This window comes from Vicia villosa, unplaced genomic scaffold, assembly GCF_029867415.1.
Source record: "Vicia villosa cultivar HV-30 ecotype Madison, WI unplaced genomic scaffold, Vvil1.0 ctg.002018F_1_1, whole genome shotgun sequence".
NCBI lineage: Eukaryota > Viridiplantae > Streptophyta > Magnoliopsida > Fabales > Fabaceae > Vicia > Vicia villosa.
In genome coordinates this window covers 10,831-71,778 of record NW_026705813.1, presented here as the reverse complement: position 1 = coordinate 71,778, position 60,948 = coordinate 10,831, and the positions used below count along the sequence as shown (strand labels likewise).

Below are 60,948 nucleotides of genomic sequence, written 5' to 3'. Positions count from 1 at the left end.
TTTTGTAAAGGTTCTGATTCCTAGATTTAATCCATTCTATTCAGTGATTATTTATTTAGAAAAATGATTATGATTGGTTATTAATAATCGAATTGTTAACCGCCTTGTGATTAGGCAATATGGAATGTTGATGGTTTAAGGTTCAAGGTGAACCAATGTTAATCCCTAACAGGCAGTGATGGATGTGAATTATGTTTTTTTGAAAGGACCATTGTTAGCCTTAACCGACGGTGTTAAAGACCACTCAGTAAAATAACTATGATATTTAGGATTTTGATCCAGTGTTGTGATTTGTACTTGATAATGGCAGTAAGAGGTTTGGATGGAGATTGTTTGCATTTCTTCGATAATGCGTCATGTATATCAGAGATTAGCTTAGGACTTTGGTCCAGTATTGAGGATCACTTAGTAAAATAACTCTGATATTTCTGAATACGGTCCAGTGTCTAGGACTTTGGTCTAAAGTTTAAAACTCCGACCCATTATTGTAGGATGGTACCACATGTTAGGGAGAGATATGCATTGCACAATGACATTGTAAATTGTAATATGCTTGATATGTATTATCCTTGTTGTTTATACACTGCTTAAATAGTGAAATGTATTCTCACCCCTTTCTTGTTTCTATGTTTATACTTTTGTACCTTATACAGGTAATTCCCATATTAAGACTGAGGAGTGATAGCTATGTGTTTTACGGAGGATGATGTAGTTGGCCTCTTCAGTAGTTTAATTTTTTGTTTATGTTAACCGTACCCTTTTTCGGCTTAATTTGCAGTATTCGTTCTAGTTTTTGCTCTGATATTGTAACATTGTGATGTGATACTTTTTGCTATGTCTTTTTAGTTGTTTTTGGACTAATTAATTATGCCATGTTTTGAATTAAATCTTCGATTGGAACATGAAAGTTGGAGTTTTGTCAATGTGACACCCTTGTTTTTATCTTCATTTTTCTTGCAACATTTTATAAATTATAATTGGGGTTTTAGGTGTTACAGAATACAGATTAATGTCTATGAATATGTGTTCCAACACTATAATGATGCCACCAAATGAAGTTTGTATCTCATTATGTTGATTTTGGATCATTTGGTTTACGTAATCCTAATCTCTACTCAAATCACCTTTACTATTTCTCCACTAATTCTTCAGCGTAGCATGGAAAGACTCAACTTGATTAGTTGTTGTATTTCTAAAGTTTCTAACCTGATACGTACAAGCACAAAAAATCTTCTCATTCACTTGTTCTAGAATTGTACTTTCAACATATTTCAAGAAATCTTTATATTTCTCACACACCTACCTGAAAAGTCTAACAAAATCGGAATATAATTCATCTGTAAAAGAATTTATTATAAAATTCCATGCATCCGTTATTGTTTCCAGTATCACGCTAGCTTTTACCATTTTCCATCTTCATCCTTGATTTGTTTGGTCCCTACCTTAGGTTTAAAATGACTTCTCGCATTATTTGTGATGTGATACTAATAAAGTAATGCTTATGAAGTAGGAAATACTTTTGCAACCAAAACCATCAATACGATATCGCGATTAGTAACAATGACCTTCGCCGTGTTTTTATTTGTCCTTCAACATTGTCCAACGCACTTCTAAAGCCCAAGAAACGTTGTCCTCTTTTCGATTTTCAAAAGTGCAAACCCAACAGAATAAGTGTTTTTGATAGAGGTAACACCAATAATTTCTAATAGTGGAAGTATGTACTTGTTGGTCTTATACATTGAATCAATGATGAGTCAGATGAGAAATGTGTTGAGCAACTTTATGGAATTTGGATGAGTCCAAAATATATCTCGAACGGTTTCTCCATCCTCGCACATTTCAGGCATAAGGTAACATGCAATGGGATGACCGGCTAACATGTGGAACATATCATGATTATGTGTACCACAAATCATATTAAATCCCACATTTATTATTTTCTAAAACATATCCACACAACTTAAAAGGACAGTCTCATTTCCCCGAATTAGTGTCATCTCGTTTCAACTTCTAGAGAGAAGTTGTGTACTTGTCACTTCTTTTGCATCTCATTGTCATAAATGCAAGTCTTCTATCTAAATCATTGTCTGACCTTCTAATTGCAACGCCAATCCCTAATTTGGATGTCTCTGTGCGGATCTATTGGATCGTATGATCACGAACATTAAACTCTTGTCCATTTGAAAATTAGTTGCCAACATCTACCTTCACTGTTTATATCATAATATGGATAGTTTCTCTTGACTATCTATTCCTAATGAAATTTGAAATTGATTTGAGTGGAGTTATACTCCATGAAGGATTGAAAAAATTACCTACATTATTCCCACCTAAATTAGACAGATTGTCAGCATGTAACAGAATTTATTCAGTAAGAGCCGAGTTTTGATGTAAAGGGAGATACTACATCAACTTAAATACAACAATTAGGAACAATTTTAAAATACTAAAATGAGAAACGATGAAATTACACAAAGAATAAACTTCATTCAAGTATAAAAGCTCCAACAACAAAATATAGACTAATAGCCAAGAGGAACACTTAAAGCTGCTGTAGTTTCTAAAACCTGTTCCTCTTGTTTAATGATACTCGCCAATACAGCTTCGGAGGATCTCAATTGATGCTTGATATCTTCTGCATGTTGATTGACAAAATACAACTTCAAACGCATCTCTTCGACTTCCTTGGTAACTTGTTTCTTAGAATCCAATAGTTTTTGCATCGCATCTTGAGAGAATTGTAAATCAGGAAATAAAGCGCGTTTTTCAACACCATCCAACCAATCGTTGTTAAAAGGAAAATTGCGCATAACTTGTAATAAGTTAACAAATTCAGAATGACTTGAACCTAAGACATCCAACACACTATGTGTTAGGAGGAATTTCAACAAATCTGCAAGGCAAGTGTAGGCATAACCCTTGAATCTATTAGTCAGTAAAGCATCCTTTAAAAGAATAGAAGGATGCTTCACAAAGAAATCTGTCAATAGAGACAAGGTTTCATAATTCAAATGATTCTCAGAGACTAGTTGCTCAAGCTCCCTCCTGACAAATAAAGAAGAACCTGAATCTTCTACTATTTGAGAAGTGTCCCCTGAAAGTATAGCCAATAATATTTAAGCTTCTTCGAGAACAAGAAAGTTAATTACAAATAAAATGAAGAAAAATTATTCACCTAGATTTTTAATCTGATTTGTTTGCAGTGGGCCTCCATGATCAACAACATCCATAGCAAGTGGCTCTTTTGTGGAAATTGAAAAAGATTGAATGGCTGTTTGGCCATTACCATATTCCTACTCATGTATAACAAAATAATTGAATAAATATCAATTTCTCTAAATTATTAATATTTGTAGCATCAACCTCATTATATTTTCTAAAATTATATATTTTAAATCTTGGCACACAACGTTATCGCTGATTAATCATAGAGAATCAATTAATTTCACCGTCCACTAGTACTGATCTTGTTTAAATATAGAAAAAAGTTCTATATGGACTTGACTCAACACATGAATTATTTACACCTAGTGAATTTCAAACTTAAGACCTTGAGAAAAACACTAGACCAACTATTAAGGGTTGTAAAAGTTTAAAGCTTGGTGCCTACCATATACAACAAACTCACCTGGGATGAATTATTATGCTCAGAAGGATGTCTTAATTTAGAAGTATACTTCAATCCCCGCCAAATTATAGGATATGCTTTTTGTTTGTTTAGAATGAATTAAAAGTTTGAAATTATCAAAACTGAATATTATATATTTCATTATGGATCATTGATATATATATATATATATATATATATATATATATATATATATATATATATATATATATATATATATATATATATATATATATATAATATTTACGAAACTTCTTCTCAAATGTGTGAATATCTATCATTTCAATTTAAAAACAATTATTTCATTAAATCCAAATTTAGAAAAACAATAGACTCACATGAGAAAGTTTTTCACGCTTAGAAGTTGATGCTGCTAATGTCTTAACATTAGTTGATGCAGCTCCTCCTTCAACACTTATTTTGATATCCTTCTTAGATTTAAAAGAATAGTTAAGTTTTCAGCATAATTCAATTCCTGCATAATAACATAAGCAGATTTAAAGGAGATATACCTTTTGTTTAGGTGACTCATTCTTTGTTTCAGAGATGGGGGATAAAGTTGCTGCTGCTATTTTTTCTGACGATGAACCCTTGGATAGCATGGAAAATTAAATTAGTTGCAGGTACTTTTAAGGAAGCAATTGAGGTAAAATATGTTGCTTTTCATATTTTTATTTAAAATATCTTAAAGTTATAATGTAACATTATAATATAATTTGATTCACGTAGCCGACTACGGATAAGACTTTGTTGTTGTTATATTTCTATTTTGTTTTGTATAAACAAATAAGTGATATTGTATTACATTGTTTCCCTTAGAAGGTTTAATTGTTGCTTGAGATTCTCCACGTGATTGTTGTTGGGTCGTTGATTGTTCATTTATCAACTCCTATAATAAGAACAGAATGCATTAATGATCATGACATCACCATCTTCCTACATAGATTCAAATCAACAAATGATATAATCTAATGATTTTAAGGTGCAGTCTGCAACCGTAACTGCGATTCAATATGCACGACCGCATCAGACGCAATTACGATGGGAAGCAAAAATATGCGTTTGGCCTTCATTCTAAACCAAATCTCAAAAACTTAATTTACTTCCTATACAATGAAAAATCTTAACATCTAGTGTTTTTAATGCAGTATTTCAAACATTAAAATTCACACTACACGACCGCAACGCGCATCACATTAATTGCAAGCGGATTCACAAGTTTAATTTGAAACCATGATTATCATATTGCAACAATTCATACATCTTTTTCATACGTTGAACCTTCCAACTAAATGCATACCCTAAAAATGTAAATTATATTTGCAGCATATTCATAAAAAGCACTTGAAATAATATGAATTATTTTATTTACCTGTGAAGGTGTGACAGTAGCATCAGTTTCTTCAAGTGAAGTTTGTTGATCCATTGTTCGTTCATTAATTGGTGCCTGTAATAAGAACAAAAGCATCAGTCATTTTAAATATTGGCACTCGGCCTTACGACCGACTAATTCAAGCAGATTAATCCCACTATTCACTTGTCGTGGCTCCATTGAAATACAGGGAAAAGTTCTATATGAACTTATCTCAATACAAGAATTGTTTGCACCTAGTAGGATTCAAACTTGAGACCTTGAGAATAATACTCTGTCAGGACTCAAGTCGTCACCACTAGGTCTACCACTGAGGGTTGAACATTTTTAAAGCTTCATGCCTACCATATACAACAAACTCACCTGTGATAAACTATTATGCTCAGAAGTAACTGTTGGACCTGATGATGTTATTTCTATGGAATTGGTTGATGTAGCTCCTTGTTCAACACTTATCTTGACACCCTGCTTAAAATCAAAAGGATGTCCTAAGTTTGAAGTATAATTCAATCCATGCATTTATTGAAAGACTAAGAAAGAGTGAATACAAGCAAAATGAGAGGAAACACTTTTTGTTTAGAATGAACTAAAAGTTTGAAATTATCAAAAGTGAATATCATTAGAAAGAAGCAAAATAGAAATATAAGCAACTTAAGGGATATGCCTTTTGTATAGGTGACTCATTCTTTGTTCCTGAATTGGTGGACAAATTGGCTGCTGCTATTTTTTCTGACCTTGAACCCTTGGGTACCATGGAATTGTAAATTAGTTACAGGTATTTTTAAGTAAGGGAAGAAAAATATATTTCTTTTCTTAAAAATATCTCAAAGTTAATGAATTAGATAAAACCATGATCTTCAAAATAATATTATAGTATAATTTGATCTATGTTTTGTTGTTATATAAACAAATAAGAGGTATTGTATTACATTGTTTTCCTGAGAAGGTTTAATTGTAGCATGAGATTCTCCTTGGGTTGTTGATTGTTCATTTAACAACTCCTGTAATAAGAAAATAATGCATTAATGATATTATCATATCAAAAATCATAAAATTTACATCATTCTTACTATATTTAAAAGTATATATTTTAGTTTTGAAAAGCATTATTTCATTGCAAATAACAAATAAAATTAGAAAACAAAAGAATTTCAGTATTAAGCTTGATTCTAAAAAATCCAATTGCTTAGAATTTGATTATTATGTTGAAAAATCATAAAAATTAATATAAGCAAAAAGGGAAATACCTTTTGTTTAGGTGACACATTCTTTGTTCCTACAGCTTTTTCAGACATTGAACCCTCCAACTAATTGCATACAATGAAAATGTATATTAAAGTTGCAACATGGTCATAAGAAGCGCTTGAAAAAATATGTATTACTTTATTTACGTGTGAAGGTGTGACAGTAGCATCAGTTTCTTCAAGTGGACTTTGTTGATCAACTGATTGTTCATTCCTCGGTGCCTATAATAAGAACAGAAGTATCAGTCATTTGGAACTGTTGATTAGTTTCATTTGAATAAGTATATATTTTAACATGACATAGAAATTACTTCTGAATTTGTTGGTAGTTTTGCTACTAATGGTGTCACTTGACCAGCAACATTTTCAACAAGTTCTTTGTCTGTCTTTTGTGTTTGTTTTACTTTCAACTGCACAAAAATAACATGTTTTAAATATATAATCATGGTGATTGAATTTAGGTGTGGAAAACTTGAATCAATATATTGGTATTGACCTGTGGAGAAGTCCACTTATTTTTTGATGCTGCTTCAACTTCAATCTCAGTAACTAACTCTTGAATTCGATTGTACAAATAAGAATTCCTTTCAAAATCTACAGCAAAAATTTAAACGTATTAGTTGAAATAACAAAAGGTTAATTAATAACAAAAGATTGATATACACCTCTTTGTAGCAGTTTGCATGTGCAAATATTACAAAACATAGTTTGGCAAAATATTGGGTATATGTACCTGGAATATCATGAGAAAAACTCCAGAAGTGGGGTATTCTTGTTGTTGAAGTCAAAGAGAGTTTATCACAATTCTTTATTAAACGATATTCAGCTCTCTGAAATTGAATTTCCTGTGTCTGGAAGAGGCTTGGTAGACCCACAGTTGCTACAAAATACAAATTTGGAATCCTGACAATCTCAATTCCATCACCTTGACTACTTTTAAATATTTCCTTTAACTCTTTTGCTTTTGTTATGATTAGAACCCTTAACTCAGGAAGTTGGTTACAAATAGAGACTGGAAACACATATTTCAATTTATTGCATTTTTTTACAGAAAGTGCTTTTAGCTTTGGGAAGCATGTTGTTGAAGACGACATGTTTTGATTCTCCAAATCATCTTGGAAGATATGTTGCAACTCCTCACAGTCACCTATCATTAACTCATCCAATTGTGGTAGGTATCTTAATATAGAAGCAGGGAAAATTATTTGCAATTTTTCACATCCAATAATTCTCATCTTTGTTAGATTCGGGAGGAAAAAAGAATTTTTGGGACCCACAAAAGGACACACCATCACATTCAAATTTTCCAACTCAATATTTTGCAATCCTATGTTCACTTGTTGTTCATTTACTTCATTGACACAAAATATACTTTCTATTTTGGAGTTAGTTAACACAAGGTCTTCCAAAGCAAGCAAATCCTGCAATGAACAAATGGAAAATAAACATGCAGATTTGGAATACATGGCATTCATGTATTCTACTTTTCTTCATATTTCCTATGCTTTTTTAAGATTAGTACTTAAAAATGAACAATTATTCTTATATACAATTTAATTTATATATAAATATTAGCGACCAAAATTTCGTCATTAATATTTTTTATTTTCTTTTTCTATTTTTAATCCTTTTTATTATTACTATTTTTTTTCTATCTTTTTAAAAAATTTCATTTTTTTTAATTTTAATTTTTACTAAAAGTTTCATCTTTTTTATTGTTTTAACAAATAATATATTTATATAAAGATGTACGTATATTTGTTTAAATATAAAATATAACAATAGATGATAAGTGGTATAGTGACAAGGTTTTATTAAAATATGCAGAGGTCACGAGTTTGATTCTTAGGTATCATAACTTTTAATTTTATCTTACAAAAAAGAACACTAAATTCGGTCGCTAAATTACGGTGACTAAATTTGTCGCAAAAGCTTAGAGACTAGCCTTTTTTCAATCGAAAATTAATGATCGCTAAATCGGTCGCTAAACGTTTTAGTGACCAATTTTAAACTTTTTTGGTCTCTAAAGCGAATTTTCTAGTAGTGCCACTCAAATAATTTTTCTAAGCTATGGATAACACCAGTCAATCATCATTTATTTCTGTCCCTATTTTTAATGGTGAAAACTATTATTTGTGGCGTGTTAAAACAAAGACACTTTTTTCATCTCAAGATTTGTGGGACATAGTAGAAGAAGGCTTCACCGTTCCCGTAGATTCTCCAGCTCTTAGTGCAGCTAAAGAAGAATAGTTAAAGAAAAATAAACTGAAAAAATTCAAAGGCGTTGTTCACCTTGCAACAAACGGTGATTGATGCAATTTTTCCAATAATTATTGGAGCTAAGACTGCCAAAGAAGCGTGAAACACATTGTAGGAGGAGTTTCAGGGAAGCGATAAGGTACGTGTAGTTAAACTTCAATCTCTAAGAAGAGATTTTGAACTATTAAAGACGAAAGAGTTTGAGACCGTTAAAGATTATTATTCTAAAGTTAAAGAAATAATTAATCAAATGAGAGATTTTGGGGAGAATATTCTTGACAAGAAAATTGTTGAAAAAAATTCTAATTACCATGCCCCCAAAGTTTGACCAAATCATGACAATGATCGAGGAAACCGAAGATTTGTCCACTTTATTAGCGACAGAACTAGTGGGCTCTCTTGAAGGATATGAACAAAGACTGTATAGGCATAAAGAAGATACACTTGAGAATGCCTTCAAGTTAAAGCTCAAATATCAGCCCCAAAATATTCAAAATGGAGGAAAGAAAAATTATGGAGAAACTTCCCTAATTTCTTGAAGAGAAGTTTCTTGAAATTTCTTTAAGAATAGGTCATATAAAGATCCTCCATGCAATATATGCAAAATACTAGGCCACGCCAATTTTTTTTTTGTATCGTAATATGCCACAAAGCAACCATTGCAAGAAGTTTGACCATGAAGAGGAAAATTGTCGAAACAAAAATAGGCATCAAGCTAATTTTGCAGAGGAGAATGATCAAGAACAATGTATTTTCTATACCACTCAAGACTCAATCAAAGAAAAAGGAGTAAGCTGGTACTTAGATAGTGGATTAAGCAATCACATGGCCAAGGATGAGACTATTTTCAAAAGCATTGACGAGTCTCTCAAAGTTATTGTTCTACTGGGAAATGGAAGTAGTGTTGAATCAAAAGGCAAAGTCACTGTCATGATGGAGACAGATAAAGGTACGCGACTCATCCATGATGTCTTACTAATTCCCCGCCTAAAAGAAAAGCTTCTAAGCATTGGCCAAATGATAGATAGAGGCTAGACACTTTGAAGGAAGTGTATGCAAAATCTTAAACGACAAAATTAAAAGGGTTGAGATAGCCCAAGTGAAGATGGATAAGAGCAATAGAAGCTTCCGACTAAATTTGAAATATACAACTAACATTATTGTGAAGGTACTAGTTGATGATTCATGGCTCTGGTATCGAAGATTTGGCCACTTCAACACACATGCCTTAAAAATGTTACTTGAAAAGAACATGATGAGAGATCTTCCTAGCATAATTATAGAGATGACTAGATTAATGCTCAAGGAAATGGGGTTCCCTAACACATTCTGAGTTGAAGTAGTCTACACTGCTGTTTACATACTCCATAGATGTCCAACTAAGGCAGTACAAGATAAGACTCCAGTTGATGCTTGAAACGCAAATAGCCATCAACAAAGCATCTAAGAGTCTTTGGATCTATGTCCGACAATCACATTCCAGACGTGAAGATGCACATACTTGAAGACAAGACTATACAAAGTATCTTCCTGGGGTATAACACAATCCAAGAAGGACTACCATGTCTATAACTTGAAAACTAAGAAAATCATCATAAGTCGAGATGTCAAAGTTGATGAGTATGCTTCATGGAATTAGGATGAAGAAAAAGTGGAGAAGAACATCCTTATACTAGCTCAACTACCTCAAGAAGAAGTAGAGGAATAAGATCCAGGTGAATCTCCTTCACCTTCACCACAACAACAAGAACAAGAACTACCATCACCAGAGTGTACAGAGACAAGTAAGATCTTTGGTGGAGTACAATGAGAAATTTGCACCAATAGCTCGTCTTGATGCCATAAGAGCTCTATTAGCTCTTGTAGCACAAAAAGGATGAAGTATTCATCAACTAGATGTCAAACCTTTCTTCCTCAACGACATACTTGAATAAGATATCTATATGGAACAACCACAAGGATTCATGTCTAAAGGCAAAGAAAGCAAAGTGTTGAAACTAAGAAAAGTACTCTATTATATGAAGAAAACACCACGAGCTTGGTATAATAGAATCGATCAATATTTTGTGGATCGATGAATCAGGAGGAGCAAGAGCAATATACATTAGATCTCAAGGACAGTACACTATCTTACTATATATATATGATCATGTCTACACGGGAAACAATATTAAGATGATGATGGAGTTCAAAGAAGACATGATAAAGACCTTTGAGATGACCAACCTTGGTTTGGTGAGTTATTTCCCAGGTACAGAAGTAATTCAAAGAAATACAGGATATTCATCTCACAAAAGAAATACACTGAAGGCTTACTTATGAAATTTAATATGTACGGTTGAAAACTGTCGCTACTCCACTCATAACAAATGAGAGACTATAGAAAAATGATGGAGCACCAGAAGCTGATGCATCTAGATACAGAAGTCTAATTGGAAGCCTCCTATATTTGACAGCTACACGACCAGACATAATGTATGCAAAGCCAAAGTCAAATACACTTTGGAGCAGGAAAAAGAATTTTGAGGTATATACAAGGAACCTAAGAATTTGTTATATGGTACACTACCGAAATCGACTCAAGATTACTTGCCTAAACCAAAAGAGATTGGGCAGGTTTGGTAGATGACATGAAGAGCACCTATGGTTATGCCTTTTCACTCGGATCAGGAATTTTCTCTTGGACGTCGAAGAAGCAAGCTACGGTTGCACAATCAATAGCAGAAGCAGAGTATGTGGCAGCTGGTGAAGCAAGAAGTCAAGCTATATGACTTCGCAGGATACTTGAAGACATGGGAGAAAAATAAGATAAGCCTATTTAAATCAATTGCGACAACAAGGCGAAGAATCCAATACACCAAAGCAGAACAAAACATATATCAATCAAGTATCACTTTTTTAGGGAAGCTGAAGCAACTAAATAGAACAAACTCGACTATTGTAAGACAGGAGATCAAACTGCAGGCATATACACGAAGGCATTGCCGAGACCAAGATATGAAGAGCTACGAGCTACGCTTGGAGTCATACAAACTTGCATTAAGGAAGAGTGTTTAAATTGCTACAAATTTCTAGAATATTCTTAAATATGTAATGCGTATGAAAATAGTACAAGAGTCTAGAATTATAATGTGTATGAGAATGGTAGAAGAACTTGGAACTATAAGTGTATGGAAATAATAGAAGAACCTAGAACTATCATGCTACTAATATATCATGAAACATCTAGAAAGAACTAAAATAATATAGAAACATTCACCACCATTGAGAGTTTGGTGAATTGAGCCTATAAATAGCCAATTGATACTTTTCAAATTATCATCTAAAAAATCAATGTCATAGCCTTGTTTCTAAAACAATATATTCTAAAACTATCTTATATAAAGTATCAACTATTCAAATACTTATAAGTTCCAATACAATACATTCTTCATCAGAGTAATATTAGTATCATTACTTAGGTTCACAAACAAAAAATTCAACTCATTTTAAGTGTTTTATTTAATTTTTGCATATTTTTAATAGAATAATTAGTTTAGTTTATTTCAATAATAATTTTTTTATTTTATTAAAATATTTTTAATAATAATAGTTATTTTAGTTTAAATGCAACAAATAAAAACATAATAATGAAAAAATATTAATTAATATTACATTGGTAATTTAAAAATAATAATTTGAGACTTAAATATAATACATGGAGTATATGAAGAGAGGAATACCTTCATGATTGTACCAAAAGACTTTATATTAGCATCCCACGAGCAATATTTGAGTACAAGTTGATTCAAAACTGGCAATGTTATATGATATTGTTTGGGGCAAATGGCAACTAAGCTTTGCAGCTCCCAAAGATAGACACGTTCCAATGACGAAAGATGAAGATGATATTCAGTGTGGTTTTGATGATCATTAGTGTAGTGTCCAAATATGTACTCTAATTGCATGCAATCCTTAATGGTAAGCTCTTTTAATTTTGGGAACACATTGCCAAGGGTATTTCCACCTGTACTATCGTGATCTCCCGTGTCTATTATGATGTGCTTCAATTCATGACATTTTTCAAGTATCAAAGTTTCCAATAACATTTTTGGAGTAATAGATAGGACAAATACTGATTTTATCTTCTTCAAATTACTCAACTCAATCTTTTTAATATTGCACATGATCTTTGATTGTCTTGAAAGACATTGAGCACGCTCCCATATGTTTATGCTAAGACAATTTGAGTTTGATTCCTGCAAAATATAATCCAAATAAATAGGAAATTTAAATAATCTCATAGTGCACATATACAAAATTCCAGAAAATACAAACATATCTTTTCTTTCTTTTTTATTTTTATTTTTAAATTAAATTTTTTTCTCTTATATAATATCATTTTGTGTGTGAAAATATTATTAAATTGTCTTGTATATACATGAAAAAAAGTGTAATAACTAACATATCCGAAGTAGGTGAAAGAGTTACCATTACTTTAGTGTGCGGTTGATTCTCATCAATCAATGGAAGTTTAGAACTTGTGGTACTCCTCAATTTTTTACCACAACAATACATATCAGTCCATGACAAGATGCTCCATTTGATAGTGTTTGAGTGTGTAGTTGGCTTGGAAGCAGATATTGAAATAGGAGATGACCTGTTAATGGAGAAAGACATTGTACGATTACATTCTGGAAAAATGTCAATAAAATTGGGTACACAGCCAAGCTTCATATCTTCTAGGGACCCAAGTTTGACATATTGACCAAATATGTATTTCAACTTATCACATCTTTCCACCCCTACAGATTTTAGTGCAGGAAGATCATGAGCAGAGATAAGCGGAAATATTATTTCAAATTTTGGACAGCCCGCAATTATGAGATCTTTCAATTTCATAAACATTGGATTGCTACTGTTGCTTTCAAATGTTTCCCCTTTTCTTTCATCTTTTATTAAGTATTCAAGATTCTGACAATCAATTACTATCAATATCTCCAACAACACTAGATTATGAGAAGTTGACACTTCAAATAAGGAGCTCAACATGGGACAATTCATCAATGACACACTCTTTAAATTGCATTGGTTTGCAATCCTTGATAAGCTTCGCAACTGTTTGCAATTAAATATAGATAGACTCTCTAAACTCTTAAAAGAGTCAGCAGAAAAAGAACCCTTGCACAATTCTTCCAAACTGTCCATATCATTCAGAACTAGTCGAACCAACTTGGAGAAAACATTTGATATTTGAGAATGAGGATCCTTAGTGTAAATAAGGAACTTTAGTTGTGAAGTGGAATGTAAGTCAAGCTCAACAAGATTATTCATACCGTGATCCATATGAACAATATCAGGTATGATATTTCTCCATTCCCCCTTAATACTTGTTAGTCTAAGAACCTCTGCTTCTTGCATACAATGTTTGAGTGTTGTTTCAGATAGGAAAACCTTATTATCCGAATATATCATAGACACATACTTTGACAGTGAAGAATAAGTTGTATCTTCATCACTTACATGAAACCACTGCAATTTAGGGAAAGTTATTTCTCCATGAATATCGTAATTATATTTTACGACCAACTCTTGAAGTGATGAGCATCTTTTAATCACTTCAAATGGATTATTCCCACCAAATGTACACCATTCCAATTTCAAAAATCTAAATTTCTTTAGTTCTGCAATTTCATTAGGCAATTCATTAATTTCACATAGATACAAATCAAGTTCTTCAAGACTTTGCAGCTTTCCAAAGATAGAGATGTCACCCAAAAGACACTGTGCAAACATAAGAGATCGGATATTCTTCAATTGTTGCATTGATTGAGGTAATGATATAATAGCTGCGCAACCAAGACCACTACGTAAATTAAAAACTCGAAGGCTGGTATTATTTTCAAAAAATGAATTTGGGACTTCAATTTCTCCATGAAAAGGCATATGCATGATGACAATTAGAATCTTAATCTTGGAACCATCAAACTTACAAGAAAAGATCTCCTTTACATCGCTTACGCATAACAAATATTTAAGATTTTTCTCCTCTTCAATCATTTCCTTTTGATTTTTGTCATACACTTTTCTTGTTTGAATCTCTTTGTTCGCTATCCATTGGGCTGCATCACGAACGAAGTCGTGCATTTTCACTCTCCTTTGACCGGCCTCCAACAATAAACAAGAATCTAGGAGTTTGTTTTTGGATATAACTAATTGTCTTCGGGTTTCTTCGTAGCTGCCATAAACTTCCCCAAAAAGGCCTCCTCCGATGGCATGTCTAGCTAAACTTTCAATTAGAATTTCTTCATCTTCTCGAAATACAGAACACAAAAGGAATAGATTCTTGGCCTCTTCATCCAACTTATCATAGCTAAACTTCAAGCATTTATAAATTTCAAGAACGTCATCATCATCCTTGTGCCTTGAGATGTCTTTTTTTAAGAATTTTAAGGCCATGTCCCATTCCTCTCGATGTTGCTGAAGTTTTTTGCCCTTCAAACTACTAGCGATAACAACAATTGCAATAGGTAGGTTTTTGCATTCATTTGCAATTTTACGGCCCCTGTCAAGAAAAAATTGCGTTGAGGTGGTTTCACATAGATCGGCATACTTTTTGAACATGATCCATGCATCTTCTTTAGATATGAGATTTAGTTGGATTATCTTATTGCACCCTAATTTGTGGCACACCAACTGACTGCGTGTGGTTATAATAACCCTACAACCTTTGTGATTGTCACTAGACGGAATTCCAATTTCTTCAAAATTGAGTTTGTCCCACACATCATCCAATATTAGAAGAATCTTCTCACCATTGGTTAATCTGTTCCATAGTTTTTCAGGTCGATCTGTATCATTGCAGTTATCAAATTTCAATCCCAAAGGCTTGGCAATATCATCTTGAATCTTTTTAATATTGGGAGATGATGACACTGTCGTAACAATGACCAGAGTAAATTGTTTTAATTCCTTAAGTTCCTTACCCACTTTCTTGATCAATGTAGTTTTACCTGTACCCCCCATTCCATGCAACCCAATTATATAATTGTTGTCATCTTTGAGTTCAGCCAAAAGCTCTGTGTATTGAGTTTCTCTGCTTTTAAGATGCACATAGTGTTGGGTCGTGTATCGTTCAATATCAGGAAGATGAGCAGGGAGTCCAATTGTAAGTTCCTTTCTTGTTGCCATCAATATTTTAATTCGCTCCTTCTTATTTACAAGAAATTTTCCTCTAGTATATCTCCATAAGCAATGAGGACAGGATTCAAAAAAACATTTTTGTCTTTTTTTGGTATCTTCTTGAATGAGCTGATCAACTTCTTCTTTCCAAGCACGAGCATCAGGTAGAATAACTTCCCCTCCTCTTGTTGCCTCTTCAATGTGTCGCTCAAAAGTTGCCCTTTCTACTTCTAATCTAACTTTTTCTTCTTCGAAATCCTTAGCAATGCATGTGAAGCAACAAATATACCTTGATTCTGCAATCACCTTATTTACCAATTGCTCCACATATGGTTTCGCCAAGTCAAGCAAGAAACTCCCCATCTAAATAAATTTCAATAGATCAAAGTTAGGCATATATGTATGTTTTTACAGTGTGTTGGAAAATAGAATGGTTGATAATGAATTTTATTTTGTCAACATACTATACCCGGCCTTGTTCATAAGAAAAACAATTCTCACGTTTATTAAGAACGATAACTAAAAGCATTAAGAATGATAACTAAAACCATTTCATTTTCTTGATTTCATGTAAAAGAGACAATACAATTACTAATATACTATTAATTACATTGTCATCCACTAACAATATTAAGTAATTAATTTAGGGATAGTTTTGGAATAAAACATTAAATGCACATAAATTTGTTGACTTTTGTTTATATTTAAGCACAAAAATTTTAGAAGACTTTTGCTTATAAATAAGGTCGGAGAGAATATCATTTATGTATTTGTTAGGTCTAAGACAATGAATATAGTTTTTAAGAGAACTAGACTTTGACTCGCACGATGCACGAGAGTTAGAAATAATGTTGTGTTTTTTAAATTAAATTTTTAAATATTATATATTTGAAATAAATATTAATGATAGGCCAAATAAAATAAAATAAAATGATAATTTTGAGTAAAAAAATAATTTGGAATATGCATTAAAGTTAATTGTTTTATAGATTGTTTTATACGTGGAAAAATGTAAATAATTTTTTATAAGTGATTTATCACACCATATATAAAAAATTCATTTTTTTAATTGTTTACTCATATAATCTACTAATATTGATGTTTCTAAAAAATGTACTACTACTATGTCAATAGCCTTCTTCTAAATAATATTATAAAATCTAATATAAAATCTAGGTGCAGGTGCATAATCTTCCGGCAGCTGTGATGTTAGAAAAGGTGGGGAAGACATTGGAAAATTTTATTATCTCTTTTGTGGAATATGAAAAGAACAACAATACTAATTTTTGGCGACAACATATGCGTATTCGAGTTAAAATTGATGTTCGTCAACCCTTGAAACAAACCACTCGAGTGAAGAATAAAGGAGGTGATTGGTGCACGGTGAAATTTAAATATGAGAAACTAAGTTTGTTCTGTTTTGTCTGCGGAAAGTCGGGGCATTCAGAACAACGTTGTGAGGTGCAATTTGCTATGATAAAGGACGATGGCACGCGAGAATGGTCTAACGATATTCATGCTGACACTCGTAGGTTTTGGGGAGGTGGAAAGTCATCTAAATGGCTGAAGAATGATATACATGGAGGGCCGGCATTGGAAGAGGAAGCTGAAAGCCCCAGGCGCGTGCTTCTCACGCACGTTACAATGCAAAGGGGAGTGGTAGTCAACCATGGGCCCCACCTGAAGGAAACGTTAATACGTACAAAATAATGTGCAGAATATTAGTAATCAAGGAGAGTTAGTAGTCACTAAAAAGAAATCATTGGTGTTTAAAGCTTCGATTCTCCTGGCCCCTTACGATCGAAATCAGTCAAAGAAAATTTAAAAATGATGTTATCCACTTGTCTTGACCTATACCACCCATTCCAAATTAGACAAAATAACCTAAATCATGACCTGCCCCACCCATTCCTAATAAAACAAAAAAGCCTAAATCATGACCTCATTAAAACTGTAGCCTTCCCAGTCAACCAACCTAACCAACAAAACCCCATTGGCCCCATCCAAACATATGCACCCGCGGCCTTAAATATGTCTAACCTCATGCAAAATGAAGTGTTAATTCAAGCTTCAGGTTCTAACCAGAATTATACCGCGCGAGAACTAATTCTTCAACTTATCCTCACACCTATAGCCAACCCTTCTATTAATTCTCTAAACCCAAAACCATTTAAGTTCAAGACAAAAAATGCCCATCGAAAAAACAATCTCAACAAACTTAAAAAATCTCAGTGTTCCAAAACCAGTACCAAACCTTTGTCTCAGTACACCCATCCTACATATACCCTTCAACTTTCCTTCAACAAACCGGCTTCCCCTGATTATAAGCTCGGTTCTGAAAACATTGAGAAGAAGCTTCATCGTGACGATGCTACAGACAATGCTCATAATAGCGAAACGGAAAAGGAAGCCCTACAACATTTTTTAAAGTCACGTCCTGGCAGCCACGACTGTCGGGACTCATGAAAATTTTAAGTTGGAATTGTCGGGGACTGAGCAACTTGCATTGCACTTCCGAACCTAAAGAAATTAAACTTGCTCAGAAGCACTAACCATGCATTATATTTCTCTCTGAAACTTTGACGAATAAGCGTAAGATGGAAAACATTCGGGTTTCGCTTAAGTTTGAAGCTTGTTTAACTGTCAAAATCGAAGGTAGAAGTGGCAGTCTTGCGGTGCTTTGGAGAAATTCAGCAGTGTGTAGTGTGTTAAATTTCACCCGTAATTATGTAAAATTGTTGGTTAAAGAATATAATCAGTAAGATTGACAGTTATCGTGCTATTACGGCTTTCCTGGCCGTAGTAGACGTAAGCTTGTGTGGGATATGTTGAGGGATGTGAGGAACATTTCGAATATGCCCTGATGTATCATCGGAGACTTCAATGATCTCTTGTCTCAAGAAGATAAACACGGTATTCATCTGCACCCCAACTGGCTTTGTTCGGGTTTTCGACAGTGATTAGTGACTGTGATTTGGTGGATATCCCTGTGATAGGTTGTCAATTTACATGGGTCAAGAGTAGAGGTTCTGAGCATATGATTGAAGAAAGACTAGACCAAGCTTTCACAGCTCCGCAGTGGTTGAACTTATTTCCTACTGTATCTTTTACAAACCTTATTGCTTGTCATTTGGATCATAGTCCCATTCTGCTTTCCTGTAAAACATTGCAGACCTTACGTCGGGATGTTAAGTTTCGGTTCAAAAATAGTTGGCTGCAGGAGAATGATATTGGTTAAGTAATTCAGTCGGGTTGGAGGTATGGAGATGACAGCATAGTTGTGGACCATCTTTCCTCATGTGCAGAGAGTCTTGAGGTTTGGAGTAGGCGGAAGCGTAACAGCAGGAAGGGAGATCTTGGGAAAAACTTAGAAGTTATGGAAATGTTTCGAGAGGGGCGTGATAAGTATTCGTCGAATAGATTCTTTAAGGCTCATACTGAATATAATCAAGTTCTTATTAGGGAAGATGCCTACTGGAAGCAACGGGCTAAAATGCATTGGTTACGGGATGGAGATATGAACACGAAGTTTTTCCACCAATCCGCGACGGCTAGGAATAAATTTAAGAAGATTTAGTCGCTTCAAAACGCGGATGGCAGCAAAAACATTGACCCCCAAGGGCTGTATGATATTGCGGAATTTTTTTGAGGATTTGTTCCAAGTCGGCAGTGGTGTTTACGAACCAGTGCTTAAATTTGTTAATCACAGAACTGATAATAATGATAACCATCAGTTACTACAGCCGCTAACTAGGGAGGAACTTCGCACTGCTCTCTTTGCTATGCATCCTGATAAATCTTCGGGGCCGGACGGATTTAATCCTGTGTTTTTTCAGAACTTCTGGGAAGGGTGTGGGAATGATATTTTTGAAGCGGCATCGGCTTGGATAGAGCATGGTTTCTTTCCTCCTTCTATTAACGACACTAATATCTGCCTGATCCCTAAAGGGGTTAATTTTAAGTCTATGAAGGATTTCAGACCCATTTCTCTGTGTAACATGGTATATAAAGTTGTCTCTAAAGCCCTCGCGAATAGATTGAATATTTTATTGGATAAATACGTGTTTGAGGAACAATCTGCATTTGTAGAAGAAAGATCTAATCTTAATAATGCCATGATTTCAACTGAAGTTATCCACACCTTAAAAAGAAGGACGAAAGGTAATAAAGTGCATCTGGCACTTAAGATTGATATCAGTAAGGCTTATGATCGAGTGGATTGGGGCTTTCTGAGAGGTGTGTTGGCTAAAATGGGATTCTTGACAAATGGATACATTGGATGATGGTGTGTGTTACTTCAATTCACTATTTTGTTCTTGTTAATTCGGATGTCATTGAACCTATTGAACCAGGAATATGATTGAGACAAGGAGACCCTCTATCACCTTATCTTTTTATCCTTATCTCTAAAGGATTGTCTACCCTCATTAAAGAGTATGTGGCTAGCGGAGATATTCAAGGGATTCAAATCTGTAGAGGGGCAACTATAGTGTCCCATCTACCTTTTGCTGACGATTGTTTTTTGTTTTGCAGGGCAAACCTTACGGAAGTTAGACACTTGATGAGTTTACTTGACACCTATGCAAAAGCGGCTGGCCAAGAGATTAACTTGTCAAAATCAGAATCTTTTTTAGTCGTAATTTGAGCTTGCCAGTGCAAGAGGACCTAGCCGACATTATGGGAGTTCATCATGTCATGGGAACCGGTAAATACTTGGGGCTGCCATTTAAGATAGGGATGAGCAAGAGCTCTATTTTTTCCTTTATTAAGGACCGTATTTGGAATTGCATCAACTCTTGGAAAGGGCGGTCTTTATCCAAAGCTGGAAAAGAAATCATGATCAAATTTGCTCTACAAGCTATACCGGCTTATATCATGAGTATCTTTATCCTTCCGGATGTGGTGGTAAATGAGATTGAGAGGATGTTGAATTCTTTTTGGTGGGGTGGAAGATCTAATAGCAAGGGGATAAAGTGGAAGGCCTGGGATAAACTGACTTGTTCGAAAGATGTGGGTGGCTTGGGTTTTTGGATTTTAAGGCTTCTAACTTGGCCATGGTTGCTAAGCAAGGATGGTTTCTTATGGCAAATTCACATGCTTTAGTGTCCAATTTTTTTAAAGCAAGGTACTTTCCGAGAACTAATTTATTCGAAGCTAAGTTGGGTTACAATCCTAGTTATGTTTGGCGGAGTATTTGGAAGGCCCTAGAGGTCCTTATTCTTGGGTATAGGTGGCAGATTGGTGATGGTAGAAACATAAGGGTTATGAATGAACCTTGGTTGCGGGGAAGTAGAAAGATTTGCTTGATGGGACCTCAAAACCAAGGTGTGTACACTTTAACCGTTAATGATCTTTTGTTGCCTAATGTTAAACAATGGAATATGCGAGTTTTATGCGATTTGTTTGACTATTCAGTTGTCAGAGATATCCTACATGTTCCGTTGGCAGAAGAGGTGATAGAAGATCGCTTGGTTTGGAAAAAAGAGGTTAACGGTAATTATAGTGTTCGGTCGGGTTATAGACTTTGGAGGAAGCGTCGGGAAAGAGTTGACTCGAAAAGTGGAGGATTAAATTGGAGTAGTCTTTGGAAAATTACAGTCCCAAATAGAGTAAAACATCTTATTTGGAGAATTTGTAGTAATTGTCTCCCGTCAAGGGTGCGCCTCAATCATTACCATGTGTCGTGTACTCCAACCTGTTAGCTCTGCGGGAATAATTATGAGGGCGTTTGGAACGTATTTTTTATTGTTTGGAAACTAACTCTTGTTGGAAGACGGCAGGACTTCTCGATATTATATCCCCCACCTCCATACTTTTCATGATATCAAGTCCCTTATCCTTGACATTTATTCTAAGGAGGATAGGAAAACTGCAGGGAGAGTTGCGGTTATGTTGGAAGGTTTATGGAAGAATAGGAATGACTTTGTTTGGCACAACGAGAAGGAAGATGCATCTAAGCTTGGTTGGCTAGCCTTCCACAAGTGACAAGATTGGTTTCTAGCACAAAATCTTTGGGAAACACATTCAAATAACAGAGATTTGGTTACTTGGAGTCCGCCTTCTATTGGTTGCTTCAAATGTAATGTGGATACCGCCTTTAATCAGCGTGTCGGGACTACGAATCGAGGTTGGTGTATTCGTAACGATCATGGTAACTTTATTGGTGCAGGTACTGCTTGGGATAGTTGCACTTTCTCCGTGTTGGAGGCGGAGGCCTTAGCCATTAAGGAAGCTATCCAAGTAACCTCTAATCTTCATAACCTACCGGTGATTTTTGAGAGCGATTCCCAATAGGTGGTCAAAGCCATTAGTTCCAATTCGAATGGTAATTCGGAGTTTATTTCAATTATAAATTCAATTAAGTTGTTGTTACTAGAGTTTCCTAACTTTGAGGTTAATTTTATAAAGCGTCAAACGAATATGGTTGCTCATACCTTAGTTAAGGTGGCCAATTCTTGGACTCGATACTGTATGTTTGATGAGATTCCTCCTTGTATCACTTCATATTTGATTAATGAAAGCAGTTAAGTTTGTTACTATCAAAAAAAATTCTATTTATAGTTAAGAGAAAAGATAGTAAAGTGTTTTCAATATTATAATGATATAAATGGCATATTTACAAACATAAAACTTAATAATATTTTCTTTTACAAATAAATTTGAAATTTTTTTATTTGACAAAATAAAAATGAAATAAATCTTTTTTAAGTGTTCATTTATATATTATATTAAATCATAATAAAAAAAATTATATTTAAAATATATTTATAATACAATTAAAAGTGGATACTATTAGTAAATAGTATTAAAATTAAAATAAAAAATGTACAAATATGTATTAAAATGATGAAATAAAAAGTGATAAAAAAAATGAAGTAATGAATATAACATGAAAAAAAATTAATTACAATGATGAAATGGAAATTTTTAAAAACATTTATAATTTTTAATTTAAATATGTATTAAATTTAAAAAAATATATTAAATTGCATTAATAGTATGAATTTAGGAAATAAGTTATGTAGTTAATTTTTATTTTTAACCGTGAGATGTAAGTTATTTTTAAATTTTTATTTAAAGTCATGATATATTTTTACAAATTTTATAAATATACACTAAATTATAATAAAAAGTATATATATTCTATTTAGAGTTTAAAGGTGGTGCCTTGACAGTGTAAACTAATTTTACACGTACAATCAATTAAAATCCTTACACTCGCCATGTTATATTAGTTTTTTTAAATTAAAATTGTGTTTTAATTGAATACATGGTTGTGATTGGTTACATTGTCAGTGCATATTTCTTTTTCTCTTCTATTTATTAGACATTTATATTATCATTAAAAGCAGGTTATATGTTATTTATATGACATAAATGTGTGATTGAAAAAAATAGTGAACTAATTTTTAGGTTTTTAATTAATAAAAAATTAATAATGAATTTCTTTTCATTCATAAAATTGTTACATTTTTACTTTGTGCATTTTTTGAAATATCTTGCAATTTTTTATAAATAAAAAGTTCAATTTATTTAGAGTAGTAATATAAAAATAAATTTTGTTTTATAATGACAAAAAGATATTAGTAGTTAAAGAAAATTGTATCATCTCTCAGAAGAAAATTAAAATTTTTTATTTATGATTTAAAAAAAAACAAAAAGATATTAGTGGTGTATAAATTTATGGACAGTGATAAGTCCAGTAAATAATAATATTACTAATATTGTTTCGATGATAATTTATAATGGTTTTGTATATAATTTAATATAAATTTTAATTATTTTTTAAATTAATTACAAAGTTGATTAATAGTGGAGATTTTAAAATATTGGTTTAATTGCAACTTTAGTCCCCCTATTTTGTTTCTTTCTTGATTTTGATCACTCTATTTTAAAAACCACTATTTTAATCCTTTTATAAGTTTTCAGTGCAATTTTCGTCCCCTTATTTTGCTTTTTTCTGTAAAATTAGTCCCTATTTTTGTCTCTTTTTTAACAGAAAATTCAGAAGGGGGACCAAAATCGTGGTTTTAAAAATGAGGGGACCAAAATCGAAAAAAAGACAAAATAGAGAGACCAAAATTACAATTAAGCCTAAAATATTTAAGGTTATGATTAAAATTTATCGTAGTTTTAAATATTATGGTTGCGACTCAAGTAAAAACACTTGGTTATTGTGAGAAATAAGAACAATTAATCCTAACCATTAATTTTTTATTTATCGAAATAAAGGGACTAAATTAATTTCTCTTTCCATGATACTCTTCCATTCATTGTAACTTAACTTATATAGTTTATGCCAAAATTTAATTCACATTATAATTAAAGAAAAATTTATTTGTTGCATTTAAACACAAAATAATTTTATAAAGAGTGTTTATTATTTTTTAATTAATATACAAATAATATTGTTACTATATAAAAAAATAGAAATTAATAAACAAATTAAAATCTATATAATTTTGTATACAAATAATATTGTTTCTATTAATAAACAAATATATATATATATATATATATATATATATATATATATATATATATATATATATATATATATATATATATATATATATATATATATATATATATATATATATATATATATATATATATATATATATATATATATATATAAAATAGAAATTGATTTTATAAGGATAATGGATAGCGGCACAGTTTGTGGCTTGATTGCCTGCATGCTATTTCTATATAATTTTTATTATATTATATAACATATAATTTCATCAATTAACTACAAAATATATTTAATATTCTTCTAAAAAATAGTCAATTTATCTTTGAAAATCGTAAACAAATTATGAATAACTTTTCTTTGAAAATCATAAACAAATTATAAATAATTGATCATGTTGAAAAGTTAAGTGAAAATCGAAAATAGAAATCATATACAAAATTGAAAATCTGAGAAAATAACAAAAGAATAGCATTCATGAGATTGTTTTCTACCTCAATCAAAGTTTTAATTTAAATATTTTCATTTTCTCCTCCTTAGAAAGTAGGTATCAATCTTCTGTTATTTTCTCTCTTTTTTTTAATGCTTGAAAGCAACCTTATTCACACAGCACAAGATGGTTTCTCTAAAAAATCATACAAAAACATAAAACAATCTAAAAACTTGTTACCTTATTTTCAGCAGTGAATGCTCAACTCAAGTAGCTATTAGGAACAATCTTCGAGATCTGCAGTATCAAACAAAAGAGCAGAGAATGGTAATTCGGAGTTTATTTCAATTATAAATTCGATTAAGTTGTTGTTACAAGAGTTTCTAACTTTGAGGTTAAATTTATAAAGCGTCAAGCGAATATGGTTTCTCATACCTTAGCTAAGGAGGTCAATTCTTGGACTAGACGCTGTATGTTTGATGAGATTCCTCCTTGCCCTTCATATTTAATTAATGAAAGCAGTTAAGTTTGTTACTATCAAAACAAAAAAATTCTATTTATAGTTAAAGAGAAAGATAATAAAGTGTTTTCAATATTATAATGGTATAAATGCATATTTACAAACATAAAACTTAATAATATTTTCTTTTACAAATAAAGTGGAAATTTTTTTATTTGACAAAATAAAAATGAAATAAATCTTTTTTAAGTTTTCATTTATATATTCACACAGCACAAGATGGTTTCTCTAAAAAAATCATACAAAAACATAAAACAATCTAAAGATTTGTTACCTTATTTTCAGCACTTTCAGTGAATGCTCAACTCAAGTAGCTATTAGGAACAATCTGCAGTAGCTAATATCAAGAGAATAAGGTGAGATGTTCAAGGTAATTCCTGTTCTGTATCAAACAAAAGAGCAGAGAATATATAAGAAGCTTTTTTCTTTTTCTTTTTTGGTTTTATTCATAAGCAAGGAATATATTAAGCCAAAGTAACCACTAATATTCCAAAATGAAAGAGTTGAAACACGTCTCCATTGATTCTCCCTCCCAGCTTCCATGAACTTCCAGCCAAGCCAAAACCAAATGGATACAAGTTTCTCTTTGGTTGAATTATTGAAAAACTTTACAGTATTATACATCTTTTTCTGATTTGTATCCTGATATATTATAGGGGTGTATCCGGTGAGAACTGATATCTATTATGAGAAACGAGAGCTATCCATATCAAACTTCAGATTTAATTAACGTTCAAGATTTGTATCCTCACCGGATACAAATCAATTTCAATTAACGTATCCGGTGATTATTCAGATTTAATTAAATTTTTAATTAAATAAATTGTTCCAGAATTAATTTTAAAAGCAAATAAAACTTTTAATATTTTAATAATAATTTAATCATCACAATAAATAATAAAGATTATTAAGTACAAATTTACAACAAAAACATAGTTTATTATCTGAATAATCAATGATTAAAAAAATAATTTGTAACACCCCACACATATTTGTCTAGAATAATATGCATAAAGTATTATATATGGTTCATAAGACAACAAATACATAATGTTTGCAGCGGAAAAAATAGAAGTACACGATTACAAAAGCCGAATGTTTCATGGCCAAAGTACAAGTACATCATGTAAGTACATATCCAAAATACATAAATTAGCAAGCACGATAAGAACTAGAAGTAATATCCAAGCATCGCCAAGAGATCTAATCCATCTTCCCCTTACCGCGATCTTGCCTCGAACCACCTGAAAAAGAATAATTGGAATGGGATGAGATTACTAAATCTCAGTGAGTCCGCCTATCCTATTAGTCCGCTCGGATCTACAGGGAACATACAATCAAACGGATCCGCCATGGATCCGTGGTTTTCCTCACGGCCAGGTACAAATACACAACAAGGACAATATCACCAATAGAAGTCCCGTGACTAACCAATGAGATATCATTAAACACACAAACGACACACAAGTATGATGTTGCTAATACAACCACGTCACCATGATTGTACCAACCCACCGGTGAGGACCTAATGATATTGCCTATGTGGCATCACTAGGGGTGAATAACAAGTGACCTTACCGACGTGGTATCACCATCTCACCGTACCAACATCCGATGTTTTCCAGCTAGAGGAAATGCCTTCTTCAGTACATGATGAGTATACACCAGATCATTCCCATCAAGCACTAGCATTTCCTTGGTAACACGATGAGTATACACCAGATCATTCCCATCGAGTACCCACATATATCATACTGATCAATGAGTATACACCAGATCATTCCCATTGAGAGCGGTGAATATGCCCAGCTATCCCTTCTCACCAATGAGTATGCACCAGAATATTCTCATTGAGAGTAGGGACATAAAGATGACGACATACACAACGACATAACACAGCCATCAAGAATAAAGAAGATAACACGGTCTAAATACATATGCTCCACATGTTATCAGTGTCGCACTTAACAAAAGGTATGTCAGATATATCAAAAAAATAGTATTCAAGCACCTAGGCTAATTTTCCTAGATAGTATACTTAAATAGCTTTCTAACGGTATATGGTACGCGTCGAACGGACGCACGAAACGGGAGATATGAATTTTCCACTCTGCTGAATTTTTCCTTTTTCGCCCAGTGTAACCGGTTACACCAGGAACCGTAACCGGTTACACCAGGAACCGTAACCGGTTACGGTCACGCAAAATGCCCAGATTCTCAGTTTTTCAACAGCGTAACCGGTTACACTCAAACCCGTAACCGGTTACACTGAACCAGAATCATTTTTTCTGCGTTTTTAAGGGTTCTATATCAGTCCTAAAGCTCCATGATGAATCCCTTATCTACCCAACTCAGTTCCAACGAAAACATGATATACAAACACAATTAGAAACATCAGCAGGTAAGGATTACATCAGATTAAACATGTTTTAGCAGGATTGATTCATGTATCACTCACATTCCCAAAATCCCAATTGAACCCTCACATGCAAAACCCCAAGTTCACTAACTATGAACTCACCTCAGAGCAGGAAAATCAGTGGATGAAGATGAAGATGCTGAAGCAAGATGAAGATAGGAACAAGAATCTGTTGCATGCAAAGATGAGGCTTGGACTAGGTTTTGGGACTCTTCTTCCTCTCCTTCTCTTTCCACGCTTCCTTCCTTCTCTTCCTCACAAAATTCTGGTTTTTGCTTTCAAAATGGTTAGATACATAAAAGCCAAACAACCTTAATTCAAGCTTTAATTCTTATTCAAGTGAGAATGTCCATAATACCCTCATTCTCACTAATTGACATGGTTTTAAGTGATAAACCTATTAGTAAGAATGTGTATCATATTTATCCATTACTCATCTCAATTTAATTTAGAATTGGTAATTGGACAATTATAATACTGGGTATTACATTCTCCCCCCCTTAAATAGAATTCGTCCTCGAATTCGGAAACTTACCAAAACAAGTGAGGATAGGATTCCCGCATCACTGACTCAAGCTCCCAAGTAGCCTCCTCAGGACGCGTCTCATCCCACATCACCTTCACGATGGGTATCTCCTTACTCCGTAGAGACTTGCTCGCACGCTCCAGGATACGGTAAGGTTGAGGATCATAGGAAAGATCTGGTTCTACCTCCACAGAATCCGGAAGGATAGGATGAAAGGTATCGGGCACGAACTTTCGGAGCTGAGATACGTGGAATACGTCATGCAGCCCGGATAGTGAAGGTGGTAATGCCAACTGATAAGCCACTTCACCTACCCGACTCAAAATCTGATACGGTCCTACATATCTCGGACTGAGTTTACGCGTTTTGAACGGTCCTCCCAACCTCAATCTTGGAGTGACCTTCAAATACACATGATCACCCACTTCAAATTCCAAAGGTCTCCTCCGCTTGTCCGCATAGTTCGTTTGTCGGTCTTGGGCTTTCTTGAGATTATCTCGGATCATCTTAACTTTCTCGGTGGTTTCTTGTATAATCTCCGGTCCAAGAATACTCTTCTCCCCTACTTCGGTCCAGCACAAAGGTGATCGACATCTTCTCCCGTATAGAGCTTCGTAGGGAGCCATACCCAAACTAGCATGGTAACTGTTATTGTATGCGAACTCTATCAATGGTAAATGATCCTTCCAACTCCCACCTTCTTCTAGAATGCAAGCTCTCAACATATCCTCTATCGTCTGGATTGTCCTCTCCGTCTGTCCATCGGATTGAGGATGGTTAGACGTACTCATATCCAATCTAGTCCCTAATTCCTTATGAAACATCTTCCAAAATCTCGAAGTGAATTTTGGATCACGATCAGACACTATACTGGACAGCACGCCATGCAACCGTACAATCTCTGCTATGAAAAGCCTTGCGAGATGAATCACCTTGTGAGTGGTCTTTACAGGTAAAAAGTGAGCAGACTTAGTCAACCTGTCCACTATTACCCATATAGAGTCATGTCCGCCTCGGGCACGAGGTAGACCCACAATGAAATCCATAGAGATAGAATCCCATTTCCACGTTGGCACCTCCAGTGGTTGCAACATTCCTCCTGGCCTCTGGTGTTCAATCTTAACCTGTTGACAAATGGGACATTGTGCTACATATTCCGCAATCTCCTTCTTCATCCCTGGCCACCAAAAGTCTTTCCTCAAGTCTTGATACATTTTGGTCGATCCAGGATGAATAGAAAATCTACTCTTGTGTGCTTCATCCAGAATCAAACGCTTCAACTCAGAATCATTAGGTACACACATCCGTTGCTTAAACAAGATTACACCATCAGGTGCTCTCACAAAATCAGGCATACCTTCGCTCGCTTGCAGTTGCTCATCGTGCCCTTGGGATATCCGAATTCTTTCTCGTAGTTCATTCTGAATGCTCAAATTACTGATCAACACACCATTGGGTGTCCATTCAAACTGAAGGTTAAGATTTCGAAACTTTTCCAATAAATCATGTTCTAACATCATCAACTCAGCAACTCGAAATTCCTTCCTACTTGTTGAGGCGGTAGAGCGGCAAGCAACAAAAGTTTTGGAAGTTTTTATCCGGGAATTTTTATCGTCTCCACAGGGATCAGTGCATTGAACTGCCGTTCAACAGTTTCCATAGTTATGAGTTTGGTTTGAATTTGTTAAAGATAAAAAATGGAAAAGTAAATATTAACACAAAAAGAATTCATTCTTTAGAGAGAAGAAACTATCAAGTATTGCATATAATCTACTCTTCACAAACTTAAACTTATTGACCGAATATACTCAACTTGTAACCTATCAATATTACCACATGTCAACAACACAACCCACAACATTATCTAAGTGACGATCTCTCAGACACCTAAACAACACATGAGAAATCCGAGCTTCCCGTAAATGTCGATCTCTCAGACAAACACGACCACTCAGACGCATTAAGCACTGACACTAAGTGATTATCAACCTAATCCATCTCTGCAATTAAGTTAATAGAAAATCATCCTAGATAAGCATTAGAGCCCTACATCTCTATAGCAACTCAAACACATAGCAACAAAGCAACAATCTAAGACAATAATCCATAAAAATATGAAAGCAAGCTTTATATAACATAATAGTCAACAAATATACATGAGATCATAGTACATCTACACAAAACCCACAAATGAAACCACAAAGAGAAGAAAAGAAGAAAAACCCAAAAATCTCCCGGTTTGTCGGCTCCGATTGATGAAGGATTCAACCCCGGATCATCCATTTGACAGCTCCAATGTGTTTTCTAGCATCTTTCCACTCAAAAAATGCTATTGGATGGATTGGAGCTCTAAAATATCCAACCATCCTCCAAAAATGTGATTTTTCTACCTTAAAACACGTTTCTGCCGACACTGCTTCGCCCGGCGACTAAAATGGTTCGCCCGGCGACTCCAGACAGCAAGTTGGCACATTTTTGGGTCGGTTGGGCTCGCCCGGCGAGCCCTTTTTTCGCCCGGCGAGACACACCAGTACAGCAAAAAGTTCTGCACTATTTCGGCCATAACTCGAGAACCGTAACTCCGATTTGCGCCCGGTTCGAAGCGTTGGAAAGCTTATTCCATGCTCTATCCAATAATGAATGAATATCAACTAAATTGATGATTTATTTTTATTTAATTTTGAGATTTATTCGACGATTCGTTGGTTCCGTCGCTCAAAATTGCGCGTTTTGAAGCCGTGTCTTTGGCACTTTATTGCTCGTGCTCCAAAAGCGACTCGATATCTACAAAATGAATAGAAAACTATCAAATGGTATATAAATGAATAAAAACTCAATTAAATCCTATTTATACATATTTATACAAAAAGCGGGGAATTATTCATAGAATATAATACAAAAGAATTGATAAGTGCCACAAAACAATAGTAAAAATAACGGATTTCTGGCACTCAACACTCTCCCCAACTTTATACTTGTTTGTCCTCAAACAAGAAACAAACAACTCAAAGAAACGAAAGCGATCAACCAAAGAATCACGAATCAACAAGTTTTGAAAAACGAAAACAAATGTATGGCTCAAATGAAAAATGGTACACACAAAGTAAACACTTACCACTAAACTATGACGATAACATAAACATGAAACAAACGCAAAGTACAAATAATATACCAAACATTCTAAAATAACACTAGTTCAAAAATGAATCACACCTAGCACACAATCATCGGTAGATGAAAACACAAAAAGTGGGGTATTTTCACTCATCCACAATCTTGCAAACAAAAGACTAGATTATGCAGTCATCCAAAAATTATGTTAAAAACACAAATGCAAGAATCACAAGGACTTTTCAAGGTTGTAATGTGGCTTGGTGAACAAACAAGAGATAATTCCTAAGGCTAATCGAAACAAAAATTTGCCCAAACCTAAGGGAGTGATCAACTTCACAAAAGTTCAAACACAAAATTCCAATCAAACTTCCTCATCAACCCACATTTCACACCAAAGCACCATACTTATTTGCACAATTATTCAAACTCTTTTTTTTTTCTTTTTCAAAACTTTTCTCTTTTTTCTTTCTTTTTCTTTTCACTTTTTTTTTCACATATTTTTTTTTCTTTTCTTTCAACCTCATAGCAATCAACCAATAAGTACACAATCATTCTCTCCCCAACTTGAATTCAACCATATTATCAAAATGTTAATACTCCCTACTTTCTAAGGCAAGGTAAAAATTCAAACCAAAAATCATGGTTAAGGGTTCAAGAAAACAAAGAATCAACATCCATACAAAAATGAGAACCAAACACTCATAGACAAGCATTTAGCAAAAACAACATGGACATTGACAAAAAGGCTCAAAGGAGGTACTAATGATCACACACTCACAAGGTGAATTGTCTATTTGGCCAAGGTAGTTGTGCTCAAAATGAAACAAAAATGCCTTGATCACTTTCATGCAATTATACAATCAACACACATAAAAGATTAAGCATAATAAAATCCAGTTAGAACAAGAGTTGTGGTCTCCAGCATATGTGAACAATGGAAAGCTACCTCACAAAAAAGGTGGGAACTAAAGTGATTCACAAATGAACAAGTATACAAAAGAATGAATGACATAAAAGTTGTAAAAAGCCTAAGTATCCTGAATATGCTAAAGTATAGAAAGCGATAAACACATACCTCGAACGTGTACAAAACCTTAACAAAATCATTACCACGCATTTGCAAGTCGAATCGATCAAACTTGACAAATCACCTAAATATCCTCAAGCTATTCACAACAAGCTCAAAGACGAACACAAACGTGAACACAATTAATATACATATACTAAAAGACCGGATGAAATTGTCTAAACAAATTTAAAAGTGAAGATATGAAATTTAAGAACTGGTCCGATCTAAATTTGTTTAGACAATTGCATAACACTACCTAAACTAAACACAAACTAAAAAGAATAAACATGCTTGTTTTACGTCGTAAGCTCGACGCCTGTTATTAAAGAAAGTTCCTTCAAGTTACTTCCGTCCGACTATTCCTAACAACACACAAGCAAACGTGAAAAGAACAAACAATGATATAACAAATTCACAACTATAAGTATAAATATAAACAAGTAAGACTATACAAAATGTGTGATATATACAAAACTCAAAACAAAAGAAACTATTGCGATGCAAGTTCAATAAAACACCAATCCCCGGCAACGGCGCCATTTTGTTGAGGCGGTAGAGCGGCAAGCAACAAAAGTTTTAGAAGTTTTTATCCGGGAATTTTTATCGTCTCCACAGGGATCAGTGCATTGAACTGCCGTTCAACAGTTTCCATAGTTATGAGTTTGGTTTGAATTTGTTAAAGATAAAAAATGGAAAAGTAAATATTAACACAAAAAGAATTCATTCTTTAGAGAGAAGAAACTATCAAGTATTGCATATAATCTACTCTTCACAAACTTAAACTTATTGACCGAATATACTCAACTTGTAACCTATCAATATTACCACATGTCAACAACACAACCCACAACATTATCTAAGTGACGATCTCTCAGACACCTAAACAACACATGAGAAATCCGAGCTTCCCGTAAATGTCGATCTCTCAGACAAACACGACCACTCAGACGCATTAAGCACTGACACTAAGTGATTATCAACCTAATCCATCTCTGCAATTAAGTTAATAGAAAATCATCCTAGATAAGCATTAGAGCCCTACATCTCTATAGCAACTCAAACACATAGCAACAAAGCAACAATCTAAGACAATAATCCATAAAAATATGAAAGCAAGCTTTATATAACATAATAGTCAACAAATATACATGAGATCATAGTACATCTACACAAAACCCACAAATGAAACCACAAAGAGAAGAAAAGAAGAAAAACCCAAAAATCTCCCGGTTTGTCGGCTCCGATTGATGAAGGATTCAACCCCGGATCATCCATTTGACAGCTCCAATGTGTTTTCTAGCATCTTTCCACTCAAAAAATGCTATTGGATGGATTGGAGCTCTAAAATATCCAACCATCCTCCAAAAATGTGATTTTTCTACCTTAAAACACGTTTCTGCCGACACTGCTTCGCCCGGCGACTAAAATGGTTCGCCCGGCGACTCCAGACAGCAAGTTGGCACATTTTTGGGTCGGTTGGGCTCGCCCGGCGAGCCCTTTTTTCGCCCGGCGAGACACACCAGTACAGCAAAAAGTTCTGCACTATTTCGGCCATAACTCGAGAACCGTAACTCCGATTTGCGCCCGGTTCGAAGCGTTGGAAAGCTTATTCCATGCTCTATCCAATAATGAATGAATATCAACTAAATTGATGATTTATTTTTATTTAATTTTGAGATTTATTCGACGATTCGTTGGTTCCGTCGCTCAAAATTGCGCGTTTTGAAGCCGTGTCTTTGGCACTTTATTGCTCGTGCTCCAAAAGCGACTCGATATCTACAAAATGAATAGAAAACTATCAAATGGTATATAAATGAATAAAAACTCAATTAAATCCTATTTATACATATTTATACAAAAAGCGGGGAATTATTCATAGAATATAATACAAAAGAATTGATAAGTGCCACAAAACAATAGTAAAAATAACGGATTTCTGGCACTCAACACTACTTAACGCATCTGCCACTTTGTTGGCCTTTCCCGGATGATACTTCAATTCAAAGTCATAATCTTTGAGGTACTCCATCCATCTCCTTTGTCGCATATTCAACTCCTTCTGGTCAAAGAGATATCTCAAGCTCTTATGGTCACTAAACATCTCAAAGTGAACGCCATATAGGTAATGTCGCCACACCTTGAGTGCAAAAACTATTACAGCAAGCTCAAGATCATGGGTCGGGTAATTCTCTTCATGAGATCTCAACTGCCGAGAGGCATAAGCTACCACCTGGCCATCTTGCATCAATACTCCACCTAAACCTTTCTTAGAAGCGTCACAGAACACTTCATAGGATCGGTTTGGGTCCGGAATCACTAACACGGGTGCAGTGGTCAACTTCTTCTTAAGTTTCTGGAAACTCTCCTCACATTCGGAATTCCATTCAAAAGCAACCTCCTTTCGCGTAAGCTTTGTCAATGGTAAGGCTAATTTAGCAAACCCCATAATAAATCTCCGGTAATAGCCTGCCAAACCTAAGAAGCTTCTGACTTCAGTCACACTCTTTGGCCTATCCCAATTCACCACCGCTTCTACTTTAGAAGGATCCACTGCTACGCCTCCTCCAGAGATGACGTGACCAAGAAAGCTCACTTCAGATAGCCAAAATTCACACTTACTGAACTTGGCATACAATTGTTTCTCTCGAAGAGTAGATAACACAATCCGCAAATGTTCTTCATGATCCTCAGGGGTACGAGAATACACAAGAATGTCATCAATAAAGATCACTACGAACTGGTCCAGATATGGCTGAAAGATTCGATTCATGTAATCCATGAAAACTGCTGGGGCATTAGTCACACCAAAAGGCATAACTAAAAACTCGTAGTGACCATATCGAGTCCTGAATGCAGTCTTAGGTACATCTGAGCTCTTCACTCGGATTTGATGGTATCCTGACCTAAGATCAATCTTCGAGAACACACTGGCTCCTTTAAACTGATCTAGGAGGTCATCAATCCGTGGTAAAGGATATTTGTTCTTTATGGTGACTTTGTTCAGCTGACGATAATCGATGCACAAGCGCATACTTCCGTCTTTCTTCTTCACCAAAAGAACAGGAGCTCCCCATGGAGAAACACTGGGTTGGATGAAATGCTTAGCAAGAAGCTCTTCCAACTGACGCTTCAGTTCTCTGAGTTCGATAGGAGACATCCTATAAGGAGTGATGGAAACTGGGGCTGTCCTAGGAACAAGATCGATGGAGAATTCCGCTTCCCTTTCTGGAGGAAGAGAAGTGATATCCTCAGGAAACACATCAGGAAATTCACACACCACCGGAATCTCCGACAATTCAACTCTTACAGAAGGTTCTTTGGAAAGAACTAAAATAAAGGATCTTTCTTGAGAAAAGAGATAGTTAACCGTGCTGATTGTACCTTCTATCAACTTGGTAATTGCATCATTGGAAGGAGTCTCTTCAGCAGGAATGAATATGGCCTTCTCTTTGCAACCAATGTACACCGAGTTAAGAGACAACCAATCCATCCCTAGAACAACATCAAGCTTCTTGAGGGGTAAACAAATTAGATCAATTGGGTACTCGCGACCATTAAAAGAGACTGAACAATCTTTACAAATTAGTCGAGCTTCCACGGTATCATCCGTTGCCGAAGAAATAATCATAGGATTGGGTAATGGAGTAGCTTCCAAACCAAGTCGGTAAACACACTCGGTAGAGACAAAAGAATGAGTGGCTCCACAATCAACTAAAACACATAATGGTTGATTGTTAACATAACACGTACCCGCAATGAGATTGTTGTTTCCCTTGGCCTTCCTCGAATCCAAAGTGTAAACACGACCTGCAGTCTTCTCAGGAATCCTCTTTGTGGACAGCGTGGAGCTATGTGGCCCTGCTCGCCACATCTAAAACAAGTCATAGAACCAAGCTGGCACTCCCCGGTATGCTTCCTTCCACACTTGCGACAATGAGGCGGTTGAGCCGATTGATCACCATAAACCTGCTTTTTCTTGGGTGGAGGATTACGGGGCCTCAAGTGTTGAGTAGACCTTCCTTGCTCTCTGAAATTAGCCCTGTTCTGGTTCCTCTCTTCCTGAACCCTCTTCAAACTGTTTTCAGCAACATAGCATTGTCTTAGACATTCAGCATAAGTGGTGAACTCTCTTTGGGAAACACTATGAGCAATGTCGGCCCTCAAACCCATCATAAACTGATCGATCTTCCATAATTCATCTGGAGCATAAACAGCCTGTCTGGAGTAGTCTGCCAAGTCCTCGAACTTCTCTGCATATTCTGAAACAGACATGTCACCTTGCTTGAAGTTCTGGAATTCTCGCTCCTTCTGGGTCCTCACACTATTAGGAAAATACTTCTTCAAGAATGCCACCTTGAAGTGTTGCCAATCCTTAGGAATCTCCTGTGTGGTGAAATAAGTGGATGCAGTGTTCCACCACCTAAGAGCCGGTCCCTTCATCTTCTGAGTAGCAAAAATCACCTTCTCTTCTTCAGTACACTGAATAGCTTGAAACACCCTCTCCATACCAGCTAACCAATCATGAGCCAAGTGTGAATCAAGTCCGCCAACAAACTCTGGAGGATCCATCCTGAAGAAGGCACGAAAGTCTGGTCTAGCTGCAGCTTGAGGAGCGGGAACTTGAGGTGGAGGTTGTTGTCCCTGCATGCCTTGCATCATTTGAGCCATCATCTGGTTCTGCTGCATCATCTGCTGCCAAGGCACGCCTGCACTTCCGGATGGTTGCTCGGGCTCCACATTCCTTGTTCTGGGCCTTCCGGGACCTCCGCGTTGCTCAGCCATCTCCCTGTCTGTCCTACGCATGGAATCAAGTTGATCAGGCTCAATACCATAAATAGGACATAAGGAATCATACTGATTATACACATATGAGGCAGAATTGTACTGCATTATGATGTGTCTTAGCAAGGTCGAGGATCGACCTGCTCTGATACCAACTGTAACACCCCACACATATTTGTCTAGAATAATATGCATAAAGTATTATATATGGTTCATAAGACAACAAATACATAATGTTTGCAGCGGAAAAAATAGAAGTACACGATTACAAAAGCCGAATGTTTCATGGCCAAAGTACAAGTACATCATGTAAGTACATATCCAAATTACATAAACTAGCAAGCACGATAAGAACTAGAAGTAATATCCAAGCATCGCCAAGAGATCTAATCCATCTTCCCCTTACCGCGATCTTGCCTCGAACCACCTTGTGGACCTCCGTTTTTTAATCCCGGGCCATACCTCTGTTCTGTAGAGATACGTGAACTGACTCTTTTTTATCGCTTAATGCTTTCGCATTTTGAAAATTCACAGAGTCGCCACCGACCTTTTATTTTATCCAATTAAGGAAAGGTTTATAAAAGAAACAGAAAAAAGACCTTTAAGAAATTCTGGGTAAGGGGGTAGGTTATACAAAGGGAAGGTGTTAGCACCCTTTGTATCCATGGTTATCCATGGGCTCTTAAGTTTGCTTAGCTCACTTGTTTTTCGATCACTTTTCAATTGCTCTGAAATTGCTCATATGTGGTTTCAAATACCTTTGTAATTTGAATTTTGTAATGATCCGTGTGTGGATGTATACAAAATGCTTGTTTATCTTTCGAAAGATGTTTTGAAAAGAACGTTAACTTTGTAATAATCCGTGTTTGGATGTATACAAAGTATTGTCTTTTTTGAAAGTTTTGTTTTGAAAAACAACAGTGTATGAGAATTTTGTTTGTTTTGATTTGAGCAAGCAAACTAGGAGGTCTACCTTGAGTTGTAAGGTCTTTATCCTTATTTCCTTTAAAAATCTATCCTTTCACCGGATATAAACGCAAGGTTCGATTTTGTACTCAAAATAGTAGAATTTTGACTTTGATTTTGAAAAGAATGAGAAGGGATTTACCTTAAGAGGTGCAAGTGTGATTGTGTTTGTATTCAGATATTTTATCTTTGAAGTTAGTGATCTAACGGTTCAATTTTATCTTTGACATACACGCAGTTTATATTTGCTGGAAATTAAAATGCGGAAATGTAAAGTGCGGAAAGTAAATCTACGCTATTACATCGATTGTGCGGGAAATGTAAACTAGCCTATTTACATGAATTTGACATCCTATACATTTATCTAGGAATTTAAATTGCAAGAAAAATAAAGGCATGTTTTTTTGGATTTTTTTATGATTTATTTTAATTATAATTAATGCATGATTAATTAAATTAAAATGAAGAAAAAAGATGAAAATAGATTTAAACCTAGAAATTAAGTTTAAAATATGTACAAAATATTTGTCAATTAATTTTAAAACAAAACTAATTTTTTTGGAATTTTTGGAATTGATTTGAAATTGATTTAAGTTAATTAAAACATAATTATGCAAATAATTATACAAATAATTAAAACTTAAAGATAAAATTATTCAAAATATGTACAAAATTAGTTTATAATATATAAACAATATTTAACATGAAGAACAATTTTTTTTATGATTTTTGATTGGTTAGAATAATTAAAAAGCAAATATAAATATATATACTAATTAATTATACAAAATATTGAAATTTTGAAGAAAAATAAAATATTTTTATTTCAGAAAATAATATATTATTTTAGAAGTCTAAAAATATTTTTTGTGTATTTTTTGGATTTTTAAAACTATTTTCAATTAATTTAACAAAGAAATTAAAATAAAAATAGAAAAGAAAAGGATACTGATCAGGTGTGGTTGGATTGAGGGTCCATGATAAGGATTGTTTGATCTGGCGCGTTGGATGAGTTATTAAGTGAGATCAGATGGTCCAGACTTTGAGGCACATGGTACACGTTACACCTGCAAAGCACAGAATTAGAGATAAATTTAAAAAAAACATGCGCGCTTCTGAACCAATGGGGGGAAGACACGTCTTCGTCTTCAACCTTCAGACAAGACTTTCAACAGCGCTTTTGCAAAAAAGCGCTATAATAAGTGAACCCTAATTCTGCAAAATAACGAATAGGGGTAAACAAGCAAATAAATTTGGCGCGATGGTACCATTCAACTCGTCTTGTTCCACTGAATGTAACCATGTCTTTAATTTGCTTTAATTTTGGCCCTATTGAAGAACCCTAATTTTGAGCTAAGAAAACCCTAAAATGGTATATGCTACAAACAGCCATTAAAATCCAATTGAAGCTCCAAAAACGACCAGAGCTTCAAACCAAACACAATTATGCATCTACATCTTGTTAAACATGCGTGAGTTATGAGATATAAGTTGGTTTTAGTTTGAACAAACCGTGGCTTATATAGCTCGATTCAATGAGGTTTAAGACTTGGAAATGATTGGAATTGTTTCAGTGAAGCTCAGAGATGGTGTTTGAATGTTTATTTTGTATTGAAATGGACTGAAACTTAAAATTCGAATTTCAAGTTTCTTTGAAAATTACAAGTTGTTACAAGAGTGCTATGTGCTTATGAATGCTACTGAATTCGTCCTCTCTTTGTTACTGAAGTATGATAGTCTATATATAAGCATTGAGTGCTTAGAATTGAAGCTAAGAAGCATCTTAGTTGCCTTTGTGGAATTCTTGCATTTTTTATATTAAAAAGCTTTGAATTATTGACCAAGTCTTCTTGCCTTCAATGCACCTGCCTTGCTCTTCAATTCTCTGCAGAAAGATGAAGATTCCTTGGGTGAGTCATGCTTGGAAGTTAAGCTACCATTTATCCATCCATTTTCCTTTTAATTTTAATCTTAAAATAAGATAAAATCAAGCAAAAAATGAATAAAAATGGTGTGGGCTTAGTCTTGGTCGTGGGAGGCCCATAATATCATGGAAATGATGTTTGAATGCTGAAAACTTGGCCCCATTTGGAAAAAATACATTTTTGAGCAATGTTGGTTTCATGCATTTTCCCAAAATTTAGCCAACTTCAACAAGGTGTAAATCCCTCAATTTTTGTCATATGAAGGAGATCTTGCACTTTTTGGAAACCTCAAAGAGTCCTCTAACCAATGCCTTTGGTCTCATGTAAAAATGATTTTTGAAGCTCCTTGTGTGTCCTTTTGAAAAAAGTGTCTTTTTGTTGACTTTTAAAATGACCTGTAATGTCTTTGATCATATTTTTCAAATGGTGAATCCAATGACCATGGGATCAATGGCATTTGAAAGATAATTGAATTTCCTTCAAAACAAGCTTTGGTTTGAATTTTTTGGATGAAGGATGAGAGAGTTATGATCAGTCAAAGTTGAGTTGACTTTTCAGGTAAAAACCCTAATTTTGAATCTTAGGGTTTTGTTGATTTTTGATCTTTCCTTGATGAATTATGATCATCCAATGATCAAATGATGAATCCTTTGACAAAATATGGACTTTGACAAAAAATTTCATTTTTGACTGTCTGTTGACTTTTTTGGTCAAACGGGTCGTCTGTTGACTGTTTGAGCTGCTGACGGTGCGTCTGAGTGAATTGAAGTTTGAAAATTTGAATGATGGTACTTTGAGATATATGGATGTGTATGAAATCCATTTGAGCTCTCAAAAACTTGTTGCTCCTGTAAAAACAAGAAAAAACCCTGATTAGGGACTGTTTGTGTAGGAGACAGTTAAGCGTACCTGATTTTTGTGCAGTGTTGAGTCTCTGCTAATCGCGTGATATTCAGAAGACTTCTAGCACAAAGATCTTGGAATTTTGAATTGTGAAAGATTGATTTGATTGATGGTACAAAACACTGAGAATTGTACTGCCAGCAGTTTGGCTGTCGACTGACTGTTCAGGTAGCAGTTAGAGTGAAAAATCAACAGTCAAAGTTAATTTTCTTTTTTTGTTGTTTTTGCTTTTATGTTTTATGTGAAAAATGAAAGTTTATTTACATGACTTGTTAAAAAAACATAGACATAATAAATAAAATATTTACGGTATGCGGGCAAAAATACCGATAATAACCCTGAAAATCATTTAATGCACAGAAATAGGAATATTTGACTGGCAGAAAACACACAAAATATTATCTTAGTAATTAAGCAATATTATGACAAATAGTACAACATTTAATACTGACAGTACAAATATTACATACTATATTGAACAGTACGACAAATAAATGGTACATTTAAGAAATAAGAAATACGGCAAATTTTAAGAATGACGGTTAATGACCCATGCTATGAACAATAACATGTAGATGATTGGGAGTGCAACCATTGCAGGTCCACACTCTTCAGGACTATGCAGGCAGAAGAAAGTCATGATCACCGTAGCAATGGTGATGACTGTAAGAAACAGTGTCTCTATCCATTTTGCCATTCTTGTCAGGGAAGAAGAGAAAATTTGATGTGAGATAGGAATTTGAAAGATGAGTTAGAATTTGATGTGAGATTTTATGGAAGAAAATGAGAGGTATTTATAGAATGGAAAGGAGGATAGAGACGTGTCATACCCCAATTTTTGACCTAAGATACCACCTCATATCATTGCATATACATCATTTGCATCACTAACAAATTACATAGCTTGTGTTTGTTATTTGTGACTCAGCAGGGTTTAATCAAGAAATCACTCATCAGTGCAAATAACACTCAATTAGGGTTTTGTTCTCCCTTCATCTCAAATGAATCATCTTCATCAATAATCAACATTTGGTCCTCAGAGATTCATTTCAACAAGCTCAACAGCTTTGAATCGACTGAATTAGGGTTTTGACTGAAGACAGCACACTCCTGACTTTTGCTCAGAATTTGACCTAATGGCTTGGGACATGATATCAAGACCTCAAGTGCATCATTTTGACCTAATCCATTGGCTCATAACATCTCCTACACAAAGGTTGATCAGACAAATCCTCAGATCAGGGTTTTGAACTATCAGGGACCAAAATCAGGGATCACATTTGGGAAACCCTAAAAACCCCCAGGAAGTCAATCAAAGGTTTCAATCATCCTCAAATAATCCCTATGACAATATCCAATGGAGATTACATCTCAATTCAAGATCCACAGTCATCAATTTCATCTGGTCGACAATTAGGGTTTTTGACCTAATTCACTGAATAACTGACTTTTTAATCAAGACATGGTGTCACAACTCAATCCATGGCTCAATATCCTCTAATGCTTCAATGTGATCCATTCATACCATTCATTTGATGAGGATAGCCTGTTTCATTAAAAACTCCAGAAACGCGATTCGTCTGAAAAAGTCAACTGTACAAGATCACCATTGACTTTTGGGGAATTTTGGTCAACCATGACTTTTGAAGTTTTGAATCATCAATATATGATATATGAAGTCATTTGATCAAGAAAAATCAAGAAAATCAATCAAGAATCAAAAAGTCAAAAGTTTGACTTTCCATACTTAGAAAAATTCTAAGTGTTTTTCAATGGTTTTTTCCAAACTTTGAAAGGGAATTTCTCAAAATTTCACCTACAAACTGAAAAAAACTTCCAACATGAAAGTTGTAGATTTTGATCCAATAAACAACTTTGACACATATAATTTTTTTCCATAAGATCAACCATTTAAGAGATATGGAGCTTCAAAGTTGACATCTTATGAAAACTTCACTTAAAACTTCATTTTTCTCAAAGTTCATGGATCTTTTTCACCCATTTCCTTAAAGGTCTTGAAGAAACTTTCAACTAGGGTTTTGAAGTATGCAACATGAGCTTTCCAAAATGTCCAAGAGCATGAAAAAATATGGAGTATAGCTATGGTTTTGAATTATGCATTTAGTGATCATTTTCACTTGAATTTTCACCATTTTTCACTAAGTTTCAAGACTACATTGCCTATAATCCAAGTAATGATGCAAAGAGGCAATAATTGAAGATATTTTCTCTGATTTGAGATCAGAATGGAAGAGGATAAGAAGCTTGAGTTTTAACCATGGTTTGGTCACTTTAACCATTTTGCATTAAATGTAAAAGATTCCTTTTTATCTCTTAAGCCAAATCATCAAACTTTGATCAAGTTGCAAAGCTCTGCATTCAGAACTTTTGGCCTATAAATAGAGGTCCAAACTTCATTGCAAATCACACCAAAACCTCACAATTATAGGTTTTCTCTCTTCTTTCTTGAATTACAAGTCATGTGTTTCAAAGTGAGGTAGAAAACTCAACCTCCAAACCTTGCAAGTTCTGAACAAAGTGATGCTTCCCACAACTTCTAAATGTCAAATGTGATGTGTTTGAATCACTCATACACCCAAAAACACCTCAAATCTCAGAATCACTACCTCACTTCCATAATTGCATATATTGAACCTTATCATGCCAAAATCCATACCAAGCCATATCTGTCCAAACTAACACTCCTAACACCATCCATATACTTCATATGAATGATCCAAACACTCACCAGCAATCTGAAACACCTCCATCTTCAAATTCGATTCATACTTGAAGCAACTGCAGTTCGGGTGCCATGGCCATGCTCAGATGAATTCAGCTTGTTCCAGACACCTTCCATAATCATCATTGAAGCTATCCAGATTGATATAAAGCATCTGTAACACTTATATTGAAGAATCAAATCTCCAGTTTGGCCGTTTTTGAAGGTAAGTCACTTGAACTTCAAACTCTATCATACATGCATCATAAATGAAAAACTGCCATGCCATCTTGTTTCTGCATATGTATGGATCATTAACCCTCAATCAATTGCAACTTATCATGCACACACACGATTTCAGATTGAAACTCAAAATCAGGGTTCTTCGTGTTCATCAGAAAATTGATAGCCTTAGAGATAAAATAAATGCAATTAAATGATACCATCATGTTCCTGGTGAAAAATCGAGCAAGATAGGCTATTCACTCGATCCAAACAATTCAGTTTTCAGAATTTTCAAATTTGAATTGGGTATGTGTTCTTGGCGCCAGATTTTGAAACTGAAATTAGAAATTGATTCAAAAATATAATTGATTCGTTGCAAATACTAAACAGACCACGCGCGTGGTCCAGTTGGTCATGTTTTTGAGTGGTGAGCGTGAGGTTGTGGGTTCAAACCCTTGTGGAGACAAAACCAATTTTTTAGTCCCTATTTTCTTTGATTTTCTTCACAACTTCAATTAATTATTTAACTAACCAAATTAACTCATTTTTTATTCATTTTTTGCATACCTCTCATTTAATATATATATATTTTAAGAATATAAAAAAAAATCATCAAAAAATATTTATTTGATACATTTTTTAATAGTTTTAAAATGACTTGTTTTTAAGTAATTTTAATACTTTTAAATATTATTTTTCATTTGATTTTCAAAGTTAATCATTTGTAAATACTTTTTGAAGCAAACCCTAATCATCTAAATGTTAATTGAAGACAATCTTTTTGTTTATCTTGATTAATTTGACTTCTTTCAAAATTCAAATCGTTTTAAAACGAGCGATCGCGATTCTTTTCAAAAACAATAAACCATTTCTTTTTGAAACTATTGATTAAATCTTTTTAATTGATCAATTCATTTTCAAAACGAAGTGGGGCCTCTCGAATATTAGAGAGTGTAAGTCCCATTTCTTTTCTTTTTGTACAGTTTTTTAAACAATAAAACTTTTTTCAAAATAAAATACTTTTCAAACTGTTTTCAAAACAACAAACGACGCGTCTGTAAATAAAACAATCAACCATGTTTTTGTAAAATACCATGGGCCTCCATGTAGGTATAAGCCCCAAGCCCTTTTGTACATACCCATTCCAGTACATGAAATTAGGTATTTCATTGTACGCCTTTTGTACATACCTCGATCAGTTTGGTTTTTTAACTTTGAAATACAAACCAAAAATGAAGGTTTTCTTTAAATCTTCCCAAAAATATACCATGGGCCTCCATGTAGGTATAAGCCCCAAGCCCTTTTGTACATACCCATTCCAGTACATGAAATTAGGTATTTCATTGTACGCCTTTTGTACATATCTCAATCTGTTTTTTAACTTTGAATAACAAACCAAAAATGAAGGTTTCTTTAAATCTTCCCAAAAATACCATGGGCCTCCATGTAGGTATAAGTCCCAAGCCCTTTTGTGAATACCTGTTTACATAGCTTTGAATAAATTCAAGTGGACCTCTCCTCGAGTATAAGTCCCGAGCCCCCGTATATACAAATGGATCATGCTTACAGGTATATTTCCTTCATAAACTCCATTATATACACACACTTTGTCATATATAACTGTTCATATAACTGTTCATATTTGTTCATGTACTTGTGCATATTTGTTTGTACTTGTTCATATGTGTGATTGTGTTATATATGCTTGTTCAACTTAGTACAACACTAGGTTCCCCATAGCCTCCTATTGGGCTTCGTGCAAAGAATCTCCACTAGTTTAGGTTAGGACATAGAGTATGGTTTCCCGGTGAAATCGCTCTAAGAGCTCAAACCAACTATACCATGCCTCCCCTTGGGCTTTGTACAAACAAGTGACCCTCCCATAGCCTCCTCTTGGGCTTACAATGCAAGGACCCTGGATTGTCCCTCCCATAGCCTCCTCTTGGGCTTACAATGCAAGGACCTTCGGATAGCCTCCTCTTGGGCTTCGTACAAGGACCCACGGGCTTCTTATAAGCATCCCCAATATCCAAATCAAGTACCCTAGGAGATTAGACATTTTTCATCTCTATGCTAGGAGTATCTCTTATATATCATCACAAACAATCAATCAATCAAACTTTTTTGCCACAAGGCTGGCTAATCAATCAAACTGTTTTACCACCGTACTGGATGATTAATCAAAGTTTTTGTCACAAGGCTGACTTCATTGAAACTTTTGCCACGAGGCTGGCTGATTAATCAAAACTTTTTGTCACAAGGCTGACTTCATTGAAAGTTTTTGCCACAAGGCTGGTTAAACAAACAAACAAAAATCAAATAGATGTATGTGATGATATAGATTAGATACATCTAGCATTTAGACGACATTTGTCTATTTTCCTTTGCTTCCACTAGCATAAGTGGGAACTACGATTGCTCTGACTTTCTCAACATCCCTTTGAGAATACGTAGGCACAAGGTCGATCCTTGGCGAGCAAAACAAAACAAAAAAAAACCATTCAAACCTTAGCACCCGTAGACCCCGAGCTACAGATGCTCTGATTCCCTCTAAGGGATATGTATGCAGAGGATCGCGATGATCTTTGCGAGCATAATCAAACAAACACCTTAGGTCCCACCTATTTCACAAGAACCTCTCAACAATATGGAACGAAAAACAAAGCAAAGAAACCTATAGAGTACTATAGATACGTTGGGTGCTAATACCTTCCCTTCGTATAACCAACCCTCTTACCCAAGATCTCTCCCCCCACTTTTAGGTTATTGCAGCTTTTTTCCTTTTCCTCCTTTGGAAATAATAAAAAGTTTGGTCGAAACAAAGAAAAATCATTTTCTTGAGCACTCGAGCCCAAAGAAGGCATCAGGTGTCTCATCCCACAAAAAAGAGGAACAAAAACGGTTTTTCGCCCGCGACAGAAAAATGGCGACTTCACTGGGGACCATCTTTTTATTGTTTCCAAAGAAAGGGTTATTTCTATTTGTTTTGTTTTTATTTTGTTCTTGTTTGGTTCTTTGGTTCTGTTACATCTGTGGTTCTGTTACAAGTGATACATTATGGACAAATCCTAACCCGGATTAAGTACACATAAGAAATTAGGTGGAGGGTATAGTCATGTGCAGGCGCACGTGAGAATCCTTCCGCTCAGTGGAGGTTCCTTGTTGGTAATATATGTTTAGCATGTTTCGTAGCGAAGACATTATTACTTTCATTGAACTGTAGAAGCTGAGAGACCGTAGAACCCCAACCCATCCTGGCCTTATTAGGTTGTGGTGCAGAAACTATTCAGGTGAAGACTTGGATTAGTTGTCATGCGGAGAACCACACTCAGACGAGTTTTTCTTGAGAATATTACTGACTCATGAGTTTAATTGTGGAAGGCCGGTAATATCCGAAAGAAAAATGTAGACTCTGACGTATCAGTAGAACATGTCATGCAGGTGATTAACTAGATCTATCCCATTTTTGGTTCTCTGACCTCATGCTCGTGACTTTGGACCTTTGAACCTATGCGTTACCATGTTTGTGTTACCATGTTTGTGTTACCATGTATGCGTTACCATGTTCGCGTTACCCTGTTTGCGTTACCATGTTTGTTTCACCATGTTTGAATATGTGGCATCCACGCATCCATGCATTCATACATTCATTAAAAAACCCATCTTTTTCCATAAAAAAAAAACATGATTTTTCCAAAAAAATTTTAGAGAATTTTCTTTGCAAACATTATAGGATTAAGTTATGGAAAAAAGGTATACCAAAAAGTACGGTTTCAAAGCGCCTGATGTAGAAAGACTGATAGAGTTAGCATCTTCTGTACAAGATCCTTCTAATTTTAGGAAAAGTTATGGAAAGCTTTTGCCTATCTTGAACACTCATGTTGATGAAGGACTTCTCAAAACTCTGGTTCAGTTCTATGATCCCGTCTACCGTTGTTTTACCTTTCCAGACTACCAGTTGGTACCGACCTTGGAAGAATATGCCAATCTTTTGGGTATTCCTGTGTCTGACAAAATACCCTTCAATGGTTTGGAAGCCATTCCTAAGTCACACATCATTGCAGCAGGTATCCACATGAAAAAGTCTGAAGTAGAGAGTAATTGGACTACCAAAGGAAACCTCCCGGGATTAACTTCACACTTCCTAGTAAAGAAAGCCTTTGATTTCATCGAAACTGGTAGCATGATAGCTTTTGAAGCTATACTAGCCTTGCTCATCTATGGGTTGGTTCTGTTTCCCAATGTCGACAACTTTGTTGATATCAATGCTATAAAGATCTTTCTGATTGGAAATCCTGTTCCGACTTTGCTTGGTGACATGTATTTCTCTGTCCATCATAGGAATCGCCAAGGCGGTGGAATCATTGTATGTTGTGCACCTTTGTTGTTCAAATGGATTGTTTCACACTTACCTGAGTCTCCTATTTTCACAGAAAACCGAGAAGGTTTGCGTTGGCCTCGAAGACTTATGTCTCTTACTAATAATGATATTCGTTGGTATACCTTGGCTCGCTGTGGTACAGAAACCATTGAAAGTTGTGGAGAGTTCGCCAACGTACCCCTCATTGGTACACAAGGAGGAATTAACTACAATCCGGTCCTGGCCCGACGACAACTCGGGTACGCAAATTCAGTTAAACCCGTTGGTCCCTCAGTAGAAGGTTACTTTTATCGGGAAGGGGATAATCCTAAAAAGTTGAAAGCAAGAATGATGAGAGCTTGGTACGACGTCCGATGGAAAGAAAAAGGTGAGGAAAGAAATTGCATTGCCATGGACGCCTACACCTGCTGGGTAAAGAAAAGAGCAAAAGAGTTCCAAATGCCTTATGCTTATGAAAAACCCATGTTTCCTGCAGTGTCTCAACGACCCAACATTCCAGCTATGGAGGAATACCAACGCACTTTGGCTAAGATGAGGACAGAAAAAGATGCTTGGGAAGAAAAGTTTCGTAGCACTGAGGTGGAAAATAGAAAGTTGAAGAAAAGAGTGAAAGATCACGAAGAAACACTCTACTGTCAAGATGGATGGCTCATGAGCAAAGATGAGAAGATTCGCCAGAAAGACGCTGCAATCAAGAGGTATATCAAAGAAAGCAAAAGAAATCTCGAAGGCTCAACAAGCAACGCTCCGACTCCTGATGATTGGAAGAAGGTTGTTGACAAGCTGAGGACCGAAAAGGTCAAGTTGAAAGCTTACTATGGGAAAGAAATCATGAAGCTCAAGCTGCACAATGCATTTGGGTCTTCGTCTGATGAAGATGTTTAGGATTTGTTTAGATTTTCATGTATTATTTGATTCTGTAAGGAGCTACGCTCCAATGTTGTAACATTTCCCATTATTTCAATAAAAGAATTGTTTGTGTTCAAATGTTTGCAAGGAAATAATCTTTAAAATGTTTGGAAAAATCATAAATTTTCTTTTTGCATACATCATTCTGCATATCGAGTCTGTTATATAGAGTCTCATCTTTTGGATCTTTCTCCATTAGATCGTCAAGCTGTCGCGTCTCAAAGTTTCTCGACCGCGCTCGCAATCAGATCACAGATACAATACTCGTTCAAGCAGAAGAAGAGTAATGGAACACTCTGAACAAGAGAATATTGAGCTTCGTGGTACAGTGACCACCCTTCAGGAAAAGTTGGAAAGTCTCACTACTTTGGTTGACTCCTTGATGGCCGCACAGAATCAGCCGCCGCCACCTAACAGTCAAGCAACAGTAACATCTGAAGTCACTACTCCAGTTTCTACAGTTGCATTCGGTATTCCATCTTTCTCCATGCCAGAAGGTTGGGGCCCGCCTTTCAGCTTTGGTACAGGTTTCCGTCATAATTTCTCTGGGGTTCAAACAGCTACAACTGAAGCGCCTACTGCGCAGGGTTCGGCGTTTATTCCACATTCAGGGGTAACTTTTTCTCAAGTCACTATGGCACTTTCTCAGCCCACTATGACAGTTCCGACCCCTACGGTTCACACTGTTCCTTACGATGGCAATGAGATTTATCATGATCAAGGTGATAGCACAAATCAGCGTAATCTTGTGGGAGATCTCCAAGAGCAGTTTAACAAGATTCAATTGGAAGTCAAGGCTATTCGTGGAAAAGATTTGTTTGGAAAGAATGCCCAGGAGCTATGTTTGGTTCCCAGTGTACAAATACCGGCTAAGTTCAAGGTCCCTGACTTTGAAAAGTACAAAGGAAGTTCTTGTCCACAAAGTCATCTTGTGATGTATGCCAGAAAGATGTCAACTTATGCAGATAATCATCAGTTGCTTATCCATTACTTTCAAGACAGTTTGACTGGTGCCGCACTGAAGTGGTACACAGGCTTGGATAGCACCCATATTCGGACTTTCAATGATCTAGGTGAGGCCTTTGTCCGACAATACAAGTATAACTCGGATATGGCTCCAGACAGAGATCAGCTTCGATCCATGGCTCAGAAAGACCATGAAGCTTTCAAAGAGTATGCCCAACGATGGAGAGAAACTGCTGCTCAGATTAATCCACCATTAAAAGAGAAAGAGATGACAAAGATCTTCTTGAATACTCTCAGTCCGTTTTATTATGAACGCATGATTGCTAGTGCTCCAAGTGATTTCACCGAAATGGTAAACATGGGGATGCGTCTAGAAGAAGGAGTCCGAACCGGACGTCTGACTAAAGAAGGTGGATCTTCAAGTGGAACCAAAAAGTTCGGAAGTGGTTTCCCAAAGAAGAAAGAACAAAGTGTTGACATGGTATCCCAAGGGAGGCCAAGAGGAAATGTTAATCGTCAACGACAGGTAGCTGCTATTGCACCAGCCGTTAATACAACACCGAATCCGGGATTTACCCCGCAGTTTCAACAACAGCCTCGACCACAGGCTCAGCAGTTAAACAATAATCAGAATCGAGTACAAAGAGCTCCACAGTTTGATCCAATTCCAATGACATACACAGAATTGTACCCTGCTTTGGTTGAAAGAGGTCTTGTTCAAACTAAAGCACCACCACCAGTACCTGAGAGACTCCCATGGTGGTACAAAGCTGAGGTCTCATGCCCTTATCATCAAGGAGCACCTGGCCATGATCTTGAGCATTGCATAGCCTTGAAATATGAAGTTCAGAGGTTAGTTAGGTCTAATCTCCTCTCTTTCAGAAATTTGAATCCTAATGTGCAAGCAAATCCGCTGCCCAATCATGGAGGGCATGTTGTAAACATGGTGTATGGATGTCCTGGCCAATACCGAGTCTATAATATCAATTTCTCAAGAGCCGACTTGGTACAAATGCACGCCACTCTCTGTCGAGGGCCGAGTTTCCGCCAGCATCAATACGGTTCCTGTAGAATATGTTGTGTGGATCCTCACGGGTGTTCGATTGTGAGAAGAGATCTCCAAGTTTTGCTAGATAATGGTACTATTGAGATCTACAGAAATAGGGATGAAAATGAAGTTAACATGATAGGATGTTATCCGCATGAGCTTTTAGTCTCAGATATCAACTCGGAAATGCCTACAGTTAACGTCATCGTTCCTCATTTCAACATGCCTGAGCGCATGGAAGTTACTTACAACAAGCCGAAGGTTCCAATTACTCCTTTGATCATCTGTTTACCTGGACCTGTTCCTTATAACTCTGACAAGGCAGTTCCATACAATTACAATGCTACAATGATAAAGAATGGACAAGAAGTTCCTTTACCTACTCTCTCATCCGTTGTAAACATTGCTGATGTAAGTCGTGTAACAAGAAGTGGACGTGTATATACTCCACTACCTCCAAAGCAGCCTGTTGCTCCTGCTACCGGACAAAATCCTGTTAATACACCAGTGGGGAACCCTGTGGAAACTCCTGTTAGTAATACAAACACTAATGTTGGTCAATCCAGTGGAACCAATGTCAATCCTGACTTTGATGAAATTTTGAAGCTTATCAAAAGAAGTGAATATAAGATTGTGGATCAGCTTATGCAGACTCCTTCAAAAATCTCAATACTTTCATTGCTGTTGAATTCAGAAGCCCACAGGGAAGCCCTGATGAAGGTCTTAGATCAAGCTTTTGTAGATCATGATGTGACTGTTGACCACTTTGATGGGATAATAGCCAACATAACAGCTTGTAACAATTTGAGCTTCTGTGATGAAGAACTCCCCGAGGAGGGTAAAAATCATAATCTTGCTTTGCACATTTCTATGAACTGTCAGTCAGACTCTTTGTCCAATGTGTTGGTAGACACCGGATCTTCCTTGAATGTGATGCCAAAGACGACTCTTGCTCGCTTGTCTTACCAAGGAATGCCGATGAAATTCAGTGGTGTAGTAGTCAAAGCGTTTGATGGATCGCGAAAATCTGTTATCGGCGAGGTCAACCTTCCCATGACAATTGGTCCACATACATTTCAAATCACCTTCCAGGTCATGGACATTCAAGCTGCTTATAGCTGTCTGTTAGGACGACCATGGATCCATGAAGCAGGGGCAGTAACCTCTACGCTCCATCAAAAGTTAAAGTTTGTAACAAATGGAAAATTGGTAACAATAAGTGGAGAACAAGCCTTGATGGTGAGCCATTTATCCAATTTCTCTTTCATTGGTGCTGATGATGTGGAAGGAACGCAGTTCCAAGGTCTCTCTTTAGAAGACGAATCTTCCAAGAAGAAAGCATCAATCTCTTCTTACAAAGAGGCGGTAAAAGTAGTGAAAGATGGAACTACCACTGGCTGGGGGCAAGTTGTGATCCCTACCAAGAATGAAACCAGAGCAGGTCTCGGATGTTCACCAACATTCTCAAACTGCACCAAGAAGGATGAAACCCTTCGTCCGATCAAGGAAACATTCATTAGCGGAGGATTCCTTAACCCAATTCCTCAAGAGGTTAATGTCCTTATTGAAGAATGCATCGAAGAAGGTCTACCTGATACTGAAGAAGAATGGAAGTGTTATCTCAATGACTCGGGATACATATCTCAGGAAGAACCATATCCTCCGTCACAGAAATCCAAAGGCAAAGAAACTGAGCCTATTCCTGCAGAAATTTGGGATACCTTAGGACAACCAAGTGGAAAATTTGATTATATGGTGAAATACACTGCACCTGAAAGTTCAAAGATTGCGATTGAGGATATCCAACCAACTGGATGGGGAGATTCCTTTGAATGCAATAGTCAACCAGAAGAGGCTTATCAGCCCTGTCAATTTTCTCAGCAGCCTGAAATTACTGAAGATTTCGGCTTCAATGCATCTGCCAAGGTTTATAATCCTGAAGATGGTTATTATCACATAAATGCCATTTTTGAAGATGAAGGGGAAGATGGTCCCGCAACTGACTCGGAAAGTGTCGCTGACAATGAGTCTCTTCATCCTGAAGACTGGGAAATACATCCTGAAAATTCTGAAGATTGTGACTCATCTTATGCTCTTCAAGAAGTAGAAGAAGACCGTTTCAACTCTACAAAGAACAAGGTTGACAAACCAGGACCTTCAAATCCTGCTCGACCAGCGGTCAATGTCAATGCTGGAGATAACTCTGAGGAGAATTTTCCTGAATACATAATACACAGAGGAGTTCGTTGCTACTGGAAGGCTGTCGACGTTCCGAATGTTGTTCGCCGCTCAAAGTAATCACCTCGCTGTTATTTTGACCTCCTGCCTTGCCCAAAGCAGAGAGATGTTTTATAGGGCTTTGCTTTTAAATGTTTCGCCCGAATAACTTTGTGTATAGGGCTTTGTTTTAAAAGTTTCCCTCTTTGTCCTGCCCAAGACAAATGAGTTTGTGTTTAGGGCTTTGTTTCAAAAATGAATCATAAATAAAGTGTCATTTTGAATTCCCTACATTATATGTTTTATATTTGCTTTTTTCTGGAAATGGTAATCCTAAAAAACCAAAATAAAAAAAAAAAAAAAAAAAACTTTTTCAAAAAAAATCTGCATACACTCTTGCATTCATAAATTTTCTGAAATAGATATAAATCACATGTGCAGATTAACTATTGATAAACCCATTGAATGCAATAACCCTATGCCCTCTCCCAACTTTGAGTTTCCTGTGTTCGAAGCCGAAGAAGAGGAAGAAGAGGAGATCCCGGACGAGATCTCTCGATTACTTAAGCACGAGGAAAGAGCCATTCTGCCTCACAAAGAGCCTTTAGAAAAGATCAACTTGGGTTCTGAAGAAGACAAAAAAGAAGTGACTATTGGATCGCTGCTTGATGCTGAGTCAAGAGTAAGTTGACAGACCTTCTCAAAGAATATGTTGACGTGTTTGCCTGGTCCTACCAAGACATGCCTGGGTTGGATACCAATATTGTTCAGCATTACTTGCCATTGAAGCCAGAATGTCCGCCAGTTAAGCAGAAATTGCGAAGGACTCACCCTGATATGGCTAACAAGATCAAAGTGGAAGTTCAAAAGCAACTCGACGCAGGTTTTCTTGTCACCTCTGAGTATCCTCAATGGTTGGCCAACATAGTGCCAGTTCCGAAGAAAGATGGAAAAGTCAGAATGTGTGTTGACTACCGTGATTTGAACAAGGCCAGTCCGAAAGATGACTTTCCATTACCACATATCGACATGTTGGTTGATAACACCGCTAAGTTCAACGTCTTTTCCTTCATGGACGGGTTCTCCGGTTATAATCAGATCAAGATGGCTCCTGAAGACATGGAGAAGACATCTTTCATCACCCCATGGGGTACCTTTTGCTACAAAGTAATGCCATTTGGATTAAAGAATGCAGGCGCAACTTACCAAAGGGCAATGACTGCTCTCTTTCATGACATGATGCATAAAGAAATTGAAGTTTATGTGGACGACATGATAGCCAAGTCCAGCACAGAAGAAGAACATATTGAATACCTTTTGAAGTTGTTTCAACGACTAAGGAAATATCAGCTTCGCTTGAATCCTAACAAATGTACTTTTGGGGTTAGATCTGGAAAACTCTTGGGTTTCATTGTCAGCCAAAGAGGTATCGAAGTAGATCCCGACAAAGTCAGAGCTATTCAAGAGATGCCTGCACCAAAGACTGAAAAGCAAGTAAGAGGATTTCTCGGACGATTGAACTATATCTCCAGATTTATCTCTCAAATGACTGCCACATGTGGGCCAATTTTCAAGCTTCTCCGCAAAGATCAAGGGGTTGTATGGACTGAAGATTGCCAGAAAGCGTTCGACAGTATCAAAGAGTACCTGTTAGAACCACCAATATTGATTCCTCCAGTTGAAGGAAGACCATTAATCATGTACCTTACCGTGTTAGAAGAATCCATGGGTTGTATGCTTGGACAGCAAGATGAAACCGGTAAGAAGGAGCATGCCATCTATTACTTGAGTAAGAAATTCACAGACTGTGAGTCTCGTTACTCCATGCTCGAAAAAACATGTTGTGCTTTGGCTTGGGCTTCAAAACGTCTCCGCCAATACATGATCAACAATACTACTTGGTTAATCTCCAAAATGGATCCAATCAAGTATGTCTTTGAAAAGCCTGCCTTAACAGGAAGGATTGCCCGATGGCAAATGCTGTTATCTGAATATGACATTGAATACCGTGCTCAAAAAGCGGTCAAAGGAAGCATTCTCGCCGATCACTTGGCTCATCAACCAATTAATGAATATCAATCTCTCAAGTTTGACTTTCCTGATGAAGATGTCTTGTACTTGAAGATGAAAGATTGTGAAGAACCGTTACCTGAAGAAGGTCCTGAGCCTGGATCAAGATGGGGCCTAATTTTTGATGGAGCAGTAAACGCTTTTGGCAATGGAATTGGGGCAATCATCATCACTCCCAAGGGTACTCATATCCCGTTCTCCGCCAGGCTACTGTTTGATTGTACCAACAACATCGCAGAATATGAAGCTTGTATCATGGGTCTCGAAGAAGCCATTGACTTAAGGATCAAAATCCTAGACATATATGGAGATTCAGCCCTCGTGATCAACCAGATCAAAGACAAGTGGGAAACTTACCACCCTGGCTTGATTCCTTACAGAGATTATGCAAGACGTCTGTTGACTTTCTTCAACAAGGTTGAATTGCATCATATACCTCGAGATCAGAATCGAATGGCAGACGCTTTAGCTACTCTATCTTCCATGTTCAAAGTCAATCACTGGAATGATATGCCTACAGTCAGAATCACGCGCCTTGAAAGGCCCGCCTATGTGTTTGCAACCGAAGCAGTCATCGATGATAAACCGTGGTTCCACGACATCAAACGCTTCCTTCAAACTCAAGAGTACCCGCTTGGGGCATCAAACAAAGATAAGAAAACTCTAAGGAGACTTTCTGGCAGTTTCTTCCTGAATGGAGATGTGCTATACAAAAGAAATTTCGACATGGTTTTGCTCAGATGCGTGGACAGACACGAAGCAGACATGTTAATGCATGAAGTGCATGAAGGGTCCTTTGGAACTCATTCAAATGGGCATGCGATGTCCAAGAAAATCTTAAGAGCAGGATACTATTGGTTGACAATGGAATCTGACTGTTACAAACACGTGAAGAGATGTCACAAGTGCCAGATCTACGCAGATAAGATCCATGTGCCACCGACTCTACTCAACGTTCTCTCATCTCCGTGGCCTTTTTCCATGTGGGGTATCGACATGATTGGAATGATCGAACCGAAAGCTTCAAACGGTCATCGTTTCATCTTGGTAGCTATTGATTACTTCACCAAATGGGTCGAAGCAGCATCTTACGCCAATGTTACAAGACAAGTGGTTGTAAGGTTTATCAAGAATAACATCATTTGCCGATATGGTATTCCCAACAAGATCATTACTGACAATGGTTCAAACTTGAATAATAAAATGATGAAAGAATTGTGTGAGGAATTCAAGATTGAGCATCATAACTCTTCTCCTTACAGACCAAAAATGAACGGCGCCGTCGAAGCCGCTAACAAGAACATTAAGAAGATCGTCCAGAAAATGGTCGTCACTTACAAAGACTGGCATGAGATGCTGCCATTTGCTTTACATGGGTACCGTACTTCAGTGCGTACTTCAACAGGGGCAACTCCCTTTTCTCTAGTATACGGCATGGAAGCTGTGCTCCCCGTAGAAGTGGAAATACCATCAATGAGAGTCCTCATGGAGACTAAGTTATCAGAGGCTGAATGGTGTCAAAACAGATACGATCAGTTGAACTTAATCGAAGAAAAACGTATGACTGCTCTTTGCCATGGACAGTTATACCAAGCAAGGATGAAACAAGCCTTCAACAAAAAGGTTCGACCTCGTGAATTTCGAGAAGGCGACCTCGTGCTTAAAAAGATCTTGTCTTTTCAACCAGATTCTAGGGGCAAATGGTCTCCTAATTACGAAGGCCCGTATGTTGTCAAAAGAACATTTTCTGGCGGCGCCATGATTCTTACAACCATGGATGGTGATGAACTCCCACATCCTGTGAATGCTGATGCAGTCAAGAAATATTTTGTCTAAAAAAATACAAAAGAACAGCTCGGTAAGTCGAAAACCCGCAAAGGGCGACTTAGGCAAAAATGAGCGTCTCGGTGGACTGAAAACCCGAAAGGGCGGTCCAGGCAAAAATTAGAGACAATAAACAAAAAAAATTATCCTGGTAGATTGAAAACCTGAAAGGGCAATCTAGGCAAAAATTAGGGATTAATGACAAAGTAACTGCATCAGTCCATACTTCGTCACCTGAAGAGTCTGTACTTCATCAAAGGATCTTCGATCAAATCACCGCCAATCTGAAGCGACAAGCACAGTTGGAACTCAAAGTTGTTTAGGGAATAGTGGTTATTGCTTTCAATGTAGCCTTTTCCGCATAATTACCATTTCCAACTTTTGTAAATACTCCATGGAATCACGCCTTTAGCTGATTTCCATCCTATTAAATAAATTTGAGCCTTGTGCCCATTTGTTTGCAATCTTTAATTTCTTTCAGCTTGCAAAATGACGCTTTAATTGTGTTATTCACTTTTGAAACAAAAAGAAAAAAATAAGTTTTAAATGAATTTACTTCACTTTTCTTTTTCAAAATAAAAGCGAAATTTTCCTTTGAGTTGTGAACAACGGAAGGAACATCAGCAGTCGTCTCCACAGGATGAACAAAAGGATTCTCCCTGAAAAATTGTTGAGACAACGGTATTCTTGTCCCAGAAAAGAATTCTTGAAGCAATTATCCCCAGTGAAGAGGATCTTCTATCCCCAATGAAGAAGCTCTTCTATCCCCAGTGAAGAGGATCTTTTATTCCCAGTGACGAAGATTTTCCATCTCCAGTGAAAAGGTTCTTTCATCTCAACAAGAAAAATTGCTCATCTTCCCCAGAGAAGTTTAAAGCACGCAACACCATTCATCACCTGTGTTATCTACGCCGTGTTGAAGAACATTTGCCAAGTATCTGGTTGTATTGCGACGTTGGTCCTTCTCCAGTATATACTTCTTTGTCTGTCAGTATTGTTAGTATGCATATTCATGACATTCATCATTCATACATATTTGCATCGTTTATGCATTCTTGCATTTTTCAATACTTACTTGTTTAGGATATATTTATCCTCAAAAAGAAAAAAAGAGAAAAAGCAAGAAAGAAAAAAAGAGAAAAAAAAAACAAGTATGGGCGTGTCATCTCTCCAAATAGGTTGTCACCCATAAGCAGAAAGAACATCTTCTTTCTCCAGTTCCCCACTGAGATCATTCCTCGTGGAAGAAGGTTGCTTTAGTTTCTCCTCTCAAAACGAAGGAGAAAATACCCATTCGAGTTCATTCCTCATTGGGTACAAAGTCTTGTTTGATTGTTTCTTTCCAATTCATTCTTGGTTAGAACCTTGTCTTTACCAAAGATTCAAATTCCGATTCCTCAAACAGAGTCGTGAAAAAAAAAAAACAGACAATAAGCAATAGCCTCATCATCTGAGCAGCTTATGTCTCTTTCAAAAGACTTCTCCTCTCAAGGAAATCAATCATGAAGACCATTTGACAATTAGGGCCTTATTACTGTTCACAAGGCTGAATAACCAGTAATTTCCCTAGCAAAGTCTCCAGAATCATTTTATCACTCGGCTGATAATTGATCATGTCTTCAAAACCACTATCACGAGGCTGGTAGTCGGTAACTTTTTGTTCTGGTTATATTATTAAACATGTCTATCACAAGGCTGATAGTCGGTAATATTAACCGAACCTTTGAAACTCTTTTTACCTTGTCAAGTCTATCACAATGCTGGTAGTCGGTAATACAGTTTCATATCTTTCACCTTCGCATTATTAAACAGGTCTATCCCCATGCTGATAGTCGATAATGTTGATAGGTAAGCTTTTCTTACAAAACTATCATTCCCCGGTAAAGCATACACTTGTTTTCCCGATAAAATGGATTCTCTTCCTAGAAAGAATTGAGACATCCTTCCCGATCTCTTTTCCCCAGCGGAGTCAGTTCTTGATATTCCCTCGGTAAAGATATCCTTGCATCATTCGCAATTTTGGTATCTTAGGTCCAAAATTCGCGTCTTCTGATATTTAAGTCTCTTCCACCCTATCAAAATAAAGATTTTCAATCTTCATGTCTCAGGTTGAAGAAACTTAAATAGGGGCATCTGTCATACCCCAATTTTTGACCGAAGATACCACCTCATATCATTGCATATACATCATTTGCATCACTAACAAATTACATAGCTTGTGTTTGTTATTTGTGACTCAGCAGGGTTTAATCAAGAAATCACTCATCAGTGCAAATAACACTCAATTAGGGTTTTGTTCTCCCTTCATCTCAAATGAATCATCTTCATCAATAATCAACATTTGGTCCTCAGAGATTCATTTCAACAAGCTCAACAGCTTTGAATCGACTGAATTAGGGTTTTGACTGAAGACAGCACACTCCTGACTTTTGCTCAGAATTTGACCTAATGGCTTGGGACATGATATCAAGACCTCAAGTGCATCATTTTGACCTAATCCATTGGCTCATAACATCTCCTACACAAAGGTTGATCAGACAAATCCTCAGATCAGGGTTTTGAACTATCAGGGACCAAAATCAGGGATCACATTTGGGAAACCCTAAAAACCCCCAGGAAGTCAATCAAAGGTTTCAATCATCCTCAAATAATCCCTATGACAATATCCAATGGAGATTACATCTCAATTCAAGATCCACAGTCATCAATTTCATCTGGTCGACAATTAGGGTTTTTGACCTAATTCACTGAATAACTGACTTTTTAATCAAGACATGGTGTCACAACTCAATCCATGGCTCAATATCCTCTAATGCTTCAATGTGATCCATTCATACCATTCATTTGATGAGGATAGCCTGTTTCATTAAAAACTCCAGAAACGCGATTCGTCTGAAAAAGTCAACTGTACAAGATCACCATTGACTTTTGGGGAATTTTGGTCAACCATGACTTTTGAAGTTTTGAATCATCAATATATGATATATGAAGTCATTTGATCAAGAAAAATCAAGAAAATCAATCAAGAATCAAAAAGTCAAAAGTTTGACTTTCCATACTTAGAAAAATTCTAAGTGTTTTTCAATGGTTTTTTCCAAACTTTGAAAGGGAATTTCTCAAAATTTCACCTACAAACTGAAAAAAACTTCCAACATGAAAGTTGTAGATTTTGATCCAATAAACAACTTTGACACATATAATTTTTTTCCATAAGATCAACCATTTAAGAGATATGGAGCTTCAAAGTTGACATCTTATGAAAACTTCACTTAAAACTTCATTTTTCTCAAAGTTCATGGATCTTTTTCACCCATTTCCTTAAAGGTCTTGAAGAAACTTTCAACTAGGGTTTTGAAGTATGCAACATGAGCTTTCCAAAATGTCCAAGAGCATGAAAAAATATGGAGTATAGCTATGGTTTTGAATTATGCATTTAGTGATCATTTTCACTTGAATTTTCACCATTTTTCACTAAGTTTCAAGACTACATTGCCTATAATCCAAGTAATGATGCAAAGAGGCAATAATTGAAGATATTTTCTCTGATTTGAGATCAGAATGGAAGAGGATAAGAAGCTTGAGTTTTAACCATGGTTTGGTCACTTTAACCATTTTGCATTAAATGTAAAAGATTCCTTTTTATCTCTTAAGCCAAATCATCAAACTTTGATCAAGTTGCAAAGCTCTGCATTCAGAACTTTTGGCCTATAAATAGAGGTCCAAACTTCATTGCAAATCACACCAAAACCTCACAATTATAGGTTTTCTCTCTTCTTTCTTGAATTACAAGTC

At 35.8% G+C, this 60,948-nt stretch overlaps 2 protein-coding genes across 8 annotated transcripts; one reads left to right on the top strand and one right to left on the bottom strand.

Moving 5' to 3' along the window:
- Positions 1-2,352: 2,352 nt before the first annotated feature.
- On the bottom strand, positions 2,353-25,521 carry LOC131637508 (uncharacterized). Of its 7 annotated transcripts, XM_058908095.1 has the most exons (20): positions 25,365-25,521; positions 25,006-25,067; positions 24,811-24,867; positions 22,099-22,163; positions 12,974-16,027; positions 12,226-12,741; positions 6,978-7,665; positions 6,741-6,838; positions 6,556-6,654; positions 6,383-6,466; positions 6,248-6,307; positions 5,930-6,001; positions 5,665-5,742; positions 5,364-5,465; positions 5,001-5,075; positions 4,434-4,517; positions 4,141-4,218; positions 3,967-4,059; positions 3,176-3,293; positions 2,353-3,094 (listed from the first exon to the last, which is right to left on the bottom strand). In XM_058908095.1, exons 5-20 carry the CDS (start codon positions 16,025-16,027, stop codon positions 2,523-2,525), a joined length of 5,871 nt encoding a protein of 1,956 aa, XP_058764078.1. In that variant the 5' UTR covers positions 22,099-22,163; positions 24,811-24,867; positions 25,006-25,067; positions 25,365-25,521; the 3' UTR covers positions 2,353-2,522. The 7 variants fall into 7 exon arrangements, with proteins under 7 accessions (XP_058764078.1, XP_058764077.1, XP_058764079.1 ...); XM_058908094.1 differs by lacking the exon at positions 22,099-22,163; XM_058908096.1 differs by lacking the exon at positions 22,099-22,163 and having other exon boundaries at positions 3,967-4,056.
- LOC131637516 (uncharacterized) lies at positions 18,262-19,241 on the top strand. Its single transcript, XM_058908107.1, has 3 exons — positions 18,262-18,385; positions 18,661-18,897; positions 18,970-19,241. The coding sequence occupies exons 1-3, from the start codon at positions 18,262-18,264 to the stop codon at positions 19,239-19,241; spliced, it is 633 nt and encodes a 210-aa protein (XP_058764090.1).
- Positions 25,522-60,948: the final 35,427 nt, after the last annotated feature.

Bases quoted from the DNA above. Each gene is read 5' to 3' on its own strand.
- LOC131637508 (XM_058908095.1), bottom strand. From the start codon at position 16,027: ATGGGGAGTTTCTTGCTTGACTTGGCGAAACCATATGTGGAGCAATTG. The intron at 6,839-6,977 runs GTACATATACCC...TTTTTGCTGTAG, and splicing joins TTTTTCTCATGATATTCCAG to ATTTTGAAAGGAATTCTTAT. The intron at 4,060-4,140 runs GTATATCTCCTT...TTTAAATCTAAG, and splicing joins ATGAGTCACCTAAACAAAAG to AAGGATATCAAAATAAGTGT.
- LOC131637516 (XM_058908107.1), top strand. From the start codon at position 18,262: ATGGAAAACATTCGGGTTTCGCTTAAGTTTGAAGCTTGTTTAACTGTC. The intron at 18,386-18,660 runs GTAATTATGTAA...TCCCTGTGATAG, and splicing joins TAGTGTGTTAAATTTCACCC to GTTGTCAATTTACATGGGTC. The intron at 18,898-18,969 runs GTTAAGTAATTC...CCTCATGTGCAG, and splicing joins GCTGCAGGAGAATGATATTG to AGAGTCTTGAGGTTTGGAGT.